The sequence below is a fragment of the Rhinolophus hipposideros genome (genome assembly GCF_964194185.1).
Source record: "Rhinolophus hipposideros genome assembly, chromosome: 10".
Taxonomy (NCBI): domain Eukaryota; kingdom Metazoa; phylum Chordata; class Mammalia; order Chiroptera; family Rhinolophidae; genus Rhinolophus; species Rhinolophus hipposideros.
Genome location: NC_138056.1, coordinates 49767864 through 49839244, shown reverse-complemented (window position 1 = coordinate 49839244; position 71381 = coordinate 49767864). Strand labels below are relative to the sequence as shown.

The following is a 71381-nucleotide window of genomic DNA, read 5'->3' as shown; positions in this document are numbered from 1 at the left end:
AGGAGTTGGGGGTGGGTTGTTTGGGTGGGGGACCCAGGAATGACTGAGGTTAAGTTTCCAGCTCACAGAATGGGGTTCCTAATAGAAATTCAATTAAAGAAATGAAGTTACCGCTTTGTTTTGCACTTCTGAGTGGTCTGCAATTAGAATCTATCACATATACCCATGGACATACATATTGCCACAGTATAACTCATCTATAAATATTAATTGGTAGGCTATGTTTTTTAACTTAATAAAATCCTGTAAACATCTTTTTATGTCATTAAATATTATTCTACATCATCATTTTAAAAATTGCCTTTAACGTTCTATTGATAGATATACAATCCTATATATACACCATCTTGTATTTTTACAAAATCTTGTAAGCTGCTTTAAATTCCTTTTTTCGTTTTGACATGATGGGAAATTGCTATACTTACGAATAGCTTACAAAGGTGATATGAGGATTAACTATAATATATATAAAATTTGATATTCTAATCCATTCAAACCTGGTCATACTTTATCAAGTTTACTTCATCGTTTCTTATAAAGGTGTTGCTCCAATTTGAAACCTGGATGTCACCTTTGCCTGCTCCATTTTTCTCATCCCACCCCCATATCTAATCAGTTGCCAGGTCGCACCCAATCTGCTGTTGAAACTTCTCTGGGACCAACCAGTTCTCTGCACCTTCCTAGTCCCTTTCCTGGGTCAGGCCCTTACCACCTCTCCCCTGCACTGTGGCACTAGCCTTCTCCTTGCTTCTTTGTTTGGGTTCCCCCAAAAGTAGACCCTGAGATAAGGACTTGGGTACACATAATTTATTTAGGGGTTGATCCTAGGAGTAAATCAGGTAGGGGGGAAAGTGTGGAGGAAAAAACAGTAAGCTCAGTCTCCTTGGGGCCCTGAAGTATCTGTGGGGCTAAGCAGGCTCCTGCAGAAAGCCCTCTCTTCTGGGACAGATAATAGAGAGAGGAAGGCTCTTGGGATGGGAAGCTCAGCATGTACGGGAACTGTTTCCTGTGGTTGCCCTTGAACTCAGGGAATCCACCTGGGAGTCCATACTGGCCAGGGACAATCCACATGCAGATAATTCAGTTTACCCTGTGGCTTTTGACTAAGATATGAATGGTATAAAGAGGTATTTAAATCAGCATTGATGAATTAATATCCCCAGATATGTCTATAGATCTTACTAGGAAAAAAAAAGTATGCCACTATTGGAATATTGCCAATATTGGAAAATAAATAAAAGACTCATGTATCATGAGACCAGCTGAGAAGGCAGCTTCCTGGAAGCTGGTGAATTTCCCCAACAGCCCCGTGACTGCCTTCTCTCTTGGGAATCTTAAAGAAGCCTGGGGACTCTGTTGGAAATATGCTACGTGGACCACAGCCAGAGCAGACCCTTTTGTGTCCTCTTACAGGAACAAGTTTCATTATGTTCTAATTAAATAATGAGCTCAGCAGCTATTTTCTGGTGCCAGCTTTGTGCTGACCCCTGGGCTGGGTCCTGGGACACAGAGGGGTCCCAGGTGGTTCCGACATGATTTCTGCTCTCAGAGGGCTCAGCATCAGGGGTGGCTGAGATAGGAGACAGACGCAGGGAAGCATGGAGACCCTGGGTGTCTTGATGAATTAAAAGAGACTTCCTGCAGGGGTGATATATGAAATGCATCTTGATGAGTGAGTACAAGTCAGCTGGGTAGGAACAATGCGGGCGGCGGGAGTAGGGAAATTGGGCTCCATTCAGCTCCAGTTAGAGAGCACCTGCTCCATATAGCAGGCCCCCTGGAAGTAGTAGCTACATGGAAATGAGAAACACAAGAGAACACTGCTGCTGTGGAACCTAAGGCTCAGGGAGCAAAGTGACATGCTCAGAGTCACACAGCACATCAGGGGCAGAGCAAGGACTCAAATTCTCCAAGTCCCAACCTTTCCCCACCCTTCCTGGGCATGACTCTGGAGGACAGCAGTAGGTAGCTGGTGGCGACATGGCTTGCCGCTCTGAATGCATCTACGCAGGCTGGTTCCAGGCCATCTCTCTCTCCTGGACTCCTCAGCATGAATGCATGTAGGACATGCCTTTGATTTCTATTTTCTGTGCCTCTCTCCACCTCTCAGGTTGGAGACTGTGAAAGTGTCTGTCCCCAGGTTAAGCCAAGGCAGGTCTCTAGGCCAGTGGTCCCTAGGGAGGGTTTTGCTGAGACGGCTGGAGAAGCCAAGCCCAAGCAGACACTAGCATAGCACTTGTGGTGAAGACAGAGTCTGAGCCAGAAAGCAGCTCAGTGTCACCTGCAAAGCGCAGGTGGGAGGTGGGAGGGGAAGGGCAGAAGCGGGGAAGGAAGGTTGATCTGTGTGACTTTTTTATGACCTAGCCTCGGAAGTCATATAGCATCACTTTGGCTGTACCCTATTGGTCAAGGCAGTTGCCAGCACCTGCCAGGTCCAAGGGGAAAGGACAGAAACTCTACTTTTTTGATAGCAGTGGCAAGATTCTAAAAGAGCATGTGGGATGGAAAATACTGTTATAGCCAAGTTTGGAAAATATAATTTGCCATATCACTTTGCAGCTTGTATTTTCACTTTCTTTATGGTATCTTTTGAAGAAAAGAAGTTCTATACTCTATAGTAGTCAAGTTTATTGCACTTTTCTTTCCTTTTACATTTGCATTTTTCAATGTCTTGTTTACGAAGTCCTTCTCTAGCTTACATTCATAAAGGAATGTTCCTATATTTTCTCCTAAAATTAGCAAACATGGTGGTTCTCACATTGAGGTCCTTGATCCATGGGGAATTGATTTTTGTGTGTGGTGTAAGGTACAGATCACATTTCATGTTTTCCAGACCTAGAAGTGCATAGTACTTCCTTCACATGCAATGCAGCTCTCATGTATCATTTTCTTTTTTTTTTTTAAATCATGAATGAACATGAATTTTATTAAATCCTTTTCTTTTCATTCTATGAGAGGAAACTATGGCTTTTCTCCTTTAATCTGCTGTTGTTGACTATTAGGATAAGATTTGGCTGTGAATGACGGAAACTCCAAAATAATAGCGGCTTACACACAAGAGGAGATTTTCTCACATACTAGTCTGGAGTAGACAATTCAGGGAGTTTGGCAACTGTGCTCGAGGAAGTCCTCAATGCCCCAGGCTCTCCCATTTTGCACTCTGTCACCTCCCAAGAGGGCTGGCCCTCAAGATCCAAGATGGTGCTTCCATAGCACAGTTGCCTGCTGCAGGGAGTGCAGAGCCAAGGGTTGGCCAGCTGGCTGTCAAGAAAGGCTCCTGGATTCCGGCATCATAGACTTTGCTTGCATTTTATTTGGGATTTTTACATATATGTTCATAGGTTCTATAAGCTTATCATTTTCCTTTACCACACCAATATTGATTTTTGTATGGAAAAGTTGTATGAATTTTGGGTTATTCCTTCTTAGAAGGTTTGGCATTGCTCACGTGAAAAACATTTTATCTTGGGAGTTATTGTGGGAAGATTGGAACAATTGCTTTTTGCAATTTCACGTTTACTGAATAGTTGTACATAGAGTACACATAATGTATGTTTTCCTGAACAAATATTTTATTGTTTCCTGCAAACAAGGACATTTTTGTACATAACCACAAGAGGTCCATCAAAATCAGGAAGTGATCATGTTACATTATTATACTCCTTAGACTTCATTCATGTCTCTCCAATTGTCTCAATAATGTCCTTTATAGACGAAGGACCCAGTTCAAAATCTCACGTTACGTCGTGTCTCTTAGTGTCCTTCAGACTCAAACAGTTCCTCAGTCGTTCCTTGACTTTTATGATCCTGATATTTTTGAAGATTACAGGCCAGTTATTCAGTAGAACGCCCTTCAGTTTTGTCTGATGTTTCCTCATGATTTGGTTCAGGTTTTGAATCTTTAGCAGGATATCACAGAAGTGACACTGTTCTTCTCGTTGTGTCCTATCAGGTGGTACGTCATTTCAATTTGTCCCATAACTGGTGATGTTCATTTTGATTATTTTGATAGTGTTTGCCAAGCTTCTCCACAGGAGAATTACTGCAGAAAATTATTCCTTTTCCATTTGTAATGAATAAGTATTTTGTGCAGAGGTGTTTCAAAACTACATAGATAATTCATTCCTCATCAAATTCTCCCTCATTCCTTCTTCCTTCCCTCCCTCCCTGACAATGTGGACTCATGGCTTCTTATTTTATTCAATGAGTTGTAATCTGTTACTATCATTATCTATTTGGATGCACAAAGTGTTCCAGATTTCACCAGTGACTTCTGTGTCTTTTTGATATATCCCTGTCATTCTTTGAGCACTTCCTTACTTTCCAGAGTACTTTCCCTGTCCCAGGTCTGGAATAAGCCATTGCTACAAGGAGCCCTGGTTCCTTTTAGAAGTCAAAATCTAAGTGTTAGGGGTGCTCATTGCTATTGGGGTGTTGCTGCTCTCAGATCCGCACACTGGAGAGAGCTGGAAAGCTTATCTATCTGGAAAACCATGAGTTCACACCATGGATTGTTGTTCAATCCAACAACAGAGGGCTGACTCTATTTTTCTCTTTTTCCATAGTTGTGACTCCCTCCTTTAATCCTGAGAAAACTGGCTCCCATAGTCTTTAATATATTTACTTGTTTGATCATATCTAACCAATCTGCCATCACAGCCTTCGCCCCATCCTTCATGGGGAAATCCTCCTCATCATTCTGTGCTCTGCTACCTCATGCTGGGCCAGCCCCTCTGTGGGTCCAGGGCCTGGCAAAGGGGAAGTAAATAAAAGTCAGCGTTTATTAACTGACCCACTTAATGCTCAGTTTTTCTTGAGTAACCCTGACCAAGAACTTCAAACCTTATTCTACAAAAAAGTCTTCATTTTGAATGGCCACAGAAAAGGAAACCATTTGCTTTCATAACTGGGAAGAGAATTTTTTAAATAATGTCAAATAAGGAAAACACACACATGAAAATCCACACCGAAATCTTGCACGCTCAGAGTGTGTTGCTGGGCTCCTGATTTGAGAGCCTTTTTCTAAAATGCAGATTATGCTTCCACACCTTTGTAAGTGGTGTTCAATAAGGGTGGTTACCCATTCCTGATGACTATGAATCATTACTAAACACACTGTTATAATTCTAATGCCCTGCTCGGCATGGTCCCAGACTGAGAACTGTGGTGACTTCTGGTATTGTTCATGATTATGCCATCTCCTTCTTTGTTGTCATCTTACATTTCTTAGGCTTATCAGTGTGCCCACCTCCAGTGTACTTCCTCCTGATTAACTGGTTTTAATCTGAAGAGGTCTGAGGAACCAAATCACTGGGGCTGATAAGAGTGTGTGGAAATAGAAATCTGTGTTCGTATTTGTTCAGCCTACTCCACACCCCAGTTTTTTTGCTTGTGGCTGGGGTCTGGATGAGGCAGGAGGTCTTCTGGTCTATGGCCACTGCCAGACCCCCAGCTTCGGGAGAGGCCAGGTGTTCCTTGCTCTGGGTGTTCTGGGTCTCCCTGCCATAGCTGCCCAGTCTATGGGTGAGACTCTGGCCCTCTCCACCATTTCTTCCTGCTCCTCTCCTTTGGGGCTTTCTATCGGGCTCTCAGTTTTATTCCAGGTTTCTTTCTCCTTTCACTATCTTTGTTGCCTATATTGTAAGCCTGATTCTGCCACTGATTTGCTGGGCCTCAATTTTCTCATCTAGAAAATGGGAGAAGGTTGAATATGGTAGGTTCTAAGGCCCCCGTTGGCTCTGCTCTCTCCTAGCTCCTGTCTCTAGCATACAGCCTTTTATTTGGCCCCTCTTTGTGCTCCTTGTTTTATCATATATTCTTTCTTCTTTGCCTCTAATTCTCTGCAGTCTCTCTCCTTCCTCTTCCTGTGACTTTATTTCCCTCTCTGAACATCTACTTCCTGTCTTAACTTTTCTTTCTTGAATCTATTTCTCTCTTTCTCTGTTTGTATTGCTTTCAACTCTATAGTCTCTGTCGCTCTTCCCTTCTCTCTGGCTTTCTATCTCTTCCCCCATCTAGTATTCAGTTTCTCCTTATGCCATTACTAATTGATCACTGCCCCCACCCCCAACGCCCTGCCTGGCATTGTTTTCTCAGCCTATTCATAAGCCAGTGTTTCTGGGTACTCCAACCCCTTTTCTACCCCCGACCAGAGTCCCCTCTGCCATTTGTGCTCTGGCCTGGGGCTGGGAGCTGGGAGCCAGTGCCATGGCCCCTTCCAGAGCCAGGTTCCTCCCTGTAATGAAACAGCAGCTGAGAGATTGGCTCCAGGAGGCATGTTGGGCCCAGTTGGCTGCCTCTGTCTCGAACAAGGCTCAGAAAATCAGGAGCAGCACTCACTCAGATGGGTTGTCCTGGGGCAGGAGCATTGGCAGGTATCTCTCATCAGAAACTGCTGCTGGTGGGGGCCGGCCCGGTGGCTCAGGCGGTTAGAGCTCCATGCTCCTAACTCCGAAGGCTGCCGGTTCGATTCCCACATGGGCCAGTGGGCTCTCAACAACCAAAAAAAAAAAAAAAGAAAAAAAAGAAACTGCTGCTGGCACTTGGGTTTGCCTCAAGACTGCTCTCTCTGTGTCTACTCTGGCCTTCATCGCCAGCTTCCAGCCCTTGGAACGCTCTCCGTGTAGATATGGATCAAGATTCAGGGGGGAGAGAGAATTCTGACTCACCTATGGGTAGAACCCGGCTTTGTTCCCATCAATCCCACAGGTTCTACATCTTGCAGTCTGGCCCCATGCTTCCAGAATCCAGATCTAAAAGACGTTTTTACTGGGTACCTCCCTACCAGTGCCAGGCACACCTGTCGCCCCACTCAATCCCCACAACAACCCCGGAGGCAGGTGCAGTTGTCCTCCATTTCACAGTAAGGAGACGGCTCCTAAGGTCACAGGCCAATTAGAAGCGAAATTTACTGTCCACGTAAGCCTGATCTGTCCACATTGTCAGTGGGAAGAGAAGCTAAGAGATCCTGTGGAAGGTGACCTTTGAGAGCTGATTCCAGTCCTGGAAAAGGAACAGCAGAACTAAAGTCAGTCAGGTCTGATGGCCCAGTAGACGCCGTGGGATAGTCGGATTTCTAACCAAAGGCTCGGATCTGCATGTTAGGGGTGATGGAGGGTGACCGTCAGGGTTGGGGGACAGACCACATTACTGGTATCACACCCTTACAGGAAGCAAGAAGTCCCCAAAGAATGGCCTTAGATGTCCGAGTGAAGAGTGGCAGTGCGGGTTTGGTGGCCCAGCTGGTGGTCTGCTCGTATAGGGAGGAGCTGCCTCCTTCCCTATCTCACTGCTCAGGCCCGTCCACATCGAGTCACAGTGGGCTTCTCAGGCCCCCACGGCCCACTGTGCGTGCCAGCCTGTCCATTCCGGTCCTGCTCCCCGCCTGTGGTTAGTTCTACAGACACGGTGCCGGGCCTGACCTGTCTAGGGTGCTGCGGCCATGGAGAACGCTTTGACAGGGCTTCAGGCTGCAAACTCAGCCCATGCCCTCCGGGGCACTGGGGGGGGGGCCCACCTGACGAGCTTGGCTCATTTTCTCATCATGCTGCGGCTCATGGTTTTCTGGGTTCTCCCATCAACTTGCTATTTGCTGCTGGGTCTTTGTCAGTTGGCGGGTCTCCGCCAGCCTGCTCTGTTGCTTCTGTCTTGCTCGACCATTTTGCTGGAAACTGGGGTGAAGCAGCATGCAGGCTCAGCAACCTTCAGGTGCTTGAGGAGGGGGGAAGCCGAGGTTCCAAACCGCATTGTTTCCATCTCCTTTTGTGCCTCTACCCTCACTCGGTTGCAATCCTCTGCCTCCCCCACTAGATTATATCAGAGACCCTGGCTTAGTCACCTGGCTACCCCTGGTAGGAAGGACAGAGCTGGCCTGGAGAAAAGTATCAGAAAACGTTGAAGTCACAGATAAATAAAGGGGTGAATCCCAGCAAGCTGGACTCATGCATGGGAGGTTCCCAGAGGAATTTTATCAGCAACGAATGCAAGAGTCCTGTTCAAGCTGGGACAGAGAGCGCTGCTGGTGGAACAGGCGGACCCTCCGTATGGCCTGCCACCCTGGTGAACGGCACGGGGGGCTGCTGAAACCCAAAGGTGGGCTTAAGCCCCAGCAGAAGGAGGTATAGACCAGGGCGTGTACGGTCCCACTCAACTTTTCATTGGTCTACAACACTTCAGCAGGTTCTAGACGCCATCTTATGAGAAGAAAAATGGCAAACTGAGAGTGTCGTTTTCCCCCCTCTTTGGGTCCTCTCCCAGTCTCAAGGCCCGTCCCGTACAAGCCACTTTCTGAAATCCTAGGAGCACTACAGCATGGACGATGTTCCTCAGGATCAGGCCCACGGCCCAGGCCAAGGGATCAGCTTATGCTCTGAAACCCGCTCACTGTTTGCATTCTGGGCTGGACACACCCTCAGCTCAGCTAGGCCGCTTGCTCCAGAAAACATTGGTTTTCTGTTTATTTTTTTTGAAGTGTGTAGAACTGGGCTTAGCTTTCTGCAGGGTGCCACCTGCTGACAAGCTCATTCTGAGGCAATCCAAGCCAGACCTGATTCCTGTGCTAAATCCCTGGCAGCAATCAGGAGTGACAGCAATACATAGAATCAACGCTGAAGGAATAGTTCAGCCTCTTGAAACAGTCTGTAAGGATGGCAAATTCACACTCAGCCACCGGAGGAGGTGAAAGTCAAGTTCCACACATTAAATGTTAATTCCCCACATTACAGTAGAGCGCCTGGCAGGCTGTTAAGTGGGTACTTGGTATCCACCCCTGGTGGCAGGATGGGCTCACGGAACTCTGTCTCTAAGAATCTTCCCCAGCCCATGAGCAGCTTCCCCGCTTCAAACTTCCACACTTGACTAGAACAGTCTCCATTCCCCAGAACCACTTTTATCCTAACAGAACTTTCTCTATTCTCATAGAAATCTCATTAGGATCCTTAGAGACCATCATTACTTCCCCCCTCATACTTGCTGGGGGGCCTTGGGTAAGTCACACCAACCTCTCTGAGCCACAAATGCCTCACCTGTGAGGTTTGAGGGCCTCCACCGTACCGAGCACTCTCCATAATGTACGTTGTTTAGTCCTCTTGACAAACCTAGAAGGTACTCTTATTTCTCCATTTTACAAAAAGGAGCACTCTCTGGGGTACTCTCCCCCAGGCCCCTGTCACTGGAGGCAGGCGCCTGCGCTCTTTACATCTCGTTCCTGCTCTTTACACTCACCTCTGTTCTCCAAGGACTCTAACTTGATCCTCTACATCTCGATTTTTTCACCTGCCAAAACTATCAACAAGCTACAGGCCAGGCCCAATACTGGCTACAGGTGTGCCCTCCTGCAGGTTTTTTTACCGGCAAAAACTCTAGTCTAGGCCAATTATTGGAGGGTTGGTGCCCTCTGCTGGATAATAATTAAAACATCAGCCTGAGTTTACGCTGGACTATTGTCTTTTTTCCAAAAGGCATTTATTTCTTCATTCACCTGTTCACCTTTCGATTCACCCATTCACCTTTCCATCCATCCATCCATCCATCCATCCATCCATCCATCCATCCACCCATCCATCCACCCATCCACCCACCCATCCATCCATCCATCCATCCATCCATCCATCCATCCATCCACCCACCCATCCATCCATCCATCCATCCATCCATCCATCCACCCACCCACCCACCCACCCATCCATCCACCCACCCACCCATCCATCCATCCATCCATCCATCCATCCATCCATCCATCCATCCATCCATCCACCCATCCACCCATCCATCCATCTCAGTTTAACTGATGTTCTGTAGGCAACACCCTCATTCACTGGGGCTCTCATGGCAGCACTCCCAGCTTCTTCTCTGTACTAGGCCTGTGCAGGCCTCAGTGACACAGAAATGGAAACAAGGAGGCCCCACATCTGTGTGCCCCTCTTTTGTTTGCAAAGCATCTTCACATCCATTATATCTTTTGTCCCCACTATAGCCCTAAGGAAACTTAGGATCTCCATTTAACTTGTGAGGAAGCTGACGCCCAGAGAGGCCAGGCAATAGAAATAGCCCTTGGGACAGAGACTGGTTTCAAATCAGGACTTTGTCATTTACCTAATTCTGACACCTCGGGCAAATTTCTTGAGCTGTATGAACCTTAATCCTTTCTCTTCAAAGTTAACTCACCCAACTTAAATTTGTTGTGTATATACTAGGACGTACCAGGCGTGGCTTTGGGGGTTCAGCAATGCATAGGACTGGAAAGGCCCCTGTTCCTTTGAACCTTACACTGTAGAGATTATAATCAGGCTTACGTGAGATGAGAATATACCACAGTGCCATATAAGGACCATTTACGTCAAGTCATTGTTATTATATGAGGAACATAGGAGGATTTGGGGATTTTTTTGGGGGGAAAACATGAGGGAATGTTTGACATTATGGTGTTTGGTTTTTTTTTAAAGCAGCAATGTTGGGGTTGAGGGGATGGAATCTGGAGATAGACTGCCTGGTTCTAAATCCCAGACTCTGCCCCTTAAAAGCTGTGTGATTTTCAGCAAGTAATAACCTCTCTGTGCTTCAGTATTCCAACAGCAAAATGAGCATAATAATTCAACATATAATTATTGTATATTTAATAAGTACCGGGCAGGGTCTTGGGTGCCTAGATATGAACAAAAGGGCTGTCCAGTCTCATAGGACTGGGACAATTAAATGAATCATTACTCGCCAAGTACCTAGGATAGTCCAAAACAGAATGTGTACTGTGTGTTTGCTATTTTGATTATCCTAACTGTTGTAAAGGCTCTCAGGATGCTTTTTACTGGTACTTCATGTGGGTGACACTTCTTGACTATTTGGGGCTCATGAGGAGGATGGGTCAGGGACCAGAGTATTGAAGTCAGAGGTTTCTCAACTCAACAGAACAGAAGCCTTAACAGCCGAGTGGCCCCCAATGGGGCAGCCGGCCCAGGGAGCTGTGAGCAGCCAGTGACGGGTGGAAGTGCACAAACATGGGTGCAGACACCACGGGGAGTTCTGATCTTGTCTGAGAGGTGACACAGAGTGCACTTAAAGCTCCTTCCTCAGCTTCCACTTTTCTGGAGACGAAATCTAATACCCCTGGAGACAGTGCCCCAACTTGGGAGAAACCAGCCAAGGCAGTGCTGCCTCCTGGTGACAGCCACCAGAGCATCTGGTTGTCACCCCCTGGTCTCAACCCTGATGCCAGGCAACTGCTCTCAGCTTGTGTCCAAGACCTAGGAGACCAGGGGAGACCTGACCACCCTTCCTGGTCCTAGACATGGCCCCCTCACAATGCGCCTCGGTCCAGCTGCCCCAGCGACGCTGTGACATAGAGATAAACCTTCCCTGCCAAGCCTTGAGCAAATGGCAGATTCACGAGCAAAATAAATGGTTGTTGTGGTGGTAAGCCTTTAAGTTTGAGGTGGTTTCCCAGCACTAGATAGCTAGAGCACGACACCTCCTTGAAGCCTTCCTTGCCTGTGCCCAGGCAGTTCATCCCTTTGTCTGGCTCTGTGCACACCTTTTACTTTCTTCTATCAGAGCTCTTATTGCCACAGGACTTACTCTATAAAGGCAAACGCCAGACTGTAGCCTCTTCAGACATAGAAGCCATGTCTGATTGCAGGGCTGGGCACCCAGTACAAATTGGCTAAAGACTATGTTTTGTCAGACGAGTCCTGGCGAGAGTAGGGCCTGAAAAACCATGGCTATCGGGTGGACAGCAGGGTAGAATGTGTGTGGTCCCAGAGGGGTGGTGTCAGCCCTGGGTGGACCAGTATGAGTGGAGTCTCCTGAGGTCTCCGAGTGCCCAGTGTGGGAGGTGCCAAGCCAGGAAGATGGACGGACTTCAGAAATAGGATGGATTCTAGGTGAAAGGAGATTTGGGCCCAGGTTTGATCCCAGGCCTGCCTGTCAGCTGCGTGTGTTGACCCTGACCTTTTCCTTCTAGGCACGCAGCTACCATCTGGATGTAGCTGGCACTCTGGTCTGCACATTTGCTTGTGTCACTCCTATCTCTTTAGGGGACCTCCTATGACCTGCTCCTGGGAAAACCTCCACTTCGCCAAGGCCTGGATGGACTACCCTGCCTGACTCCTGACTCTCTCAGGGTAAAGTGATTGTGCCAATGTCTTCCATTTGCTCTCCCAGATCTTCTCTCTGCCCACCCCTACCCCTTCGGAGTCCCTGGAGGCTGATCTGTACGAACAATATCACTGGGGTTCTTGCCTCACTGCATGAGGTTGAAATGCCAGAACTTTCTTGGAACGCTGTGTAGGAAAGAATCTGAAGGCTCAGGAAAGTGGACATGTTGGAATAGATCTAGTATATGAACCTGCTCATACCCTTAGGAAAAGCCGAGGACACTCCCGTCACCAAAGCATTTGGAATGCATTCATGGTAGTGGGGAGTGGGAATGTCACCCTCCTTGAAGAGCTCTGTGACAGTTGTCCTCTGTAAGCCAGAAGTGGCCGTGGAGGTGTTGTGATGGAAGTTTCTGATCTCAGTGTGGATGATGAGAGCCCAGGTAAATGGCAGCACGTAACCGTCAGAAACAAGATGGACACAATTACCACAATAAGCCGCAGAGATGGACTGGTTACCAGGCATTGGAGCATTTTAGGGATCTGTGGGGATAGCTAATGAATCAGAGTCTCAATGGGGAAAATGCATGGAAGCTTTCCAAGGTGCTGCTAGACACAGAAAGGAACATTCTAGGTCTGTTGGGTACAAACCTATCTCGAATCACCACTGTGTGTGCGTTGCCTCTTATCCAGGTCTCAGACTGAGCAGCTCACAGGTTCAGAGCTCTTGAATGAGAAGGATTCTGGGTCTCTTTGAGGAAAGCATATGTCAAAAATCTTCCTCCAAGGGGTCCTGTGGTCCTTTACTGTTCTCTGGAAAAAGGAAAATACCCAGACCATCTAGGAGGTGACTAGATGCTGGCTCTGTTCCTGGCTTTGAAGAAGCGAGCTGCCGTGGATCTTACTGCCAACAACCTGAGGGAGTTTGGACGTGGACTTTCCCCTACTTCCCTGAGCGACACCTTGGCTGCAGCCTGGGAGACTCTGGAGCAGAGGTCCCGGGTAAGCGGTGCCCAGACTTCTGACCTGCAGGAACTATAATACACGTGTGTTGTTTTAAGTTGCTAAGTTTGTAGTAATTTGTTATACGACATGGAAAACTAACATAATACGTGATATTTTAAAACACTGGTTAAATTAGAAAAAAAACTCCGAATGTTGAATTCTGAGGAGATATGGTAAAAATTGCACATTGTTAATGGGTAATAACACTATTTTCTTTTATTATAAAAGCTTTTAAACATACACAAAATAGGAAGAATAGTATAATGAATCCAAGTACAACCATTGCCTCTGTTTAGAACTTCAGATTTTTCCATAGTTCATTTCTCCCTCCTCTTTATGTCTAATAATCCTTGGCAGCATGTCATTTCCCCCTACACACACTCAAGTATACATGCTTGAAAAAATGTCTACTTTCTTACATAACCACTGTGCCATTATCACATCCAAAAAACTTAAAGATAACTTTGTATCAGGTAATGCTCAGGCCACATTCAAATATCTCCAATTATCTAAAGAATATCTTGACAATACATTTTTGGGAACTAACAATATAAAGCAAAACATGTAACAAGAACGTTAATAATATTCCTGTTCTTTGATGCCAGTATGGTTATTCCTGAGGATTTATCATAAGGAAAAAATTCAAAAGATGACAAAAGCATGATATCTAGTAAAGAATTGTTCATAATGGTGAGACATTGCAAGCAAATCAGATCTATAGGGTACCAATCAGGGTACACTCTGAAAAACAGAATCCTCACCAGTAGTTCAATAGTGGGAAATGATAATGGGGAAGTGATTGCAAAGGTGTTGGGAGGTGAAGCAGTTCAGAGCTTGGTAACAGCAGGACGTCTCTCACACTCCTGGTGAGGAGAGACAAAGGGCCACATAGGAAGGGGTTGTCTGAAGAGGCCAGAACTAGAGAGAAGAACAGCCATGCTCAGGAACTGTCCAGAACAGAGAGAGAAAGGGGTGGGGGGAATCTCCTGGCTTATGTCTTTCTTCTGTCCTCCAATCTCCTATGACTGTTTCTTATTGGCTGAATCTGACCACAAGCCAGTGCAAGAGATGCTGGGTAGTGAAGTTTTCAGGGCCATCTCCCTGTGTGATAGAGGTCCCTCCCTAACCTCTCTCTTGGGTGCCCAGTCAGGTTTGTGAAGGTCAGCATGGATCTGAGAGCAAACAGGCATATGTCTGGCACATCAACAGGGGTCCTAAAATTCTTCCAGAACAAAATAAAGGCTAAATAAAAGTATCCAACAAAAAGATAATTACTAAGTTATGACACATCCACTCCCTGTGTTCCTTGACCATTGAAATAATAATTATAAAGATTAGGTAGCAATATGCACAACATTTACACTGAATTATACTGTGCCATTATACCTTTCTTTTCTTTTTTTATACCATCTATCACTTTCTAACACAAAAAATAAATCTACTTTATCGTGCTTATTGTTTGTTGACTCACACACTCTCCTCCCTAACCCTGTTATAAAGTTAGCTCCATAAGGGGCAAAAACTTTTTTGTTGTTGTTGTTTGTTTCTTTGTTGATTTATCCCCAATGAACAGTGCCTCAACCATACTTGGTGCTTAGCAAATATTGTTGAATGAATAAAGTAATGTGAAGAAGGCAAAATAAAACACCCACTTCACAGGGTTGTTGTCAGGATTATATGAGATGAAGTATGTATTATCCCTGCCACATAGCATGTGCTCTGTGTACTTAGAGAGGGCTAATTTCACCTAGGTAGAAGAGAGCAAGGGCTGGAAGCCCACTGGTCCCCCCTAAAAGGGAAGATAGAAAAGACTTCATTATAATTCCCAAAGAATCGATGTGGTGTGATGAACAGAAGACTGGACCTATAATCACCCTTCTACTCTGTACTTTCTGTCAAATTACCTAACCTCTCTAGGCCGTATTTTTCTTATCTGTAAAGTGAGAATATGGTAATAATAATACTTGTCTCAGCGGGTTGGCACATAGGCCTTGGCACATAGTGGATGCTCAATAATGCTGATTCGTTGGTGCTGGCTCACCCTCCTCACCCTCCTGGGAGACCCAGCCCCGTCTGGAGCTGTCCGGAGTGCTGAATGCATTCTCCCTCTCTCCCTCCCTCAGGTCCTCTCTCCTTCACTCCCTCCTTCCTTTCTGGCTGGGTTTCTCAGAGCCCTGACATCTGAATAGATCAATTTTTTCCAGTGGCTTCTGCAGGCCCCTGAGGGGCACAGGGAGGTAATGAGCCGTATGTGAGCACTCCCGGGGCAGGAGTCTCGGGAAGCTGATGGGCAGCAGGAGTGGTGACCACTCAAACTGTGGTGGCAAAGGGGACTCCCTAGGCCAGAGCCTGATTGAAGAGTTTGACATCTGAGGACTCTGGTGCTGGAAACTGAGGATCCCCAAAAAGGCAGTGGATCAGCCCCAACAGCGTAGCATGGCAGGTGGGTCATAGGGCGCTTGCCCTAAAAGAAGGCAAGAAGGACCAGGTTGGGGCTCAGGAGGGCAACTCTTGGCTACAGAGGTTGAAGGAGCCCTGGCTGTGAAAAGAAGCCTCCTTTCCTGGGTTCCTATCACCTTCCTTATTTTGGTAATTTATCTGTTAATGCAGCTAAAAACGTCTTCATCTCTGTAAGTTATGATAGTACGGAGCTGACGAACTCCATGAACTTGATTCTACGAGCCAAGCAATCTGTGGCTAATCCTCAGTATTCATCTCCTTGGGTGTAAAAATACAAATGGTCTCCCCACGTGGTAGTGGTGCAATAACCCGTTGTGCCAGAAGTGGGAGCATTGGCAGCTCACATGCTCCTACGGGAAGGGTTGGGAGAAGGGAAGTTGCCAGCTTCAGAGACAAAAGTCACCTGTTGCCTGATTTTTATTGACAAGTAGAACATCAGATCTGAAGGATCTTTGGAGACCTAAACATGTAAACTAAGTCTTCCCTGTACAGATGGAAAAATTGAGGCACAGAAAGGGGTGTAGACTCCATCCCACAAGTCAGCAGCAGAGCTGGGGCTAAAGCCAGTTCCTGCCCTGGCCCCAGGCTGAGCCTGCTATTCACCTGAGCCTTCTGTGAGTCCGTGCAGCCCATCAGCTGCAGAATTCCTGGGACACTGAACATGGCCAGCAGGACCACAGGGCCAGGGGCTCCTGCTGCTGCTTTGTGGGACCAAGGGAAGGCCCTTTGAATTCCTCCTTTCGGTGCTTCACTTTCCCCATCTGCACACAGAGGAATTGGTTTAGATGTTTAGATCTCCAAAGATGCTTCAGCTCTGGTGTTCTAGGTGTTCAATAAAAGAGAGGATTTTTATCTTTGGCTGGGAGGTGGAAAGTCAAGCCCTGGTCCCAACTCCGTCTTACCTTTTGGTGAGACCTCGGACAAGATGTAGTCCCACCCAGAGTCAGTTTCCTCCTCTGAAAAAGAGGTAAGAGGTCACTTCTCAGGGCCTCTGGGAGGAGAGGCAAAGCAATGGGTCACAGGTGGTTTGGAAAGTACAAATTGAGGGGAGATGTCGTGGTTATTAGTATCAGCCGTGTATGTTGATATTCCCAACCGGAAATGATTCACTCTCTATGAGCCCAGGACTTGCCCAACTTCTCCATGGGGCTCCTCAGAGAGGTGGGGATGCTAGAACACCACTTGGAGCATCACAGAATAAGAGAATGGAGGGTACAGAGGGCCCCTCGAAGGCTCGCAGAAAAGCAGCCATTCCCAAGTAACTGGACTCTGAGCTGGGAGAATGGTAGCAGCTCAGGCCCGAAGGAACCACAGTCGGCCAGTCCTGCAAGCTGCCATCTTTTAAAAATGGGGAGACTGAGGCCTCAACTAGGGCAGGAGCAGGACTGGAGCTGAAATTTAGGCCTTACCCTCCCTGTCTAGGTCTCTTTACACTACAGTGCACCTGGCTCCCCTCAAGTATCCAAAGATGGTGATGACGGGGACGGTGATAACTGTCATGTAGTAAGTGCCCACTGACTTCCCTTCTGTGAGTAATACTAACTTGCCTGCTTACCACAATGAGTGGTAATCTGTCTTTAAGGAAGTAGTTAGCCCGGGAGAGGCAGGGTGGAGTGGGGTATAGGAGAGGTGGCACCAGGAAGACAGAAGGGATCTAAACCTCTCTGTGCTATAGTTTCCTCATCGATTCTGAGGCCAATAAAGCCTCTTCTTCATAGGGTTGTGAAGATGAGACGGACTACTGCAGAGAAAGGGCTTGGACCAGGGCCCGGCACCCATGAGCACGGCTCTTAAGGCTAACCTCCCCTCCTGTGTGGATCAGCTCCCTCTTGTGGCCAAACGCAGAACAGAGCTTCTGACTCCTAGTGAGAGAAAAAGGAGGTTTGGTGAGAAGTGGAACAGAAGCCAGGCAGAAGAAATGGGATAAAGGAAGCCCTGGTTTTGTTTTCCCCCAGTCCTGGTGGGTCTCTCTCCGAGGGTCCTCCCCCCGATTCTGGGGCCAAGAGAGGGTGGCTTCTGCAAATGGACCACATAGCATGGCCACCCAGGGCTGCAGAGGGCCTGGAGGGTGGGCTGGGGAACGGGTGCCCTCAGGAGACCCTTGCTGGTCTGGATTGGTCCCTACTCAATGTGGAAGTTTCTAGACTCAGAAAGGAAGTCTTTTCTATCGTCATGACCGCCACCCCGTGGCCAGCGCCTGAATCACAGTTACACACCGTCACCCTCACCGTGGCACACCAACATCCCGAAAGTGACATAATCACCCAACGTGACCACCACCAGGACCACCAGGGCACAGTCCCCTCCATCCGTGTCACCACATGCGGAGTTACTACCACTGAAGGACCCCACCCTGTACCCTCCAACCATCCACCCATTGACTCACTGTTTGTCAAGCACCACCTGTGTGCCAGGCCACGCTCTGGGTTTGGGAGAGACAGCTGCGCAGAGGAGAGACAGAATTCCTTCCCTTGCGGAGCTTAGGTCCCATGTCATTAATCTCATAAGCCCCTTCACCCTTGAGCTTGTCACCATCCTGAGAGGCACTGTGGGATGGAGGACGGAGCGCAGGATCTGATTCAGGGAGATCCCAGGTGGAATTCTGCCTCCACACGACATTTAGCTTGCCTGTAAAATGGAGCTAATGAAACCACTCCAGGGGAATTCTGAGGATTGGAGAGAATATGTGAAATAACCTAGCACTATCCCTGGCAAGTAGTGTGCCTCTGATAAATGGTGAATTTTATTATTATTTTCAGTATCAGAGCTGCCATTCCCTGCCTTTACATATCGGGTCCCCACTCCTCCCGTCAGGCTCATTCCTACGGCCCAGACTCGCAAGCTGCTGGCCAAGTGGGCTGACCTTCATGGAAGAATTGAGATGTTTGTTCCGTCTTCAGTTCAAAAGCATTTACTTAGGCAAGAAGATCAGAGTTGCAGACTCTATGCTGTGGATGCCGGAGAAGTATTGCCAGAACCTGCAGGACCTGATCCAGCAGTGACTGAGGAACTGAGGCTGGAGAGGCAGAAGATGGACAGGCTACTCTCACATGCCCCCTCCGTGAGTGGCCTCGTAGGATTTGATTGTGTGTCCAGCCCCAGTAACTCTGAGCATGGGACCTGGAACATAGGAGGTGGTCAGTAAATCTGGGTTCCGTGAATTCCCTCGATGCATTCATTGTGTACTTATCTGAAATATTTTCATAGAGCCTTTATGTGTTCTAGGCACTGTGCTGGGCACACGCATATTGAATTCCTGCTACCTCATTCCCTTGGGAGCCAAGGAAAGGGTATAATATTCCCCCACCGCACTTCAGAGAAAGTAATATCCAGAGACGGACAGGTATTTGCTAGAGGGCAGCCAGCACACCAGCAGACCTATCCCAGATCCCCTGACACTCAACCCAGGATTTCCCCCAAAGAGCCTTCCCTTCTCTCCAAACTGTGGAAACAGGATCCTCCTATCTTGCGACTCTGACCCTTCCTGTCCCTCTAAGTCTGTGGCCGAAGCTCAAGCAATGGGACCAACTGTGGAGCCAGAGTACTTTGGCCAGGTTACCACATACTTCAGTGACATGGTGGGTTTCACCACCGTCTCAGCCCTGAGTGAGCCCCTTGCGGTGGTGGGCTTGCTCAACGACCTCTATACGCTGTACGATGCTGTTCTGGGCAGCCATGACGTGTATAAGTTGTGAGTACCAGGAGGCTGGCATTTTATCTCTCCTTCCTTTACTACGATGTTTATGTCCTACATTTACTTCCAGTCATTTATTCATATGTTTTTGTCAGGTAGCTATTGTTGTGTAACACATAACCCCCAAATCCAGGCATGTAAAACTATAAGTATTTATTATTACTTACAAGCCTATAGGTGAGCTGGAAAGTTCTAAGGACTTAACTGGATTCACTCATACATCTGTGGTCCTCTGTGGGTGAGAAAGGAAGCTCTGCTGATCTTGGCTGGGCTCCCTCACATCTCTGGAGCCTTGACTGGGACAACTCAGCTCTGGTCCACATGGTCTCTCAGCCTCCAGCCGGCTAGTTGGGCAACAGCAAACAGGTGAGTCAGCTCCTGTGCCTGGTTGCCCTCTGGGAACTTTTGGTGCCACAGGTAAAAGATGAAGGCAATCCACAGTGAAAGTGATGCTGAGGGGAGACAGAAGAGGCTGAGAGGGCCCTTGATCCAGTCCGGGGTAGATGTGCAGAGGAAAGAGTAAGGAGGCTTTTTGGAGGAGGTGCTGTCTTCCTAGCATTGTCCAGTCTGGGTGTGGTGGCTCCAGGTAAGCAATGGGGGGATATGTACAAAACTTGAGGCTTGAGAGGGTGGGCCTGGTGAGTACGAGGAACACTGAATGGGTTGTGATGGTTCAATGTGAAGTGGGCCATCGGTAGGTGAGGGCACCCGAGAGGGCAGTGGGGGCCTTGGCGGGGCTGTCAAGACCCTCTGTGATCTAGTCTCTGTGTACCTCTTCATCCTGGCTTTGAGTCCCAGCCTGGCCACCAGCTTCTGTGTGGCTTTGGGCAAGTGGCTTCCTCTCTCTGGGCCTCTGTTTCTTTATCTATAAAACAGAAATAATGACCCCAGTCCCACAGCGGGAGGGTGGTTCACAGACAATAGGTGGATTCTATCCCCTTTGTAGAAGTGCTGTGTAATCTGTGAATAGCCTCCTGCCCTCTGTGCCTGCTGTGGGGACCTTCCTACCCCAACCCTGCCCCTTTTTCTGATCCAGTTGCTGGGGGTCTTGGGTCAGCTTCAGACGTGGTGAAGAAGGTGGGGAGGAAGGCCCAGGAAATGGCCACACTCGGGCTCCACAGGCCTTAGCCTTCGTTTGTGACCGTATCCCAACAACATTCAGTACTTCCTGAGTTCTTACAGTATTCCGCACACCAGTCTAAGCACTTAACATATATTAACACATTTAATCATTATAACAATCTATGAGGCGGGTACTAGTACCCCTAATTTATCAATGAGCAAACTGAGGTGATTACGTGGCTTGTATAATTACATATTTCCAGTGGAATATGAAGCTGAAATGTGAACTTGGGCATTCTGGTCCCAAGACCGCTCTTCAGGGCTGTCTCACCATTCCTATGATATGGTTGTTCTCAGAATAAAGCCATAGGTTCATAGTGGCCCACAAAGCCCTCCAGGAGCCGGCCCTGCCTACCTCCCCAGCTGCATCTCTGGCCACTCCACCTCTTCAGATCCCTATAATCCTCATACATGCTTTGCTCTCTAGCCACGAGGTCTTTGCACATGCCGTTCCCTCCTCCTGGAACAGTGCTTTCCCTCCTCCTTACCTGGCTCCCTCCTGGTCATCCTTCTGGTCTCAGGTTAGCTTTCTTGCCCTTCTAGACATGGTTAGGAGCCTTGGGATGCTCTCGTAACTACCCCTGGACAATACAGCCACACTTTATGGTTCCAACGTAAACCACTCTGTCCCTGGGGCCTGGCAATGTCCCATGCATGCTAGGTCCTCAGGAAATACATGCTAATTGAATGAGGAGCACATTGAGGCCTGAAGTAGAAGTGATTTGCCTGAGGTCACACAGCTGGTAGGTGGCAGAGCTAGGACAGGAATCTGCAGTGTCCACGACCACGACCACCACCGCCTGGCTCTGTCCACTGCACCACACTGCCCACCACTGACCTGTGGAGACCTGAGCCAGCGCCATTCCAAGGATGGGGCTTCCCTCCTGTTCCCCATTCAGGACTCCAACCCCAGCCCGTGGTTCTGAGGCATTGTCTCCGATGCCGACTGAAATTCCCTCTTGCCTCCAGAGCTGCCCTGGCCCCATGGGCACCAGCAAAAGATGCCTCATCTCGTCTTGTCTCACTGAACCCGGCAGCTTTGATCTGCCCTGAGTCACCCCGGCCTTGTCTCTTCCTCCCCTGCTAATCTTTTCTCACACATGGGTCCCTCTCAGCTCTGAATCACGCCTTCTGATCTGCTCTGAATTCTAGCCAAGAGGTCTGCATCTTTCTGGCAGAGTGAAATGAAATAAAACAAGGCCTGCACACGCCTCCAGATGTGGGGGAACAGAGGGCGCGTTCCTCACGACATGTGAGTGCGTCTCTCATCACTCACGCCATCCGCCTTGGTTTCCCCTCCGTCCCCAGCAGGATCTGGTTACCACTCTTTAATCCGGTCTGGGTTGGGAGGCAGCCAGGCAGTCATTTCCTGGTTCCTCGGGGGTCTGTGATTCCCTTCCAGCACGCGCTGAGTGAGCACTTTTATGGACAGAACATTCGAGCAGAGCCCATGTGGGCTGCCGCAGGGGGTGAGTCTGGCCCCCCGCCGTACTGCTGAGCGACCCTGGACAAATCACTTCACCACTCTGAGTCTCAAGCTCCCATCTGTAAACAGAGATGAAAGCGTCTATGGCTTAGAATCATTCTGCCGAGTAAGTAATGTGAAAGAAAGTGCTATCATTCATTCCACAACACAATGTAGTACTGCAGGTGTAGGCGCTGAGCACTGCCCCTAAAAGCACAGACTAGGGATAGGGGGCACCCATAGAAGTTAAGCATCTAAAGAGGGCTGACCCAGGGCTTGACCCAATCCTTAGGAATTGTCACAGGGTATCTCACTGAACCCTTGCAGTGCCCCTCAGAGGGATGGATCACTATCCCTACTGTACAGATGAGGACACAGGCTCAGAGAGGTTAAGTGACTTGCCCAAAGTTGCACAGCAAGCCAGTGGTGGAGTTAGAATTCACATCTATGTTTGTTAGTATGAAAACTTTTGCTCTCACCTCTCTCCTGGCTGTGTTCTCCCATCAGCGAAAAAACACACCTGTGTACAAGGAGCCATGGCCCTTGCTTGCAACCATGATCTGAGATCTAAGTTTTTGAAAGATCATCTTTATGATTCTAAGCTCCTAGAGAGCAGAGCCTGTGCCTGGTCATCTTTCTGTCGCTGGAGTTGTAGGGGTGATTATTAATTACACCATACTCTCCCCTCCAGCTCAGGCGGCAGGCAGGTGGAGGGTTAGAGGTCAGCTTTAGCAATTTGGAGAACGTGGTCTGGGTGTGTGGCTACCATAGGTCTTTCTTCTGCTCCTCCTCCCCAGTCTGGACCTTGTCACCCATCTGAGGCAGCACTGGGTCCCTAGAGCAGGTACACTGCCCCTGAACCACAGCTGTTCACCTGGTGGGCTGGTGGTGGGGCTGACAAGCAGCAGGTCACCTGGGCTGCCTCTAGGAGGCAGGACTCAGCCCAGATGTGCGTGCTAACCACATGTAGGGCAGGATCAGAGGGAAACTACACGCAGCGGGCAGATCCTCTCTCCTCAAAGGAGAGAGAGAAAGGGCCAACCTATGTGCATCAAGAGGTAGCATAGCATATGAGCTCCGGAGCTGGACTGACCAAGTTCAAATCTGTGCTGTGTGATGGTGGTGAGTGACTTAACCTCTCTGGCCCAGTTTCCATCTGCAAAACGGCAATAATAATAGTACCTATTTCATAGAATTATTGTGAAGATCTAATGTATGGTATTTGTAAAGGACTTTGAACGGTGTCTGGGACATAATAACTGCTATACAAGTATTTAAGCACTTAATCTTACCTTCTTCTAATCTTGCCAATCAAATAAAGCTTTCTTCCTCCTATGGGGAAGAAAGAGGCAGGCAGGGGAAAAGCCAAGGTTCATTCTCTTCTATGGAAATGGACACAGTGAGGGGCAGCCCTACCCCTGACCCTGCCACATTCACCTCCAGCTCACAAATGCTGGGTGGACAACAGCAGGTGATGGGGAGGGACAGGGAGGTCACAGCCCTGAGGAGGGAAAAATCTTTTCCCCAGCTGGTGACCGGGGAGATTTTATGGACTTGATAAAGTGTGAGCTCGGTTGATGGAGAGCTCAGTCGATGGGGGGGCTCGGGTCTCACCAGATAGAGATTCAGGGAGAGCATTTCAGGCAGAGGGACCTGGAGGTGAACCAGCAGCTCATGTTTCTGCGGAGAGTAGAAACGTTCCCATAAGGCACCAGGAGCAAATATTAGGAATAAATCAGAAAATGCTGCAAATCGTGGGAGTGCCTGATTGCTAGGCCATGGGGTGTAAATTTTAAGCCATTGGCCATGGGAAGCAAATTTAAATATTGAGCAGAAAGGTGGCGGAATTAGGGCAGATCACTTCCCAAAATCAGGGCGGCGATAGCCTAGGTAAGGGATATTTAAGGGACATAGTAGGGCACAGCTAATATACAGTGCCCCCTGTGGACAAGGAAAATATCATCACTAATATTATTGTCTGTCAGGTGCTAAGGGAGAGTGGACGTGCCTGGCCAGAGGGACCGCTCTGCTCCCGGCCTGGGTGGTGCCAGCATGTGCCAGAGACAGGAGTGTCATTGTGGGAGTTGAGCTCATTAGTCTGCAAAGGGGAAGACATAGGAGGGAAGGTGGCCGTCTTCACCTTGACTGGCTTGGCTTGTGGCAGGACGAAGGTCACGGTATATATTGGTGTCTGCAGCACCAGGAACAAAGAAGGTGCTTAGGAAAGGTTTGTGAGGAGGTAGAGCTGGAACCAGCAGATAAGAGGCAGGTTTCAATTCAGGGTTACCTAAAGAGAGAAATTAGGGTTACCCAAAGAGAGAAGAGGCCACCTCAAGAAAGAGGTACATTCCTATTAAAAGACGTGAGCAAGCCAACAGCTACTGGGGCTGGTGAGGTAGGTGGCCTTTAAAGTCCCTCCCAGTTCTGAGAATCTGTGATTCTATCTTTTCCAAAACATTAGCCAAGGAAATGATTATGATGGAGACAGGGGTCTCTGTTTATTGAGCATTTATGATGAGTCCAGTTCTTTAAACACTTCAATATGCATTTCACATAAGAGGAAACAGGTTTGCACAGGTGAAGTGGTCTGCTCAAGGTAAAGGGCAGAGCCAGGGTTTGAACCCCTCTGTCTGATGCCAAAATGTATATACTTTTCAGTACACATTGCCAGGCCAGTAGGGTTTGGAAAATAGGGTGTATATTCAATGTGCCCATGCTGTTCACTGGAGGAAGCCCTGATCTGGCAGTGTGGCATTGTGCAGACAGGGGCGCCCAGGTCTGCCATTGAGGAGCTCATGGCCTGGGGTCAGAGGAGACAAGACAGACATGGCCACCTGCAGTTCAGACAAAGCTGATCTGAAATGTGCAGATCCAATCATTGCGAGTGCCTGGAATGAGAAGACTGGTAGTGATGGCTCTGTGGGCCAGAGAGCAGCGGGGTCATCAGGGGCTCCCAGGGGCGGCCTTGTGCAGGACGTGGGACAGACCAGGGAGAGCGTGTTCTCATGCTGGAGTGTGAAGGCTGTGATTGCTAAATGGAGACCATCGGGGACGTCTACATGGTGGCACTCGGGCTGCCCCAGCGTCATGGGAGGCAGTAGGTGGCTGAGATTTCCAACCTGGCCCTGGACAGCCTCAGCTCTGTGGGCAACTCTCAGATGAGGCCTGCGCCAGTTGTGCCCATTCACATAGGGTGGCCTGCACTCCGGGATGGGCTGAGGCCTGTGGGGGCGCTGGGCCAGACCAGTCTTCCAACCCTTCCTGGGGCACTGGATGAGGCGAGGCCAATGGTGTGCTTCTGGAATTCAGGGGTTCTAAAACTCTAGCATGGAAAATTTTTATAGTTTATTTCCTTTTATTTTAATGTTCTAAGATGTTACAAATCACAACCTGTGATGATCAGATTCACATATCTTTTTCTTTTTCTTGGTCTCAGCATCTGTCAAGGGCATCTAAGTCCATGTTGATATGCTGATCGTCTGATGGAAGAGGCAGGACAGAGTCCTTCTGTGGTCGTGTAAACAACTAGATGTTTGCTGGGATGGCTGTGAGCAAGACCTCAGGGTCTCTGCTATATCCTTCCCGTGTCCCCACTCCTTCCTCTCTCCATAGTGTCTCCTGCAGGATAAAGTCCACATGTCCTGACCCCTAGTCACCAAGGCTCTTGCTAATCTCTCTAATCTCATCTCCCACCACTCCCCACTTGGTCCTCCATCCAAACTCAGCTGCTTGCAATTTCCCACAGACACATGTTCTGTTTCTGCACCTTGGCACCTGCTGTTCTCTACTGACTCATTCTTCCATCCTTCAAGACTCAGCTCATGCACTGCCTCCTCCAGAAAGTCCTCTGGGTTGGCACAACACTGGTGCTTCCCTTTTCCCAGCATTGATCAGTTTACACTGAGCTGAGAGCTCCCCAAGAGCAGAGGCTGGCTTCGATTTATCTGTGTCCTCCTACTCCCAGCCCAGAGCTGGAACAGATGTCATCTCCTCTCTGGGTATTTTTAGACACCAGATAGCTTCATCCTTACCACCACCACCCCCAACCACAGCTGGAGCCCAGGATGTGGGGTGGGGACGGCAGTGGGGGTAGGGAAGGTCAAGACTGTCATAGGGACTTCTCTGTGTTCCACTGGACGTGTTTGGGTTTCAGGGCCCTGCGTGGCGGGGGTCGTGGGTCTCACCATGCCTCAGTACTGCCTCTTTGGGGACACTGTTAACACTGTAACCCAGATGGAGTCGACAGGGCTGCGTGAGTATCTCTTATTTCTATCCTGTCCAGGGAAGGACTCTTTCTCAATGACCTCTGTAACCTGGCTGTTTGAAACAGTGGTTAGTAATCAAATTACCACCTGGTGGCAGCGTACCTTAGTTGTCAGTGAAGCAACTGTCAGGAGATGATATATGTCACTGGTTCTTTTAACTTTCCACAAGGTTTTTGTGATGATCTCATGAGAGAATTAGCAGAGAAAACAATGAGTCAAGAGGCAGGAAACTTGGGCCTAGCCTTGACTGCTGCTGGTTTGCTTAGTCTCCTTGAGCAAAACGCTCTTCCTCTAGGTCTTGGTTTCTCCATTTTTACAAGTAGGAGGCTCCTCCCGATTTTTTAAAAATTCCATTTTAGTTCTTGTTAGCAGCAGGGGCTACTCTGTGGCTTGGTTAGATCAGCCAAAAAAGGTGAAGTCCTAGAAACTGCTTCTAGCTGCATAGCTTGTGTTTTCCACAAGGACATTCAGTGCCCATCCTGCACAACCGGATGTGATGGCCCTACTGGGGAATCCTGCTTTTAAAAGAAAAAGAACTGCTTATCTGCTGTGACTCAGCTTTCATAGACTTCCCTACAAATGGAAATTATGTTCCTAGAGGGTCTGACTTCATCTTGAGTTCCCCTTAACACTCAATCTCTGTGATGTGCTTTCCCTCAAGACCTCTATTTTAGTGACCAACTACCTACTAGGACAAGAGAATCAGGAAAATCGTATGTATGAATCATAATTGTGTGTATTACTGGCTAGAAGGAGCTGTCACGGGCACTTATTTCACCAAACACTTAAGTATGCTGCCACCAGGTGGTGACTTGGATTACGACCTTTCTTCTCAGCCTGCAGAACTCATGTCCTCAGAAACACTGTCCAGACACTGCTCAGCCTGGAGGAAAGCTACAAAATTGACATCAGATGCCAGACTGAGCTGACGGTAAGAGACTTTCTTTCCTGGGACTGGTGGGAAAAGTTCCCAAAGGTCCGGTTTCTGTGGGCAGCCAGATAGAATTTCATCTAAATGATGCGGCTGAAGGATATGCCTGTCTGGACATGGGGATGGAGCTGATCACCTTTACATATTCTCTCCACTCTCCAAATTCTAAGGAAACATTTCTTCCTGGAGCCACTCCCTCATCGGCTTCTCAGGAGAAGGCCCAGGGCAGAGAAGTTACTTTTATTGATGACCTACCTGGGCAGCATATCCAGGTAGGTACAACATATATTAACATATTTATTACTCAGAGCAATAATTAAAGGGGAACCTATGCCCCCATTTTATAGTTAAGGAAAGTAAATTGTCCAAAGTCTCACAGTTTATATCTCAGGCCTGGTGGCTCCAAGGCCTGTGCTTTCTCTATAATACTGTTGGGCTCCTACTCATCCCTCAGAACCTTAACATAGACACCACCTCTCACTGAAACCTGCCTTGACCCAGGAACACTTTTCTTCCTTTCCTCAGTGGTAACTATCATGACTTCTCTGTGCACCCACCACTCCCAAGACCAGCCCTCTGCTGTTGTAGATGTGATGTTGGGTTGTACTTGCCCACGAGCACCTCAAAGGCAGAGAGGACTCTGTAACCTCTGCATTCTTTTTATTTTCCTTTTAATGTTAATGTTTATTCAATGGTATAGTATGCCTATGAATGATTTTTCTTCCCTCTTCACCTCCTCTTATTCCCCCAATTCCACAGCTCGAATTAGGCCTGGTGGGGAGACTGGAGCAGCCTAGGGATTTAAAGATTCAGGGCTGCGATTGGGCCTCAGAAATTGGGTGCTCCAAGGGACTCTCTTCATTATGCCGTGGAATATCAGAGCAGGAAGGTAAGGCTCAGAGAGAGACAGTGATCTGTCCATGGTCACGCAGCCTGTGAGTCGGCAATGTGTAGTCCTTTTCTCTGGAGGCTGAGGTTATGGGACAGTGAGCTGGAGTAAGTCAGAGCAGACATGTCTTGTTTGGGGGAGTGGGCACTGGGGAACAGAGGCACTAATGCCAGCCAACGTCAGGTTCTTCAGGCTGGCCTGGGGGCTCCCAGGGGCAATACCCATCCCTGTTCCAGGGTGCGGTAAGGAACCTCTAGGCCAGCCAGCCCTGCCCTAATGCTCCTCATGCCCCTTCCACTCCTAACCTTCAGACAACCGAGCCCCATCCCAGGGGAGGCCACCAGCTCCTTCAATAGTTGGGGAGAATCACAGATCATAGAATCCTGGCATCTCACATTCCATATCTGCTGGTCGTAGAATTCATGATTTATTATTTATTTCTCTGACAGAGAAGTATTAACTCATTAAATCCTCATCACAACTCTAGTAGGCACACAATGGTGCAGTAAGTTGGCCAAAGTCACACAGCTAGCAAGTGACGAAGCCAGGATTTGGACCCAAACAATCCACCTCCAGGTTCTAGGCTGCTCTCCCCTGAGCTGTTGGAATTGCACGCCTGTCTTGCTCTCTGCTTGAGAATGTTGCTCAAACCCCTTTTCTGTCTCTTCAGGGGAAGGGCGTGGAGAAGACTTACTGGCTGGTGGGGAAAGCAGGCTTCCCCGGACCCCTCCCCACACCTCTGGACATCAAACCTGGGTGAGTAAGAGGAATTTCCCCAGAAGCTTGACCTCTTTTGTTCAAAATTTGATATTTGTTATGTTTCTGATGATAAAAGTCTTACCTGCCTGTGTGGAAAATGTGGAAAATACAGAATTCTTTAACGATTAAATAATCTCCATCTTCCCACTCCTGAGAGACATCCACTGTTAGCAATTTAGTACCGTTCCTACCTGCCTGTTTCTGATTGTCTGTCATGGATGAGATCATGCTGCCTCGATAACTTCTCATTCTGATCTGTGTTCTCAGCTCCACGTCCCGAGTGCCTTCATAAACACACTTTATAAAAACACGCATAGTGACACCATCAGGATTGCAACATGTGGGTGCCCCATGATTAGCTCAACCTTTCTCTTGTTGCTGAGCACGTAGAATCCTCCCATTTTGACCTGCTTACAGGGAGTGTGTTGATAAATATTATCAGGCATCTGTCGCCATTCAGACTACTTCTGCAGAGGCTGGAAGACAAGGGACACGGGTGTTGTCAATTGCAGAATTACAGAAGGTTCCAGGGCCCAGAGCGGCCCGTGGGTCATTCCCACCAGTGAGGAAGCTGAGCTTGGGGATGGGTAGAGCCCACTGGGGGTCCCACAGCACGACCACATCATAGCTTCCTGCCCAGAGATTTTCCTTTATCAGCACTGCCCACTGGCTCCTCTCAGCTCTTCCAGGATGGCCCCCTGCCCAAGGCTGCCCCCTCCCATCTTTCAAAGATGAGAAATGTGTGGGACACACATGGGCTTCCTGGGAAAGGACCAGAGTTAGAGCAGCCCGTGCTGTGTCCTTTCAGTGACGGGACTGATGTGGACAGGGAGCCGGAAGCACCAGCCATTTCCTTTTCACCCTGCTGCCAGGGCAACCCCAGGCCTCAAGGCCCCCAGAAGCCCAAGGCAGAGCAGTGCCAAAGGGCCCCCACTCCTCTCCGAGTCCCTTCCCTGATGAACAGCTTGGGAGGGGGACGGAGTGTGGACGGGCATGCACTGGTGTATGGAGCACATGCAGATGCACCCTTTTCATAAGGACAGGCCAGCAGAACCCGTTTGTGTTCACAGAAAGGCCGCCACACGGCCCAGTGGATAGCGTGCTGGAGCAGCAGTGCGGCGCAAGGATGGGGCTTGGGTCCAGGGCATGAACTGTTTGTGTGACCTTGGGCAGGTCCCTGTGCTCTCTGGACCTTCCCATACGCCACAGCAGCCTGGCTCACCCACCCCCAGGAGAGCAACTGTGGCCCTTTGCGCCCTTTCACCATCCATCGAGGTCCTTTACTCTGGCCCTCCTCTCTTGCCCCTCGAAGAGCAAGCGTCCTCTGACCTCACTGCCCTCCACGGCCCACCTCACGTCTCACTTCCACTTGGAGCCGCACTTCTCAGAAGGCCTATCTGCTGACGCTGACTTCACTTCCTTATCTCCCACTCCCTGCTCAACCCCTGCCGTCTGACTCCATCCCCACCCACCAGAAGGCTCTGTGAAGGTCACCAGTGACCTCCACCTCCACCGGGGTCACTGGATCTGTGGGCAGTTTTAGTTCTCAACCTGACTGCTCAGCCGCATTTCCCCTTTGCTCTCCCGCTTCCCGGAAATGGGCTCTCAGGCCTCCTCAGTACCTGGCTGTGCTCCCTCCTCCCCAACTCATCCTCCTCCCCTTCCCCCAACCCTTAAATGCTGGGTCGCAGAGGGTTCCTCCCTGGGGCTCTCTGTCCTATGTAGATGCCGATAACACCCCTCATGGGCATCAGGCCCCCACAGCCCCTCTGAGCTGCAGGACCACGCAGCTCACACTGCCCCATCAGTGATTCCTTCTGGAGCCCTCACAGCATGTCAGACCCACTGGGTCCACCTGGGAGCCAGGCCTTCCTCCAGACTTCTTTTCTCATGGATGGCCTCACCCTCCTCCCTCGGGAAGCCAGACGCTATCCTGGAATCCTCCGCAACCCCGCGGCTCTGCCTCCATCACACCCCCCAACCTGCCGGCTTCTCTACCTCCACATGTGTCTTCTGGCCTCTGCAGGGGCTGCTAGCCATTTCCCCTCATCCCCTGGGCCCCTCCCTCCTTCTCCACTGGCAGCCAACATGATCTTTTGAAGAAAACACACACATGATCAATATGAAAGTTCCCTGTTTAACCCTCTGGGCCTTCCTATCCTTCTGAGGCTCAAACCCAAACTCTTTCATGTTGCCTCTGAGGCCCAGGTCTGTCTGGCCAGTGCCTGCCCCTCGTCCTCGTCTCTCCTGCCACCTCATCCTGCTGACCCACCCACTCACGGCCTCTCACGGTTCCTTAAAATCCACTGAGCTGCTTCCATCCCAGAGCCTTTGTTCTCGCTGTGCACCATACCTGGGACACCTGGAACACCTGGCCTGGCCCCGTCCTCTCCTTCAGGTCCCAGCTCTGATGCTGCCTCCTTCATGAAACAGCTCTGATCACACCTCCTAAACGGAGTTCTCTTGTCACCCTCCTCCCCATCTCCCAGCATTGTCGCCGTAGCACTTGTTACTCCCTGACATTTCCTGTTGACATGTTTATGGAACTTTCCCCTGCCAGCATACGCCCCGAGATGCTGGCCAGCGTGCGTCTGCATATCCCCTGGCTCTCGGCACCCAGGGAAGGTGAGCTCTGGAGCTCCTGCCTCTCCCCAGCAGGGCCCTGGCCGTGCAGGCACTAGATAGCCCAGCTCCCAGCCCTTCTCAACCCACCCTGTCCTGGGAGTGGGAACCAGCAGGCCTGGCAGCCATTTGTCATCCAGGGCTCCCTCAGCTGATGACTTTTCCATTCCCAGACAGAAACTCTAGAGAGTGCCAGAAATGTTTTCATCTTCTTGGCTTAGGGAAGGAGGAGAGTGGAGATCAGCCCCAGTGAGCTCCACCTGATCTGGGACTCTGCCAGGCCCCCATGCAGGCAGGGGAGAATCCCAGACCCACCGAGGCCCACAGGCCCAGACCCAGAGAATGGGTCCACAGGGGACCACACACACATGCCCATGGACACGCGTGCACGCACACACACACATGCACACGTATACACATGCACACGTGCTTACACACTACATCCATCGTGGGCATCAGGCACAGACACACACAGAAGCACCATCACATGCCCTTCCATCTGCCTGGAGATGAGCTCACAGACAGACCAACAGACACACAGACACAAAGACTCTGTATAGGAAGGGCTAGGATGCCAGTTGGGAGGCAAATTGTCTTAGAGTTATGTTTACAAGGCACTTACCAGATTTTACTTGAACTGCATGTTATAGCTTAATTTTTTTCAAGTCAAGTTTTCTAAAAATGCTTTTATCCTCACTTTCTGTATTTGCCACATCTGTAGAAGTTATTCATCTTTATATTGGGGGATGTATGGGGAGCCTGGTGGAGATCAGGGGAAGACCAAAGACCCATCCATGTCTTGTTGTAGCCACAACCCAGGCAGCAGTGCTTGCAGAAGACATTCGGTCACGTGTCACAGAGACATTGCACACAGTGGCCCTTCTCCCTACTCTGCTCCTGCCAGCCAGGCTCAAAAGTGTCCCCTGCCAGGTTGCTATGAGGTCTTGGCTGTCTCTTGGAGTCTTGCTCCTTTCTGTGTGCAAAGGCGATCACCTTGCTCTACCCTCCTTCGGGCACATGGGAAGCGAATGAGAAATTAGTTGTGTGCGGGGTGGGAGTCTAGGGTTCCTTCCCTGGATTTGCATAATACCTAGAGATGACAAAGCCCTTCACCCCACGGCCTTCTGACCTCCCCAGATCACGTCCTAAGCAAGGAACAGAGCCAGGGCCAGCTCCCCCTCTGCTGGGAGGCCTCTGGACTTGACGCCACACGTGCAGGGCGTCAGCAGTACTGCACCTCTCTGAGCCTTGGTCCCCTGAAATTCAAAGCGGGGAGGGCACTGGTGTGCCCATGGCAGGGCTAGTGCAGGGGTCAGGAGAAGTCAAGGAGGTGAAAGGGGCTACTCGTAAGCCGTTGTGGGTTCTAAATAGCCACCACTGTTGTTCTGGATAGGATTTTATTATTCTTGCTTCTCCTTTTTCCCTAGGATCCCCGAGCAGGTCCTCATAACCAGGAAATCAGGGTAGCCTTTGCCAAAGGCAAGCAATGCTCAAAGAAGGCGTTGGGCGGGCCCTGACGTGAGGGACAGAGTGGGGTAGGGGCTTGTACCAATCGGGACACTCTTGTGCCTGGTTCATTCCCCTCAAAGAATTCTCTTGCTGAGCTCCCTGACAGCCAACCAGGTGCTCATTAATGAGTACCCTAGAACGACATTAATTGATATGTTCCACTATGAATCCAATGGGTAAACTAGCCTCTTGACACAAAAATAATAAAAATAGAAATATTCCCTTCCTTTCCTGCAGCGTTTTATTCTCAAAACAAATTGTTTTGACTCTGAGAGCTCGTTATTATAGAGCTCATTATTCTTCACATCAAAAACACTGTCGCCGTTGTACAGCCAAAGTGCCCAGGTGCAGAAGGAGGAGGTCACTTGCACCAGGTGGCATGAGCAGAACCGGGAACTGGAGCCAGGCAGAGGAGGGCTCCAGGCTCAGCCAGGCCACCTACTCACATTACATCTCTTCTCAGACTCTCTGTTTTGTCGTCTCTAAAATGGGCATTGAGTGACTACACACAAGGCTCATTCCTAACACAGGCGTAGGCCCACAGCAAATGCTCAAAAACTGCTGCTTCCTTTCCTGACTCTCCTCCCTGAGCCGGCCTAACCCTTTGAGTGTCTGTGAGCACTGTGCTGGGAGTCCAGGTCTTTGGCTCTCAGAATCTCTGGGAAGGGGAGGGGCGTGACAATTCCTTGGTTCTTAGGAAAACGAGAATTCTGTCTTAGAGAAAAACAACCAAACCCACCACCAACTCATTAATCTGGCTTCCAACATCAAAGAGTGTTCACCAAAACCCCCAGGCAGACCAGGAGCATGTGGAATTCATTTCCCTGACAGAGGGGAGAGGGCTGGGGGCCAGCGGGCAGGTTAAGCCCTAAACAAACTCATCTTTCTTCCAAAGACTCCTTGGGAGTTGTTGAGAAAATGTTCTGCTGGGTTGTACTCACAGAGGCCCGGCTCAGTGTGTGTGTGAGTGTGTGTGTGTGTGTGTGTGTGTGCGTGTGTGTGTGTGTGTGTGTGTATGGGTGATGTGTGTTTGGAGCCATGAGCTGCTGTGTGGTGGAAAGTGCTGGACTTGGCTTGGGGAGATGCCACTGCTGGTCCTTATCCACACAACTTTGGGCCTATTCTTTTTACACTTCAGTTTCCCCAAATGCAAAATGAGGCCAGCCACCCTTACGTCTCACGTCATTGTGAGAATTCACCGAGAGAACTGTCGCACGTGTGGTGTGTGTCCGAGTGCATGCTTGTACATGTGTGACTAGCATGTTGGGGTATGTCTGGATCCAGCCGTAGGTCTCCTTACTCTTGGGCCCTCCAGAGTGGTAGTGTGGGGGGACAGCCCCTGGCCCTCTGCCTATCCTCTGAGAAGGACTGAGACAGCTCTGTTCTCAGACACTGCCTGCTCAGACCACCCCCAAGGCAGCACGCCGTGGGCTCCAGGAAGGAATGCTGACTCCAAAGCTGGCACACTGCATGTGAACAGACCCCCTCACACCGGGGTCCTCACCTCTCCCCAACCTTCCCCTGTCATCTGTGGATACGGAGACTGAGGGGCCAGTGCCCTCCTGGTTTCTGGGCTGTGCCCCCACCAGGGGCTGTGCTGGTTTCCTTTGTGCTGGGAGCCTTTGGGCTCATGTGTTCTGTATTTCCCCGCTGCCTACTGCAGGCCAGGCCCTATACCTGGAGCTTCTTCCTACTCATATTATCTCTGAGACACAACCACCCTGTGAGACGAGTTATTTATCCTCTGAGAAAACAAAGGCTTGGAGGGATGAAGTGACTTGTCTGTGCCAGCCCCTGTCTTTCCTGATTTCAGGTGGACACATGGTGCTACAACGGCCCAGAGAAATTCCAGTGGTCCCTGGAGGCTCCCAGAGAGGACGGCCTCAGGGGACACACAGCTTTCTCTTCTACAAGCGGGGTGAGGACAGGTGAGGCTGAGGAGCTAGCCCTCCTCTCATGAGGAGCCAGCCCAGCATTTGCATGGGGCTTCCGGGCACATGTCCAGGTGAAACCCTAGAGATGGGGCCCCACGTCATGACTTTCATGATGAGTCAGTGCCAGCTGGTCCCTATGAAGTCCCCTTCTTTCCCCCGCCAGCCTGAGACTACCGTCCTGTCCCTTGGGGTGGGTTCCCAGCAATGGGACACTGCTGGCATCTCTAGGGGATGGGGTTCTCGCTACAGCAGATGGGGCCATGGGGCTCCAGAAGGTCCTCGCAGGGCGGGATGATCTGAAATTGCTTGATTCATGGTTCTTCAGGCAGACACAATTTAGGATGGACTCCTTAGAAAAGTCCAAACATTTTAACATGACATTCACAGCCCTGCGCACGCTGCCTTCACCTCATCTGCCCCTTACACACCCAGCTCTTTGGCCATGACAGACGGCTTCCTTTTCCCCAAGCCCTTCACGATGCCTTGCTCTCGTTGTTTTCTCTACCTAAATGACCTTATCCATTTTTCAACATTTGGTGAACTCCTATATATCCGTCAAAGTCCACCCGAAAAGCCACCTCCCTAGGCCCCCTGCATGCAATTAGTAGTTGCCCTCACTTGATGATAGCAGCAGCCTTGTCCAGCTCATTCCTTCCTTCCAATGGCCGAGAAGAGGTGTGCACTGAGAGGTGAATAGATGAGTGAACAAGCTAATGAACTAGTTAACCCAAAGGCTTTTAGTGAACAACCTCCACTCCTGATGTCTCCTGCCAAGTTTCTCCTCTGCTGTTCTCTGCATCTGGGCTGGCTTAGTTTAATGCTTAGCTGAACTCCTGCACACCAAGGGTGTCAGCCTATGACTTCCCTGGCTGCTCGTTCTCTCCTCCTCATCACCCCTCCTGCGGCTATGGACACTCTCATCACCGCCAACCTTCACACCAGCCTGGGTGCTCTTCCCCAGCCCCTCTGCTTCCCACCCCTTCTGGCCAACTTCTCTTCATCGTTCATGACTCTGCTCCTTTGCCGCTTCCTCCAGGAAGCCTTCCCTGAAATCTTCCCTTCCATCCTTCTGAGTGAGGTGGGAGGGGCATGTCCTGTGGCTCCACAGCCCCCTGGCCACCCTGTCTAGCCCTGTCCTGCAGACTAGAGGCTTCCTGAGGGCAGGGCTGGGTCTAAGCCCTCTTTCTGTGACCCCACTGGAAGAAGAAATATAACGAGACAGGGGAGGTAGAGGAAGCCACTATGGTGGCAGGTAAACCTCACTTTAAGGAAATCCACCTGCATAAATGCATGAAAATCAGGTGTGCCCAAAGGCTGTTAGAGCTGAGTCGACACTCTTACAGGGGGAGATGAGCGATGAGGCCACACACGTACTAAGCATGTTGTGTGTGTGTATTGTCTCAGGATGCTGTCCTCGCAGCCCTGGGAGGTGGGTGCTATCAGTCATTGCCATCGGTTGCTGAGTTTCCCTGGGGCTGTAGGACGCCAATCCCGGTTCTTTCCCGAGGGCTTGTCATGCTGCCTCTAATCCTGGCTCTGCCCCTACATTTGCTCGCACAACCCACTCCTGCTCGGGGTTTCTATGAGTCCTCGAGACTCTTCAGAAGTCCACTAGGAGGCAGGCAAGCTGTTCCAGAGAGAATCCGGAGCCCCTCCAACAACCAGAGATTCCTGGCCCTGTCCCGCCTGCAGGCTCCTTGGGTTTGACTGCCCAGCCAGGGAGGGAGGACGGTGCTGCCCAGAGTGTAGGTGGGGCCCCACCCCACAGAGTAGTCTTGCTTGAGGAATCTCCCTAAGGACTGAAGGACAGTGAGAGGACAGCAAATCTCAGCGTCCTGTCCGCATTTGAAAGGCCTGGCCCATTTGCATTTCCTAGTAAATAACCCGTAGTTTACACTCAGTCTTACCCAGGGCCTTCCTGGACACTGGTTTGTGTGGTCTACCACACCCCCTCCTAGGAAGCAGGTGTAATGGTCCCCATGCAAAGACAGGAGAACGAGGCTCTTGCTGACAGTTCTCTTCCACTGCTGACTGAGCCCTTCCCTCTGGGCTCCAGGCCCAGTGTTGGGCTGCCTGCCGGGCACCTCCCCTATGAGCCACAGACCAGCCTGGCTGTGCATTGCCCTGTCTCGGCCAGAACCAGGAGTGATCACCCTCTCTTCCCTGTCCCTCCCATGACCCTCGCCCCCACCCCCATGATCAATCCCCATGTCCATCCCACCCACCACGATGGCCTCTGCCTTTGTCCAGGCCTCATCCTGGGTCCTCCGTGACGGCACCAGCCTCCATGCTGCTCTCCTGCCTCCACTCTCCACTGGCCCGTGCTGTTCCCAATCTACCTGCAGTACAGACCTTGCCACGTCACTTTCCTACTTAGCGTGCTCCCCACTGCTGATGGCCAGGTCCCTTTGCCATGGAGCTCCTGCCAACAGACCCTCCTCACTGTCTCCCCTGAAGCCCCGCCGTTTCCCACCCCCATGCCTAGCTCCATCCTGTCCGCTCAAATTTCTCAGGTCCCCAGTTTCAAGCTAGAGGATTTTCATTATCAAAGTATTCTTGTTAATAGTTATAATAACCCCCCAACTCCTGGAAGCAGTGACCTGGAGACCGTGTACCCTTCCCCTGTCACCTTCGTGTCCAGGTGCAGAATCCTTCCAGCTTGAGGGATGTCACAGTATTCACTTGGCCCATTTCTGTAACTGACGTTGCATGCATGGCCTCGGGGAAGCTAAGCTGTGGGGGCAGGCTTTGTTCTCCCGTGTGTCTACCTTGAGCATTTTGATATAGCCCTAAAACCAGATCCAATTTTCCAGTGTATCAGTGAGAAGTGGAGAGTTTGCTGGAGATTTCCTGGGAAACAGAAGAGAGTATATCATCACGCATCGTGCAGCCAAGTTTTGTGAACCCCTCTAAACCTCTGAGTTCTCCCTCCCAATCCCCTCCTGGGCAATGTCCCGGCTTCCTCACCCTCTTTCTCACCACTCCCTTGCCTCCCAACCCCTTTTTATTCCAAGCCAACGAACACCCAGTCTCAGCTTCGTGCTTCATTGGTATTTACCCAAAGAGCAACTACAAGATCAATTAAAGCCTAGGAGCCTTTAAAAGGGCAAACACAGGCTTTCCCAGGCATTGGGCAGGATGTCTCCACGGCTCCCCCTGCAGGCAGCCCTTAGAAGGGTCTTTATTTCACTGAAAAGGGGAACTGATAAGAAGAGGCTGACTATCTGCACTTTAAGCCTCACTACAATCATGCAAGGTAGACATCATTCTCCTCATATTTTTGATAAAGCTACTGAGACTTAGACCAAGGTCACCAGCAAGCCAGTGGCAGAGCCGGACCTTGACTCCAAAGCCCCCACCGCACACACGACCCTGGCTGCACTGTTGGCCACAGCCACATACTACATGGAAAAACGTGACGCACACCCGTGACGGCCTCAGTCACCAGCCACAGGGTGGGACCAGCCAAAGGAAATGGGGTGAGTACTGGGGTGAGGTCCAGAGGAGCAGGCAGGTGAGGCTGGGCCCTGGGGGAAGCCAAGGCCACCAGCCAGGTGTCTGGATGGCGGCTGGAGTTGCTGAATCGGGCAGACACTGGAGTGTGTTGCAGCCAAGGTCAAGGTTGAAACCTGCAGTGAAAGTGGGGCAATGGGAGAGCGAAAGAACAGAGAAGTCAACTAACTCTGGCCAATCCTGGAGCCTTTTAAAAAGCTGATTCGGGCCTTCCAGACATTGGGCAAGATGTCTTTAAGGCTACCCCTGTGGACAGCCCAATGAGAAGGTGGTTTTCTCACTCTAGTGGTTGCAATCTCTCCTCTTTTATGGGAGCCCCATAAGCTAGTTCTTACAGCCCTCATCTCTGCCAACTCTAAATGGAGAGACAGAGACAGAGAGAGTGAGGGAAGATAGGGAGTTTAACAGAGATAACAGCACGGTTGGGAGAGAGCAGGAAGGAGAGAGGAATGATGGAGGATGTATGTGGGTGCGTGATACAGAATATGGGCCCCCTGAGTAGTGAAAGAGACAGGAAAATGGGAAATGTGATGTGTGCTTGGACTCCCAGGGCCATCAAAGGGTTTTAAGCAGGGGAGTGACCTAGTCAAACCTGTGTTTTGGAGCTACTCCATCTGGCTGCCATGTGGAAGATGAATGGCTGGATGGATGAACAGGAAAGGGAGACCCCAGGGCAGGAAGTTCTCCTGGGGGAGGGGGAGGAAAAAAAGAAGCCAAGGCCAAAGGGAGAGACCCAGGAGCTTCCACATTTAAAAATCAGGTGAAGGAAGAGGAAGAAAGGAGAGGCCAGTACAAGGAGTCAGGAGGAGATGCAGGAGACACAGGAAGAGAACCAGGAGAGGGCGTCACAAGGTGCCCTCCTTCCTCTGTATCAGGAAGGAGGGAGTGGGCATCATGCAACCAAGTGACCAAGTGACCAAGGCAGCTGGGGTCTAAAGAGTATCTGTCCATCGCAGTTCTCGACATGAAGGCGAGGAATGAGCTGGTTGGAATGATGGGGCTGGAGACAAATGGAGGAAGCAGTGAAGAGAGTGGGGAAATAGAGATAGCAAGAGTAGGTGACAACCTTAACAGGTCTGGATCTGAGGAGACGAGAGGGTGAGGCAGTAGTTGGGGGGAGCCTGGGAGGCCTGGAAAGGGTTTGTGAAATAGGGGAGTGTCCACGCTGATGAGAGACTGCAGGGACAGGGGGTGCCCAGAAGCTTTCCCTCTGCCATTGGGAGCCACGGCCTATCCCCCAGGAGGCCAGGTGGGCCCTGATGCAGGCAGAGGTGAGGTTGGTTTTAGGGGTCTGGTTCAGGCCTGACACCCGGTCTCTTGTCCCAGCATACAAAGATTGGGGAAGGCAAGCGGGCAGAAGTCCCAGAGTCCAGAAGAGCAAGAGAACATTAGATTAGAAGGCGGCATACTCACTTTCAAGCTTCCAGACCCAGAGAAAGGGGCTGGATTTGGGGACAGAGACAGGGATCTACTTCTTAGGAGACAGGATCCAGCCCTCTGGGCTGCAGAGCCCCAGCCCAGGCTCGTGGGGTCCTAAGCTCACAATATGTCATCAGGATTCATCACAAGGTCCCTGGGAGGCATGGCAGTCTGTCAAACAGTGCCCCTTCCCCTTCTTCCCTTTCACACCCCAGGAAACCAGCCAAGTGGAAGTCTCTTGATGCATTGTGTTGTCTGCTTCTGAGAAAATCAGTCATGAGCAGTGCAAGATCACAGCCTAGCTCCCACAAATACATGTGTCCGTGCATGTATTTGTCCATGCATACAGATAGCCCGCTGATATGTGCACTGGGTCTGGTGTGCGTACACTGGGTTTGGGCGCCTGGTTGTGTGTGCATATATATATATATATATATATATGCGCACATTGTGTATTCTCAATGTGCGTGCTTGTAATGTGTGCTGCACACATGCTGTATATATGAGTTGGACTTGTGATGGTGTGTGTATCTGTGGGTGGTGAGTTTTGAGGGTGTCTCTGTGAAGTGTTTGTAGATAGCATGTGTGCCTGTGTGAAATTTTCATGTAAGATTGATGCATGCTTGTTGTTTTCCTGAGTTGTGGTTCTGTGTGGCCTGTGCTGTCTTTGAGGGTATATATAAATGTGTGTGTACCTGTGTGTACTATGCACGTGGGGGGAGTGTGCTTTGCAGGTGCACTGTGTCTGTATGGAAGGATGTCCTCAGGGAAGGTGTGAGACTAACATAGCAGAGAAGGGCAGAGGTCCAGCCCCCACTTTGCCATCTCCTGGCTCTGAGCTAGTTCCTATCTTCCTCAAGCCTCAGATTCCTCCCACCCACAATGCCAGTACTTGACATATTCTGGGCAGGCCCTATGGTTGGGAGAAGGACGGCAATGTGAGTAGGACAAGAACGGGTCACAGTGGCCTATGATAAAAAGGATGCTCCCAGGGAGAGTCGGGTGTGCCCAGGCCTCCATCCCCTCACCCATCCTCTGCGGTCCCCCCCCCTCCCCGTCACCCTGCAGAATGAGAATGCCGCCCACTCTCACTACCCCTGAAAGGCAGTCACAGCTACATTTTAGAAAGGTCCCTCCCCACATCCCCCGAGCACAGCCAGGGGAAACTTCACAAACTACTTCACTCCTTCTCTGAACCAAATTATTATGAAGAAGAGAGAGCTGCTGCCCAAAATATGCAAACAAGAACTCTGCCAGAAATCACAAGCCATGCCATCAGCTGGGTGAGTGTCATCGGTGGGCAGGCACATGACACAAGAAGCTCACTCTTCAAGCAGCCCTAGTCATCCTCATTGCTCTATTTTACAGTGACAGAGTGGGTTCAGAGAGGTGAGGCCACCAGCCTAAAGTCACACAGCAGTGGGCAGCACGGTGAGGATGGGAACCCAGGTAGGTTCCTCTCTGAAACTTGGGCTGCTTATGTTCCTCGACTCTGCCCTCCTCAGGGCCCCCTCACCCCACCCAAGAGGGAGGAAAATACAACTCTACACCCAGGGGATATCGTGGTAAATGTACGATTTTAGGTTATTTGCTCTTTTGGCTAATTAAAATGCTCCATCTAGTGACAATACAGTAGAGTATAAAGTGGGTAAGCACTGGAGCCCCGCTGCCTGGACGAATGTACTGGCTGTACAAGCTTGAGTTACTTAATCTCTCTGGGTTTCCTCATGTGTAAAACAGAGATAATGATGACACTAATAATAGTAATGATAATAATAATATAATAATATCCACCTCATTTGGTGTGGTAGGATTATATGGGTTATGACACGAAAGCTACATTAGAAAGCTGCCTGGGCCAGCCCATCCCCTTCCCAACTTGAAAGTACACAGAGGCATCACACTGGCCTCAGAATTTCACTCATGGGAAGAAAGAGTCCTAATCCTGTTAACCAGAACCTTTACACGTCATCCCTTTGTTTCTTCAGCTCCGTGGGCAGGGGTTATTGTTGCTACTTCGTAGAGGGGGGAGGGCTGCACTGGAAGAACCTCATCACAGAGTCCTCTGCCCCAGGCCCTCACTGGCACAGCAGCCTGTGGACGGGTGGCATTGGCCACTGGGGATTTACTCCAGATTCTGGCCCCACCTCAGACCTACTGAACTAAAAAGTCTTTAGGGCCCAGCAATCTGCTTTAACAAGACCTCGGGGATCCGGATACTCTCCAAAGTTTGAGAGGACCTGGGCTAGAACCCTGAAGAGGGTGCTGTGTGAAGCGGGAGTACCTCATGAGAGGCAAGTTAGGAAAGGAGGGTGGGGGTAGGGGAACCGCACCCTCAGCTCTCCTGAGACCTCAGGCCACCTCCTCACACTCTCTGGGCCTAGAATCTGCTGTCCTTGGAGTGGAAAAATAGGAGACAAAAAGGATTCTCTGAAACTTCGAGAGCTGACCGTTATCTGTGGGGATCACGTGGCCACGCACGAGACTGTTTCCAGAAGCTGTGCCAGGCTTTGGGGCTTAGCCAACCCAGAATAAGATGGGAGGCTACAGCTTGCCGGGAGCTCAGCACCGCAAAGAACCTGAAGTTGGGAAGGGACTTCCGGGGAACCCTGGGAGGCAGGGTACCCCACCAAAGGAGGCCCTATCTGGGCCACAGCCCTTCTGCTCACAGGAACTGCCCTACCTGAGGAGCCCAGGACCCACGTCTGCCGTGGGACCACTGAGCCTCCAGCACTAAGGTTCCTCCAACTCAGCCCCTTCCCATCACGGGGGGTTCCATCTGCCAACAGGTCCCTTTGGTCAACCGTGGAGTCACAGACTTTCATGTGAAGAAAACAATATCAATAATCATATCGACCCAAGCCCTCCTCCATTCAGGTTTCCACAGTGTTATCATCTCAACACCCCCTTGAAATGGCAGAATGACTGGCCCAATTTTACAGATGAGAAACTGAGACTGCCAGGGACGGTTACCCTGGATCATCAAGAAAAGGGTACATTGTGTTTAACCTTCAAATGGTTAAAATGGAGGAAAAAGTTGTGTGGCTCAAAGGAACAAACCCTCAGGTTCCCAGCAGCCAGGTTGCTGCAGAGAGCTGTGGTTTCATGGTCTGCGACACAGCATAGTCAAACTGTGGAAACGCTTCTGATCCTGCCCTGCCTGCTTCACCCAGTCTCGAATTTTCTCACCTAACATCCCCCCTCTCCCTCGGGGCCTCCAGGAGCCTCCAGACTCCAAGCCCTCAGCCCCAGTTCTCAATGACCAGACTCAGGGCCGGATGCCTCTGGTGAGGTGGCCGAGGGGTCCACGGGGTCTCACCGGCACCTGCTTCCCCTGCATTGGTGGCTCTAAGTGCCACAATGGCATGGGAGGTGGGGGGAATTGACTAGTGCCCCCACTGAGAACAGAAAACCCGCCAAGCCAGTTGCTGGCCATGCAACAGGGCCTTGGAGGCTGAGGATTTGTGTGGGAGCGGCTGCTGTGCACTGCCCTTTCCCATCTGTTAGCTGTGTGACTGTGGACAAGTCATAGAACTCCTGCGAGCCTCTGTCCCTCTTCTGTAAAAGGGGGGCAATGATAGTCCCCTCTGTGTCAGATTGCTGTGAGGGGGAGATAATTCAAGTAAAGTACCTGGCACCAGTCCCAGTCCTGCAAGCCCTCACTATTCCCATTTAACACTTCAGCTATTCCTCAGAGAAAGGGACACGCCACCTGTCCCTTTATGTTTGTTTCCCAAGCACCCAATGTTAGCTTCTAGCTCTTAAACTCCCTACAGCTGACACCCAGCAACATTTGCTCTGTCCCTCCAGGAGGTGCCCCATGGTGGGAATGGTCTGAGCCCAGTTTCCCTAGGGAGCAAGGGAGGGTGAGCAGAAGAACTGGGGAATCCAGTGTTCTGTCTCAAAAGGCAGGGCCCCAATAGGGACTGATGAGGGAACTTCCTGACTCCCAGGAGCCCACAGAGGTGCTGGGCAGGGACAGGGAGTGAGAACAGGCCCATCCTTGCACTGAGATTTGGTCTGGGAATCCAGACACCTGACTCCAAAGCTGTGTGACTTGGGCCAGTTGCCAAACTTCTCTGAGCCTCAGTGTCCTAGTGAGTAATTGAGAGTAAAGACACCTAACTGGAAGGCTGTTTATGGCTGTCTTTATCTTGATTTGCCACATGAGATGAAAGACTGGTCCCCAGTGTGTATTCAGCTGCTGAATACACACTGGGGACCAGTCCTTCATCTTTAAATTGGGGGTCCAGGGTGCCACGATACTTCTCATTTCGGTTCTACAGTTAGATGAGGACAGCAAGGTTCAGAGAGGTTCAGCAACTTGTCCAAGGTCACACAGGATGTGCACATCATTGCCTTTCTGGGCCACCCGCTCCTAATTGGGACACTTGAGTTTCATTCTGAGGTGAAACCCTCCCAGGGAGCCTTGAGCCTGACTTGGTGCCTGAAAGGGTTTTCTCACCCCAGATGGTAGTCCTAAGAATACAGGAAAAGATATGTCTCCTATTTTCACTGACAGATGCATGCCGGAATGGTAGCATAGTCACAAAAATGCCAGCACAGTGAAGACTGAGCTGCCCATCGATGGGCTGTGCAGGAGAACTCCTCATTCCTGGAGATGTGTGAGCAGAAGCTAAGTAAGCAACGTTGGATGGAAAGTTGGCCTTGGTGGCCTTTAAAGGAAGCTACCTTTCACATGACTACCAGGCGAATCCCACCCTTTTCAGTTCCAACCTCTCCTCCTCCTTCAGCTTAAGCTCCAATTCCTGGACTTGGTCTTCGAGACCTCTGGACTCAGTCATCCTATGTCCTCTACAGCCTCCCATCTGGTCTGGGAGCTTCACAAGGATAGGTCCTGGACTATTTTATTCACCAGCTCTCCTCAGGCCCTCCAGGGAAGGGATCACGTTTACTGAGCAAGGACTACGGGTCAGGCCCCCAACCAGATACTTTACACATGTTGTTGTATTGGATCTTCACAGCAAGCTAGAATATCAGGTGCTATCATTAGTGTCACTTTGCAGATCAGCAAACTGAGGTCAGAAAGATCAAGAGGCCTGCCAAAAGTCACACTGCAACCTGACTGCTGAAGCAGTGAACAGATGAAGGAAGATGTGCTGAGCACATGGGGTTCCCAGCTTTTAGCACTCCACCCGCCCCTTACCCCGCCCCGTCCCAAGAGGCATCTGAAGCAGGTGGGCACACTTGGCTGCCCATCTGTGTCTAACTCTTGGGGAGCCCCATCTGGCCACTGAGTGAGGTGTAACCCCATGAACTAACTAACCACAACTGCAGCCTTGAGGGGTGTGTGGGGAGGCAGGCCACTCTCCCCAGCCTGCCATAGCCCCAGCCCCGCCCTGCCCCAGCCCCAGTCAGAGCCATGAGCCAGCACAGTGTTTTCTGTTTCGCAGCAGCTCAGGGAAATGTGAGGTGGTGCTCAGCTGGCCTGGGGGGAACGGGTCGGGTGGGAGAGCAAGGGATGCCTGAATCCAACTCAGCCATATTTTACCCACGCTGGAGAGCTGCTGGCAATCACTTCCTGGATATTGACCCCTTGAACAAGAATCTGGAAAATGAAGCCTGAAGGATATAGCAGAGGTATCACCAATCACCACCAAAAAGACAGTGAGAAGGTACTTAACACCAACTGGGTGCAGGCCCCAGGCTGGGTCTGCTATACTTAGTTCTGGTACCAACCTTGAGAAGTAGCTACTATCTTCCCCACTTTACAGACAGGAAAACTGAGGTTCCCTTTGACCAAGTGAGCACTAGAGCCCAGAGAGGGGGTCAAGATAACCAGCTGGGACCTCCATGAGCATAGACCTGAGGCCTCAGATGGCAGGAGGGAAGATGGAGTTCTGGAAACCCTGCCCAAATACTGCAACCTTCCCTACCCATGCCCTCATCGTAGCTTGGGTTCCTCCTTAGGGAAATTTCCCCGCATCTCCTCTGAGGCTAGGTTAGGCCCTGGGCCATCCACTATCACAGCTTGTCTTCTTTGGGCTGTCCCCCTCTACCCAGGCCTGTCCCCACAGTGAACCAGGTGGAAAGAGGAAAGGCAGCAGCTCTGTAGCACTCAGGGAATCCAGATTTTAAACCTAGCTTTACCCTGATTCACCATGAGGCTTTGGGTGGTCACTTTCCCATCTGTAAAATGGGCACCCTGTGCCGCTACATCAGGGAGGAGAAATACTGTGGAGGAGGAATTCCCTCCTACCCTGGGAACCAGGACCCTGAGGACAGCTGTGACCCTCCTCGCCCAGGCACCACTATCCTTGAGTCCATACCCAGCAGGGAGGGCACAGTACCTGTGATTTGGTAGGGCCAAGGCATCTAGAAGAGGGGGTGGCTTTGGGAAAGATGTACATCAACCTTTGAAGTAAAAGACAGTAATAATACCATGCTACTTTGCACAGCACTTTAAAACAACCTGAGCAAGATGGTGCCTGGAAAAGGGCACCCCAACTGGCCTGGATTTAGCTTTGTGGACAAATTGGGCTCAATGGGCTGTATGACTTTGGATGTGCCAATGAACCTTCCTAGACTCAGTTTCCCAAAATATAAATGGCGACCATACCAGTGTCTAGCTATTGATTTTTATTTATATTCGCTGTCCCCATGCCTAAACTCAGTTTCTCGATCTGAAAACTAAGGACTTCGATGGTACCGTTTCACAGGGCTGCCAAAGGTTTGGAGACAGGTCTGAACACTAAACCACATCCAGAGGGGACACAGTTTGTCGGGACTCGCAGCGGCAGTAAGGGAGCCCCCTCTGCGGCCGCCCCAGGGCCAGCGAAGGGTCATTTCCTTCCGCGTTCAGCCCCGCGTTGACTTCTCCTGTTTGTCCCCCTAAGTGCGGTGGCGCCGGCAGCGGGGAAATCGGGGACAGGCCGGATTTCCTCTGCGGACCTGCGGCTCCTAGAGCCACCCGCCCCTCCGGACCCCGCGGGGCCACGAACCGCACGTGTGGCGGCCCGGGGCCGGGTCTCGCTCTCACTAGGCTTGCTCAGCGACCCCGCTCCCCCGGCCCTTTCATCCCGCACCCTTCAGCCCGCCCCTTCCCCGCCGGGGTGCCAGCGTGAAGACAATACTTCATTCCCTGCGGGTTCGGGATAAACCAAGTCACGCTGGGGAGCGCCGGGCGCTAGGACCCCGCGGCATGGCCGAGGGGGGGCGTGGTGGGGCGGGAGAGGTATTTAAATTGAAGCCCGAGCCGCCCCCTCGCGGGTCGGGCTCCCGTGGGGCAGAGGAGCGGCCGTGCGCCTCTTCGGGCCGTGACCCCGGGGTCTGGCGGGGGGTGGGACCGGGGGTCAGGTTTGCGCAAAATGTGCCGGGGCTGCCGGGGAGAGGAGCGGCGGCCGCGCTGAGCCAGGTAGGAGCCGCCCCGCGGGCGAGGCTGGCGGCCCCCTGGGGAACCGGCTGTCCGCGCCCCTCTAGAGCAGAGGTCGTGGGGCTGGTCTGGGGCTAGTCCACCCGGACGCCGATCCCCACCCCACAGCCGCCCCCTCCCGCCGCCGCCCCCACCTCGCGCGTGGAGCCAGGGTTGACCCACCCTCAGCCCCAGCGCTCTCCCAGGCTCCTGGAGCAAGGAATCTTTCCCGCGAAGGGCGTGGCCGGCGTTCCCATTTGACAGATGGGAAGACAAGGGCAGAAAGGCCAGCACTTGGCGGGAACACGTAGCTAGTCAGTGGCAGATCAGGATTTGAATCAAGGTCTCCTACCATCCTCTGACTCAGGCCCTGCGTGGGGCTTCCCATCCCACCGTACCAGACAACCTGCCTATCTAGAGGGTGGGGGTGCACCCACCTCTCTCAAAGGGGCTCCAAAGCCAGCCTTCTTTATGGGTGGTAAGATGTGAGGGACCCCCACCCCCACCCCGGGCTGCCTGAAATTCTGCCATCACAGCCACATTCCTTTGGGTTAAGGTCTAATTCCCCCGTGGGATGCACATGTCTGCCCTTAGTGATTCACTGCTCCGTAGGGGCATCCGCAGCTCTCCCAGGACCCCACTCTGCCAATGATCCCTGCTGAGACGAGGGGGAGGAACACCCCCAGCCCAGCATCCTGAGCCTGTCTGCTTGTGGATGTTGGGGTGGGTGTCATTGGAGGGGGTCAGAGAGGGAGATGTTGGCCTGGGGTAGTGGAAACATTTGCTTTGGAGGCAGACAGACCGGATTCTGATCCTGACTCTGCTGTTTATCGCCTGTGTGACTTTGGGGAAGTCACCTCTCTGAGCCTCTTTTCCTCACAGGCAAATTGAGGGCAGTGTTATAGGGACAGGCAATTCAACACCTGCTGGAGAGAACACAGCATGTGGGTCATGTAGACCTGAGCTAAATCCCCAAACACTTATGAGCTGGGTAACAATGCGGTAAGTCATTTCATCCTTCTGAGCCTCAGTTTTCTCATCTGTAAAATGGAAATTATAGTAATTACTTTATTGGGTTGTGAGAATTAAGTGAGATGATATAGGTCAAGTGCTTAAAGAGTGTCTAACATCCTTAAATAGTAAGGATAGGCTTATTATGATAGTAGGCATTGCCCCACCCCATTTCTCTCTCTCTCTCTGTCTCTCTCTGTCTCTGTCTCTCTCTCTCTCTCTCTCTCTCTCTCTCACACACACACACACACACACACACACACACACACACACAGAACTATTTAGCCCTTCTCCCCCCTGTCAGAGTCCTAGGATGTCTCCTGTCACCACTTGTTCACCGGCCTGGGGCCTCCGCCCTCAGCACACCTGACCTGGGCTGCTCAGCCCTGCAGGTCATGGTACCAGCTAGAAAGACAACATGTGTCCACGGCACCTTCATAGCCATTCTCAGCTTGATCATCACGATGGTTGGGGGTAGTCAATGGCAGAACGGAAACCAGGCTACTTGCCCTACCGAGGGGATGGTGAGGCACTGAAGAGTTAAGGGACTTGCCCCAGGGAACAGGCTTGGGAGCAGTAGAGTCTGGATGGGAGCCTGCTTCTGAGTGACCCCAGTCCTCCCACTTGAGAAAAAGTCACGCTCAAATTCCAAACACTGTGTCTTGGGCACTGCTGATGGATGCACACAGGTGAGGAGTCCCCTTCTGTCCGATGCCAGAACAGAGTGCCACTGCTGCAGGGACAGTCCCTGCTGGATGCTCTGGTGCCCATCTTGGGGGTAGGGTGGGATTTGGCAGGCAGAGGAGGGGGACATGAGGGCCCCTTTGAGCGGCAATGCCTTCAGGTCAGAACTAAGCCAGACCCTTGCTTGTCCTCCCCTCACACTCACCCCTCAGCCCATTTGTTCCATAGCTCTTTAGTGAGCACCCCTTAATAGACCCCTGTTCTCACAGAATAAAAAATTAATTATGAGGAAATGGTCAAGGTGAGGAAAACAAGAAAACCCGTAAAGATCTGGGAAGAGCATTCCAGGTGGAGGGAGCAGCAGGGCAAAGGTCCTGAGGCAGGAATGTACTTGCTGTGTTTGAGTAATGACCAAAAGAATGGCGAGAACGCTAGAATTTGGTGAGAAGGAGTCAGAGAGGAGAGGTGTAAAGCCTGGGCTCTACTGGAGGTTCCTCCGAGCTGTGAGAGTCGTGACCTGATCTACGGTTTAACAACACCTCTGTGCTGCTACGTGTAAGACAGACTGAAAGAGGCCCAGGGTCATGGTGGTGCCTCAGCCTGTGGCGATGATGGAGGAAGGCGGCAGGCAGATTGTGGGGGCTATTTCTCAGGGAGAGCAGACAGAACCCGCTGGCTGGCCAATGGGGGTGGCGGGTGGGATGGGGAAGGAATGAGTGTGGCAGGGAGAGTCAAGTTGAACAACTGCTCTCGCCAAGTGTCACCAAGATACTTCATGTCAATTCTCAGTGCTTCCTCCCCACCTGCCCAGTGGTTTGAGATGGGTCCCAGAGGACAGTGAGCCCCTCTGCCCTAGGGACACTTCATATAGGAGTGGGCGGCAGTGGGGGGGGGGTTGGTTAAACCATAGAGTGCTTGGTGCTGTGCTCACTGGAAGCTCAAGGGCTATGGGAACCTGGAGGAGGGACCAATACGTAGCCCAGATTTAGAGGACCAGGAAGGCTTCTGGGAGGAGGTGACATCTATGCTGAGACCCAAAGGATAAGAAGGTATTCAGAACAAGAGAGGGGAGGAAGGGAAGGTTTGGGTCAGTGAAAAGGGGCTCTGAGGAGTAAAGTAAATAGGAGGCTTTCAGAACCCAGAATGGGAGAGGGGGCAGTGAGAAATGAAGCTGGAAAGGAGAGCTGGCTGGACGTGGCACACTCCCCAAGGGCCTCAGAGGCCCAGCTGAGGGGTTTCCACTCAATTCTGAGTACACCGGCTTTCAGATGGGTGATGATGTTCTGCTTTTTAAACAGCAGAACAAAATTTCCTGTGAAAACCCAACCTGTGATGCAGGTGAGAAGAGAGCAGCTGTGGGGGCAGAGGCCCATGCTGAGGGGAACCCAAGGAACAGGGTTTAAAAGACCGCTGTGGCCCCTGCCTGTGTGAACAAGAAAGGACCTCACAAATGCCACTTTCACTTAAAATTCATCGCACGGATGCTAGTGGGTCCCAACAGTAATGACCCAGCCCTCAAAGTTCTAGAAATGCCTCTTCTAAAGTATCCTCAGGGTCACCGTTCAGCACCTCTGGGAGACCTTATAGTGTAGAGGTTAAGGGCGCAGACCGAGGAGCCAGATTTCTTAGATGTGAGACCTTGTATGTGTTACTTCACCTCTCTGAGCCTCAGCTTCCCCGTCTGCAATACGGGAATGGGAATCATGGAGCCAAATCATTGAATTACTGTGAGGATTAAATGAGTTAATACATATAAAGTGTCACGAAAAGTACCTGGTGCATAATACCGTGTCTCCCCGAAAATAAGACCGGGTCTTATATTAAGGTTTGCTCCAAAAGACGCATTCGGGCTTATGTTCAGGGGATGCCCTCCTGAAAAATTATGCTAGGGCTTGTTTTCCAGTTAGGTCTTATTTTCGGGGAAACACGGTAAGGGCTCTGTAAGTGCCACTTTCCTAGAATATATCTCATTTGATCTTTACCAAAACTTGGCAGGTCAGCATTAACTTCAGAAAAGGAAACTGAGGCTCAGAGAGGTGACGTGACTTGCATAAGGTCACGTAGCAGGTAAGTGGAGGAGACATAAGGAACAGTCAAGTATGGGTGACTCCGAGTCCAGCGCCCTAGGAGGGCTTTGTGTGTCCCTCTTTCTTAATGCTCTGTATGTACTATGTCACTTCTGTGAGTTTATTTGTATCCTCAGTTCTCAGCACAGAGCAGGACATGAGGAGGCATTCAGTAAAGGTGTGAGTGAATGAATGAATGAATGAATGAATGAATGAATGCAATAGATGGATGGATCTGTGTGTTCCTAGCACTTGGCCCATGTCCTCAGTGAGGGAGCTCCTAGCAACACTGGGATTCCACCCTATTGAGGGTCTCTGTGCTCGCCCTGCTTATAGAGAGAAGGGCGGGTTCAGCAGGCCTGAGTGTCCTCTGCATTGGCACTTGCTGTGGCTTCAGTGAAAGTAAAAGGCCTGGCAGCGTGCTCCTGGGGAAGTTCACTACCTCAGTGCTGGGGGCAGGGCAGGCCTCCTGGCGGGGCTTCCTGTCAAGGCTCCAGGCCCAGCCTTCAAACAATGGCAGGGACTAGAGAATCAGAAAATCAAAAGAAAAAGGGCAAAATAAAGTCCAGGGGTGGGGGTGGGGGTTTTGAGGAATTCTGTTTGGGGCATGAGGAGCTAGGATGGGGTGACCTTCTTGTGGCTTGTGTAGAAATGGAGTCAGAGGCCCAGCTCCCCATCTAATCCCACCCCAGCCCTAGGGCAGCCCTTAGGGTCCCTCTGCCTCCTGCTTTCCCCATGCAGACTGTCTTCCACCAGTTGGGGTCTTTTGAAACTCAAATCTAATCATGTCACCCACTGCTTAAAAATTCTTGCTGGGGTGGGGGGTGGGTTTGAGGATGGGGAATGGCCCAGCTCCTTGTCGTGGCCTTGGAGTCCCCTTGTGATGGGCTACAGTTCCATTTCCTGTCCCCTTCACAACGCGCCCCATTCACAAACCTTAATTCCAGCTATGATTGTGGCCTGGGGTTCGCTGAGGCTAAGCACAGACAGGGTGGGAGGGTGGGGGCTGGCAGTGGGAAGGAGCGTGAGCTTTTACACTATTCCCCTTTCCTTCCCTCCCTATGCAGAGCCATGAGCCATCAGACCCTGCTGCTCCTGGCCGTGCTGACCTGGGGCCTGGCTACCTCTCAACACCGGGACAAGGTGCTTTGTAAAATGGTAAGAAACCCTGCCCTGGCAGGGTAAGCTTCCCTCTCCCCCAGCCCTAGGGTATCCTACTGTTCCAGCCCCAGAAGCCAGAAGTTAGATGAGTCAGAAGAGGAAAGGAAAGGCATGTAATGCATTTAAATGTGCTAGAATGTTCAAATACCTATTTACTATTAATCCTGCCAGGTAAGTACCATTATTCCCATTTTACAGAGTTGGAAGCTGAGGTTTGGAGAGATTAGGTAACTTGTCCAAAAGTCATTCAACTAGGATCAGTAGGCCCAACATTGAACTCTGTTCCCCTAAGCTGCCCCCACAGGGCAGTGGTCAGCTGGGTAATGTTGAATATATATATGGTGGGGGGGAATTTGGGGTGGGCCAGCTGGGAAGGGCTCTCATGTACTAGGTTCCTCCTGAGGACAAATCCCCTTTTCTAACTGTGCTCCTTGACTTGGACCCGTATGCCACATCCCTGCTGGGGTGTCTCTCACTCATTACGGCCCAGGTTAAATGCTGACTCCTCCTGCGATTCTTTCCAGGCTGACCTGGTTCTGTTTGCTCCCTTTTCTGGACTTCCTCAACCCCAGGCTTCCCTCCATCTCAATATTGAGCACATGGCATAGCTGACACATGAGTCCAAGCCTGTCTCACCTGCAAGACCAAGAACTTCTTGAGGGCCAGATTTGATTCACTTCCCTAAAGTTACTGTGACCCTGTGGGGTACAGAGAAAAGGGACCACCTTGGTCTACTTGTAAGGCTGTCAAGGCAGGAGCTCTGGAGGCAGGAGCTCCGGCAGCAACACCTGGACTTGGTGTTGGAACCTGTGTGCTGGACTTGGGGCTGGAAGCCTCTGACACAGAATGGCAGCTGCTTCTGGAGACTGGATGTGCTGGCAGCAAGAACCCAGCAGCCCTTCTTTGGGGTTGCAGTGTCCTGCTGTTGTCACCTCACTTCTTGCCCTTCAGAGCCCTTTGGAGATTCCTAGAACCCATAATAATAAGCAGAGAAGGCCTCACATGTCACCAAATATAGCCGACATTCTACTTGGGGAGATAGGCTCAGAGAGGTGAAGGGCCTGGGCCACCCAACAGGAAGGGGAACTGGGTGAGCTTTGGATTTGGGGCAAATGAGATAATGGGCAGGGAAGCACTTTCTGACCTACCACAGAAGGAATTACAATGATTTTCAAAATAGTAAAGCAAAACTTGCCACAGGCTCAGGGCTTGAGTGGTGCCTGCACCATGCTGAGGGCTTTCTCTCCTTTTCTCCTGCCCAGAACTCCTCTTTTCAGCTGAGCAAACTAAGGCTGAGAGAAGAGCTATGAGCTGCCAGGGTCATACAAATAGGAAGTAACAGAGCAGGATTCGAACCCAGCTCCCGAGCTTATGCTATCCACTGCTGTGTGACTCTTCCTACCCTACCCTGTTTTCCTTCTATGATCAGGTGGTGAAATGGAATTGGGTGTCAAGCCCTGTTCCCTTCAAAAAAAAGGTAGGGAGCAGTGGCATCTGGCGTCCCAGAGAGCTTGGGTAGGGGTGTCGGGGAAGCTATAAACTTGGTTCAGGGCTGATTCCCCCAGGACCCCTCCCCATGTAAGTCAGTCGTGCTGGGGGCTTGGCGCTCAGGAAGTGGTGAGCACCCTGGAAATGGAGTGCTGAGAGCCACCCTGGCCTTTAAGCTCCTTCCCGGACTAGACTGGAGAGTTGGGTAGCCCAATGAAGGCCTGCCTGCCAGCAGCCTCCTCCGGGCCTCTGACAGGGTCCTGGGCCCCTGGGCATAAAGCAAGTTCTAGGCTCTGCGCTTGGCCAGCTTTGTGTCCGGGCTTGACTTTCAGGGGTTAGTGCCCGGCAGCCTTTGAGTATCCAGAGGTGAAATGGGATATGGGCTTGCTCATGGGGTACCATGTAATGCACAGGACAGTGCCCCCAACACAGTAAAAGCTCAGGAAGTGTGGCTGGTATTATTTACTGTGCCGGAAGACTCAACCTGGGTGCCCGACCAGCTGAGGGCTCAGTGGTCAGAACTCGGCTGGCACCAGCAGGAAAAGGAACTTGTAATATAGTAGTTTTGAGCCTCTGACTATCTGATTTGGGGCAGCCCACCCCGCTGAGCCTCAATTTCCTTAGGGTGTACTAAGGAGTAAATGTGCCTTAGAAGATTAAATAAGGCAAAGGGATCTATGCATTCAGCACAATCTTGACAGAGCTACCGCGTTTCCCCGAAAATAAGACCTAACCGGAAAATAAGCCCTAGCGTGATTTTTCAGGATGACATCCCCTGAACATAAGCCCTAATGCGTCTTTTGGAGCAAGACTTAATATAAGACCCAGTCTTCTTTTCGGGGAAACACGGTAGCACTCCATAGTTAGTGGCAGTCATTTTGTTCATGTTCATTTTGTTCATTTTTCCTTCTTTAATCAGGATGGTCCAGGAGCTAAGGACGGGATAGGGAGGCCATGCCTAGTGGCCACAGCTGGCCAAGAGGCTATGGGGGAGGAAAGGTCAAGGAGCCAGGCAAGACTGGCAGGTTGGCCAGGGTAGGTTTCCAGTTCACACCCCAGCTCTGCCTCTCAGTGGCTGGGTGACCTCAGAGCCTCCCTTATCCTCTCTGAGCTTGGGTTTCTTGAATAGGGGCGATCACATTTGATGAGTAGGCTATTGTGAAGATCCAATGAGACCATTGGTCTGCAAAATGCTAAACAAAATCTAAAATACGGAATGGGTGCTGGGAAGGATGACTTACTTACTGGATAAGAAACCAGAGCGGTAATGTGACTTGATGAGGCTCACGTACCAAAATCATAGTCTTATCATCCAAGAGTGTGGGTTGGCACCCTGGCCATCCTTCCCCTGCCCCCTACACCTACCCCATCTCTAGGGGCCGATATGGACCAGGCCATGGGAAGCGAAGCCCCTGATGGAGGTGTGTGTGTGGATAACAGCGGCAGGAAAGAGGTCATTTCTGGGGCGTGTCGCTGAGGAAGGCAAGCTCTGGGACCTGGAGCAGTGTCCCACTGAACGAGGGCTTGAATGAGATCTGAGGGTGGGAGGCTGAAAATGGATGACAAGAGTGCAAACTGCATTTTTCCCTTTTGAAAACATTTCCCCTAAAGTGGGTTAATCTAGTCTAACACCAGCTGGGTAAATTTAACTATCTGGGCCCATAAAAGGAACTCAAGATGGGCAACCAGGAGGCCTGGGTTCCAGGTTGGCCCTGATCTTGACTGGCTCTGGGTCACATTAGAAGACACGTGGCTCAGTTTCCTGTAAAATGGAATACCAATCAGCATAGGGTGTTCTGTCAGTTCATTGGTCCTTTTATCTGTCTGTCACCTCTCTGTCTGTCTACCCATCAAAGCTTCCTTGAGTCCCTTTCTTATGCCATACCACAGACAGGGCAGGGAGCGGAACGGAAGTCATTCAGACGTGGGACGATTGGGCTGGGATGAAGGTATGTCGAGTATTCTGGGAGGCCAGGGACGAAGTCTAGCCAAGCCTGGCTGGGCTTCCAGTCCCCTTTCCTAGAGGCGTGTGTCTGATTCCAGCTACTACAGTCACTCATGCCTGCTGCTCTCCCTGCTTCCCCCTGCGCAGGTGGACAAGGAGGTCTTGTGTCAGGGCCTGGGCCTGCTCCAGGTCCCCTCTGTGCTTCCGCGGGACATGGAGGCCCTCGACCTCTCTGGAAACCAGCTTCGGAGCATCTTGGCCTTGCCCCTGGGCTTCTACGTGGCGCTTCGTCACCTGGACCTGAGCTCCAACGAGATCAGCTTCCTCCAGCCAGGTGTGTTCCAGGCCCTGGCCCACCTGGAGCATCTCAACCTTGCCCACAACCGCCTGGCGCTGAGCACCGGTGGTCTAGGCCCCCTGCCACACGTGACGTCCCTGGACCTGTCTGGGAACAGCCTGTACAGCGGCCTGGTGGAGCGGCTGCTGGGGGAGGCGCCCGCCCTACGCACCCTCACGCTGGCGGAGAACAGCCTGACGCGCCTCTCCCGCCACACCTTCTGGGGCACACCGGCACTTGAGCGGCTGGACCTACACAGCAATGTGCTGATGGACATCGAGGACGGTGCTTTCGAGGCCCTGCCCCACCTGGCCCACCTCAACCTTTCCAGAAACTCCCTCACCTGCATCTCTGACTTTAGCCTCCAGCAGCTGCAGGTGCTGGACCTCAGCTGCAACAGCATTGAGGCCTTTCAGACGGCCCCAGAGCCTCGGGCCGCGTACCAGCTCACCTGGCTGGATCTGCGGGAGAACAAATTGCTCCACTTCCCCGACCTGGCCACATTCCCAAGACTCATCTACCTGAATGCGTCCAACAACCTCATCCAGCTCCCTGCGGGGCCACCCCAGGGCGGGGAGGCCATCCACGCACCTTCCGAGGGCTGGTCGGCCTTGCCCCTCTCGAGCCCCAGCCACAACACCAGCACCCACCCCGTCTCCCAGCTCTTGAATCTGGATTTGAGCTACAATGAAATTGACCTCCTCCCCGAAGGCTTTCTTGAGCGCCTGACCTCCCTGCGCTCCCTGAACCTCAGCCGAAACTGCTTGCAGGCCTTTGAGGCTCGGCAGGCAGGTTCCCTGCCCTGCCTTGTGCTCTTGGACATCAGCTACAATGCACTGGAGACACTGGAGCTGGGTGCCAGAGCCCTGGGGTCTCTGAGGACACTGCTCCTCCAGGGCAACACTCTGCAGGACCTGCCCCCATACACCTTCGCTGGCCTAGCCAGCCTGCATAGGCTCAACCTGCAGGGGAACCAGGTCATCCCCTGTGGGGGGCCAGGGGAGCCTGGCCCCTCAGGCTGTGTGGCCTTCTCTGGCATCTCCTCCCTACGCATCCTGAACTTGGTGGACAATGAGATGGAGACCCTCAGGGCAGGTGCCTTTCTCCACACGCCACTTACCGAGCTGGACCTCTCTGCCAACCCTGGGCTGGAGGTGGCCACAGGGGCCTTGGCAGGCCTGGAGACCTCCTTAGAGGTCCTGGCCCTGCAGGGCAACAGGCTGGAGGTCCTGCAGGTGGACCTGCCCTGCTTCAGCTGTCTCAAGCAGCTCAATCTCGCCGAGAATCGCCTGAGCCGCCTGCCAGCCTGGACGCAGGCCGTGTCCCTGGAGGTTCTAGACTTAAGGAACAACAGCTTCAGCCTCCTGCCGGGCAGTGCCATGGGCGGCCTGGAGACCAGCCTCCGGCGCCTCTACCTGCAGGGGAATCCGCTCAGCTGCTGCGGCAATGGCTGGCTGGCGGCCCAGCTGCACCAGGGCCGTGTGGATCTGGATGCCACCCGGGACCTGATCTGCCGCTTCCGCTCCCAGGAGGAGGTGTCCCTGAGCCACGTGCGTCCTGAGGACTGTGAGAAGGGGGAACTCAAGAACCTCAACCTCATCATCATCCTCACCTTCGCACTGGTCTCTGCCATCATCCTCACCACGCTGGCCACCTGTTGCTGTGTCCGCCGGCAGAAGTTCAACCAACAGTATAAAGCCTAGAAGGCTGGGGCTGCAGAACATCCCAGCCGGGAGCAAGAGGCACAGGGAAGGGTGGGGACTGGCCCGACGTCACACAGTGAGCCAGGCTCCCAGAACCCTGGCCTCTGATCCCAGCCCAGCGCTCCTTTTCCTACATCTTGCTGCATCGTGAGGCAACCCACTTCCCAGGCTGCACATGTGGTCCAGCTGTGGAACCCGGAAGTTGAGCAATTTCAGGAGTGACAGAAAATGAGGTTGACCCAGGGGATCAACAACAAATCTTTAGCAGACATCTGTGTTGAGCCACACCCTGCTCTGGGCATTGGGAACACCGATGAAGGAGTCACATCCCTGCCCTCAAGCGTCTCCCAGTCTGGGTGGGGAGGGCGTCGCAGAGCAGTGCCATGACCACACAGAGTGTGGAGTCCAGGGCTCCAAAGCTCAGCAGTGCCCGCTGAGTGCAGAGTCCTTCCCCGGCCAGGCCAGACAGGGCCAGGGAGGGTCAAGACCAAGAGGATTTGTCTGAGACATTTGCAAGCAGACTATTTGTCACATATTCTCATAATGACTTTCAGCTTCTCTGGAACATGAAGAGCTTGTGACCGGAAGAGAACTGGAGCCACATGAATACCTCTTGGATCTAACACTGTTGGGCAGGCTGCAGCAGCTCCAGCAGGTTCTAGTTAAGAGGCCGTCACCCTGGGCTCCGGCCAACACTGGACCATTCCTTTTCCTGCACTGGACAGGCTCTTTCCCTACCTGGCACCCTTGTGTTGCACACACTGGCCCAAATACTACCCTAGCCCCCACTCCCTGCCCAGGCCCCTTGTTCCATCCCAGTCCCACCCTGACTGGAGAGGCAGGAGTTAGAGCCTTAGGGCTCTGGATCTGTTTTCCCAGGCTTAGCAGCTGTAACAAACCCAAGCCTGCATCCGCCTCTTTATGACAACCTTCTGAGGTTGGTATTTTATCCTGTTTTATAAAAGAGGCTCCAAGTCTCCCTCTATTTCTTAGCCTCAGCTAAGAAAGGCCACCACTGAGATTCAGATTCATCCTCCTGATTTCAGGGCTTGAGCTTTGCCACGGTATGGGCTGCAGGCTGTCAGGTGGACCGGAAGTGGCCCCACATCACTGGAACAAGGCCAGGGAGAATCCTGTGCTGTGCACCCCACCTCTCCTCTCCCTCCTCTCCCTCAGGCAGGCAGAGAGAATACAGGCAGCCACAGGCCCTCTCCTCTTCTCTGCCTCAGTTTCCCTCATTCCCTCCTTTGCAGGCTGGTCTCTTCTTGCTCTTGCATTCCCTCATTCCCTTTTTATCTAATGAGCACAGCCTGGAGTGTAAGACCATTGAGTCCAACCTCTCCATTGCACAGATAGGAAAAGTGAGGCTTAGGAAAATAGGGACTTGCTCAGAGCTGTACAAGTTGCTGGCAGAGCCTGTGAAAAAAGTCGATTCAGACTGCGTTGGGGGTGTGGCAGGGGAGAGGTTGGGGGCTGGACCTGAGTGGTTTCCTTCCCTCACAGCTGTCACGTCATAAGATAACGCTGGCTCCAAATTCTCTTTCTGGTCCTCATCATGTGGGGATTTTTTTTTTTCCTCCGAGAAAAATAGGTAGAAAAACATACACAGATTTAACCCCTTATCCCACATACCCATGGAATCATGGGCTGTCCAGGACGAAAGGAAGCCCTGGGATCAGCCCAGACCCTTGTGTTGTCTTCACCTCCCACCTGTGCTTGGCTGCTGTCTGGCTCAGGACAGTGCTTGGGAAAGAGTGAGACAGTGAAAATGCCCCTCTCTCCGCCCCATTGTACAGATGAGAAAACTGAGCCCCAATGAGGGTCAAGGACTCAGGGAGTCGATGGCAGAGCCAGGATTGGAACCTGGTGTCCTGGCCCTAGTCTCCGGCCCTGGGGGCTGGGTGGGCAGCCCAGGGGACCCAGTCCTGATTGGGATCATGACCACAGGTGCTCACTGCACACAAACACTCTCTCAGGCTTGGGGACAGGGGCAGGCCCCTCCACGCCTGATCTTTGAAAACACTACATAATGCTGCTCTCACCTTCTAGGAGCCAGGCTGCAGCCCAGGCCTTGGGACCAGCTCTTTGTATAACCCACATGAATGTATTAAAACACAATTTTGGAGAAACAATGCGGTCTGCCAGCCTCTTCCTTGCTGAGGGTAATTGGCACCATTGCATCCACTCAAACCCTGCTTTCCTCCTCTTCCATTATGGTCTTTGAACCCTCCTGGCAAACCCTGGGGGAGGACCGCTGAGTAGGAGATTAAGGCTCTGGGTCATCCCCACCCTGGATCTTGGGACTTCAGCCCCAATCACATCCCTTCACACTCAAGGAGCCCTGCTCCCCACCCCCATCGCTGAGAAGATGCAGGATCACTTCTGGCCCTTTACCTGTGCTCACCCCCTCTGCGCCTCCTCAGCCCCTCCTCTCTAGTCACTTCTTCCTCTCAGACATCAGCTGTGCTCAAATTCCACCCATCTTAAAAATAGTAAAAAGACCCTTAAACTACTTTGCCTGTCCTTTTCATACTTCACCGGTCAATTTCTTGGTGAAGCAGCTTCCCCGGCCTCCCCTCCCTTTCCACCCACCCAGGCTGCTTTCAGCCCTCGGTGCCCCGCATTGCCCCGCACTCTGGTGCCTTTGCCAAAGTTCCTACACTTTCCAGTCCGCACCTCCTTGACCTCTCAGCTATGAGGAGCCCTCCCCCAGATCCTCCCGTCACCCGCGCCCTCCCCTAGGCATGCTCTCCAAGGCACCCAGGACCACGTGTGTTTTTTGCCTTCATCTCAGGCCACTCCTTGTCAGGGCCTGCTGCGTGCTCATCTGCTTACGTGCCTAGAGCCATCCGACTGGTGGCCACCAGGTCTCCCATCCCAGGCCCTCTTTCTTTGGGAGGGTCATTGCCCTCGTTGCCATAGCCACCACAGTGCTCTGACGATGTCCACGGCTCTAACTCCAGCCCCAGTGCCTCCTGAGCATCTCATCCTGATACCCTGATGCCCAGGGGCCTTCTCCACTAGAGCTAAAGGTCTCCCAGGAGCGGGAGAATTGAGAAGAAGTGGGCAGGCTGCAGCTCAAGGTTAAACTTGGAGGAAGAGCCAGGAGAGTCCAGAAGAACACCTTGGTTCCTAAAAGGGAGTTAAAAGGTAAGGGTATGGACTGTGGGGTGTGGGGAAGGGTCAAGGGCCACCTTGTGTGGGGAGGGGGCAGGTGAGGGGCTCCGAGGCACTCTAGAGGGAAGCGAGTGGCTCCCCTACCCTCCACTTTGCAGCCCTCTGTGCTTGTGCTCATGTGGCTCCATCTCCCCTTTCCAGCTGCCTAACACCCAGATACTGCCCCCTCAGGTGCCACCCTCCTCTCCCTCAAGCTCCAGGTCAGTGATGCTTTGCTCCCTCACCCCCCAAGCGTTCTGGAGATTTCTCCAACCCAGCTTCTCTGGGCTGTGACCTCTCACCTCCCAGCTCCTACTCTCAGCTCCTACTATCCAGAGGAAACGTTTTAATGCCTATTTCATGGATGGGGTTACGCGGTGAGAGGGCATGTGACTCATCCCTGGCACACGGATGCTCAGTGAAGGCCTAAGGGGAGGCAGTAGCAGGGGAGGAGCTCAGCCCAGGGCTCTGTGGGCCTCCCATCCAGCTGGGAGCCCCCCAGGCTCCTGACCCCTTTTCCTGGCAAACAGGAGTGTTTGCTCACCTGGCCAAGACCCCCAGTGAGGCAGAAATTCCTGTTTTCAGCCAAACATGGACACAGCTGCCAACTATGTCATCAGAGCATCCGGCAAGTTCCAGGGAGAGGGGAGGCCCTTGCCTGCCCCGTCACAGACGGCCTGCAGTGCCAGGTCACCAGGCCCGTTCCATTCAGGGAGCTGCAGGATCCGACAGGAGCCAGGCTGCCGGCCAGGTGCGAAGGGAGGAAGGCTGCCTCCACGGCCCACACCTGCCTGGCCTCTCAGTCCCCTGTGCTGGCGTATCCCCTCTGGACCCGGGATGTGCTGTCTGCTTTCCGTGCGCCTGTCCTTTAGGCAGCTCACAAGTTCCTGTGGAGCAAGGTCCTGCGGTCCTCCAGCCCCACCTCCCTCTGGCTGCCTCCCACCCTGTATTCAGAGCAGACAGTTATTGAGCACCTTCAGTTGGGCCTTGTGCTCAGCTTGGCTGTACATTGGTGTATGTCATTCTAACAATCTTTGAAGAGATTTCTATTATTATCCTCATTTTAGAGAAACTGACACTCAAGTTCCCACAGCTGGAAAGTGCCATAAACCCAGGTTTGCCCCACTCCAGAGCCAGCGATCTCAACCGTTAGGCAGCATGGCCTCCTGACCCTCCCCAGCGTCAGGCCCTCTCCCACTTACTTCCTCCAGCTGAAAAGTCTCACCCACCCTGACCCACCTACCAAACTCCTCCTTTTTCACCCCTGCCCATATTGCCTCCTCCGAGGAGACTGCCCTGATTTCCCTCCTCCAGCTGCCAACAGCCCCAGGCTGCCCTCAACCACAGCAATTGGGATGTCTGCCTGATCTGCCACCAGCCCGGGAGCTCCTGAAGGGAGGTCCTACCAGGAGTCCTCTCTGTGTCCACAGGGCCCACGAGCCAATGCAGAAGGTGAATTCAGAAAAGTTTTCCTGAATGGATGGCCTCTGCTCTCCAAGACTTAAAAACTAGTGGGGATTAAGACCAGCCCTCAGACAGAATGGGGAGATAGTCTCCTCAGACAAACGCAGGAGTCATAGAGGACACAGAGGGGGATACAAGGTGTGGGCTGCCCAAAAGCAGCAGTGGCCAGTGGTGAGGCTAAGAAACAATCATTTCTCCCCACCCTCCAGTTTCTTCTTGCCTCTAGGACCCTGTTTTATCTTCTCCTACCCCCTCTCCCTACTCTTCCCCATTCCCTTCCTTGTTCATCTCTCCTCCCACCCCCCATCTCACTGGAAGCATTTTGATCTGTGGTGGCTGAGAACAGGGACGGGTGGAGGGGAGGGAGGCCCGAGCTGTTTATAGGAACTGGAGCAGCTCCATCCATCAGCTCTGTTTGGAGCTGGAAACCAAGCATAATAAATACCTTGGCTCTTCCCCAGCTGTGCTTTCCCTGAACTTGGCCATTCGAACTCCAAAGCTTTCTGGCCTGCTGGTTCTCAGGACCCAGCTCCCACCCCACCCTGCTCCCACCTCCCACCAAGCTGCCCTGGAAAAAACCCTGCCTCTAGGACCAGAAACACAGGCCTGAGTCTAGGCTCTGCCACTGCTTTGCTTTGGGAACAAAAGCAAGTCAAGCCACTTGTCTGTGCCTCCATTTCCCCATCTGTAAAATGGGGTGATAATCACTGTGCCCCCAGCCTCATATGCACAGCAGTATTCATATGTTAGGCCAGAGGAGCTTGAGCCTCCTCTCTGTGCTGGGTCCTGGTGGGATCCCAGGACAGTCAGACAGAGCCCCTGCCTATGGGATCAAGGGAGGGGCCTCAGCACTGCACAAGCAGGAAGTGGTCAGTGCCACGAGGGAGGTCCAGATTGTGTGTTGGGGGATTTGTTTGCAGCAGGGAGTGGCCCTTCCAGCTGGAGGAATGAGGAGGACTTCAAGGACATCCTGGCTGGCCTTGCAAGGAAGGGTAGGATTTCAGCATGTGGAGATGAGTAGAGGTTCTTCCAGGCAGAGCAAATGTGTAAGCAAGTCAGGCAGTGAGAAAATGAGGGTCTAGGAGGGGCAGAGATGAGTCTGCCTCTGCCCAGACTCCACCCTATCACTCCCAACTTTGTCTTCTCTGATCCTGCAGCACCTTTTGCTTCTACCTTCCAGCCTTCTGGAATCTTTCCTCCTTCCCTGGAGAATATCCGACTCACCCAGCTCTCCCAAATTACGGATGCATTCCCGGAATGCTGCAGTCATGTCCCTACTCTCACTTCTCTCCAAAAAGCCACCCTAGAAAGTGAAAGACTCAGATTAGAGAAAAGTCATTAGCCAATATCGTATGTTTCTGAAATGAATAAGTAAATAAATGAATAAAGGAACAAATAAAAGAGTGAGTGAATAAGAAAGAGAATAAGTGAGTGAATTACTGAATTCAACTGAAATTTCTTAAGCCCCTGCTACAAACCATGCTAGATGCTGTATACACAAGATCCCTCTCCTCGTAATGCTCACTGTTTATTGGGGGAAATAGACATTAAACACACACACACACACACACACACACACACGCGCGTGCGCGCTCAAATAAAGACAAAATGGCAACTGTAACGAGAACCATGAGAGGAAATAAAGAGATGTAACTGAGATGGGTGGACTCAGAGAAGTCCATGAATTTGCCAAAATGCCTGGGGAGAGCAGGAGCTGCACTCTAGACCCCGAGGTCCGTTATCATGCACTAAGAGCAGCCCCCTACATAGGGACCCTCTGGCCCTCTCCCCTCCTCTGTGTCTTGGCTGCCCATTCTAGAATCATAGAGAAAAATATGAAAGGGCGTGTGGTGGTGAGAGAGATAGCCAAAGAAGGGGTCTCAGGAGTCAAGCAGTGTAAGGGTAGGGGCCTAGCTAGGCTGCAGGGCAAGAAAGCCCAATAGCAAAGGCCCCCACTTTTAAATTATTGAGGTGGGGGTAGGATGGACTTGGCTCCTTCCTCCATTTCTGTACCACTCATATCAGCTGGCAGCAACCCTTCTTTCATCCTAGGTAACTTATTAACATTCTCATTACTAAACTTCTGTATGTTTTCTCCATAATCAAGTAACCACTGACAGACACATTTAAATTACATGCAAATACATATATGCATTTATCATTGTTTTATAAATATAGGATTATATTATGTATAATTTTCCTGCATGTTTCTTTTTTTATTCAACAATACTTTAAGGAAATTCCCCCAATCAATATAGTTCTGATTAATTTTTAACAGTACATAATATTCCATAGTGTGAATATTCCATAATGTATTTAGGCATTCATCAAATGATGGACATTCACTTTATTATCTTTCCTTGAAACTATAAACATGCTGCAAAAATATCCTTGTTCATGTGCCTGTAGTCTCTGGGACTTGTATTTCTGTCAGATAAGTACTTATAAGTGGAATTCTAGATCAATGGATAGATATTATATATGTTACATGTAACTTAATTAAGCTTACTTTTCCAAAAGACAGTAATATTTCACATTTCCATAAGTAACTTATGACAGTATCTTTTCCATTTTTACATGTTTACTGTCAAAATAGAGAAAAATGGTTGGTTTTTGTATATTTATCCTGTATCCAATAACCTTATCAATTTTTTTCTTAATTCAAATAGTTGTTTTTTTTTTCATTTGTTTCTTTTGTTTTTGCATTCATTTTTGGTTTTTGTTTCTCTGCTAGAGGCTCTTGGGTTTTCTAAGTATACAATCTTTTTTTTTTTAACTTGTTCAGGTGTACAAAGCAACATAATATTTAGACATTTAGACCGTCACAAAGTGATAACCCCCCTTCCCCAAGCTACTACCCCTCTGACATCTTCTATAACTGTTATAATACCATTGACTATCTTCCTTATGTGATACTCCAGCTTCCATGACTATATACATACATATGTACATATATATTTCATTATAGTTGGCATACAATATTATTCTACTTCAGCTTCAGCTGCACAGCACATTGATCATGCATCTTCACACTCAGTATACAATCTCTTAATGGCCTCATTGTTTCCACAACTCCTTTGATGATCTCCACAGTAGCACCTGCCCCCAGCCAGCCCTCCCTTCACTCAGCCTGCAGCCAGGTTGCAGGGACCCCCACTGCCCACCACAGAGCTCTTTCTCCCATACCCTCCCTTTCCAAGACCAGCCTCTAATCCCCTCTCTCCCTGGCTTGCAGGAGTAGAGTGGAGGTGTGGGTGGGGGGCTCAGAATCCCAGCTACTTTGTTTCATAGAGTGAATTTGTTCCACCCTAACTGGAATTCTGTTCTCCTCCTACAGCAAAGGTTGAAAACTGGTGGCCTGTGGGCCAGATTTAGCCTTCAGGCATGCTTTGTTTGGCCCACACAGTGGTTTATGTAAATCTGTATTAGTTGCCAACATTTAAAAATTGGAAGAGTTGTTATGAGAACATAGAAAAAATTGAATTTCTGATTTTTCTTAAAATCCTGTGAAATCTAAGAACCTGGGCCCCCAACCCTCAGGACAATGAGTGAAGGAGCTGCGAAATTGCATCTCTCACCTACGCTGTGAGCTCCTCAAAAGCAGTGGGCCATCCCATCCCTCTGTATCCCAGCACCAGACACAGGGCCTGGCTTTAGACAGAGGTCACGAAAGTTTAATTGCTTTCCTTCTGTATCATGCACAAGCTTCAAGGACATGTGAGTTGAGAGTCCCATACATTAAGGGTTCCGACCTTTACCATGCCATGGAACCCCTTGGCTGTCTGATGGAGCCTGTGAACCTCTTCTCAGAATCAGATTTGCAACTTCATAAAACAAACAACACACCTGATTACAAAGGAAATCAATTACATTGATTGCACTGATTGCAATTGACTGCAATTGTCAAAATATTAGGAAGTAATTGATTTAGTAATATGTGTGTTTACCAGCACATTAAATAACGAGACCTAGTGGCAAGTCTAATTATGACTGTGATTTTGAAGCACTGACAAGCACAGACAATATTTTGAGAGGCCTGCCATTATTGTAACAAGGCATGAAACCATCTGTGACTTCTGTTGGTGAGGGAACTGCTAATGTCACAGAGACTCGTAATCCGATAGGGATTGGTGGCCTACATTCATGATGGAAAGAGGTATTACATTTCAATTGGAGGCTAATGATGAAAATAAAGATGTAATCGTTTTCTCACCTAAGTTCACGGACCCCAAGAATTCTGCCCAAGTATCCCATGGACCCCAGGTCATCCCCTGGATCCCTGCTTTGGGGAAAATGTCTAATGGCAGCCTACAACTGAACTACAATAACAGAGAAATGCAATTCCATTAAAACCACTCCAGTCATGGGTGTTCTCATTCAGGGCAGAGTTGACGTGCAAATTAGGTCATTTTTTTGGAGGGCTCTTTGGACATACATTCCAAGAATCTGAAAAATGTGCATCTGTTTTAACCCAGCAATTCTGTGTCTAGGAGTTTATCCTAGGAAATAGAGATGGAGCCCAAAGAAAATTGAATGTGTGTATATTTATCACAGCCAAGGGCACATCCAGTTTTTGTGGACCCTGAAGCTTATAAAATTTAGAGGTCCCCTTTTATAAAAAGAAGGCAAAAGCGTGAATCTAAAATTGCGAGACCCCTCCTGGGCATTTAGAAATGAGGGACTCTACATAAATTAACCCAATTATAGCATTGTTAATAATAATGTAAAATTAGAAACAACTTAGAAGAGCTAACAATTGGGATTTGATACATTGAGTTATAGTATATCTATACAAGGCAATGTGATCAATCATTTAAAATAATGTGAATGTAGAAGTGTATTTATTGACATGGAAAGATGCTCAAAACATAATATGAAATAAAAAGGCAGGTTATAAAAAAATCCAAGTTTTGTTAAAATAACATATTCGTTATGTATAAAAGGATCTCAAATGGGACTTTTACTGTCTCCAAATTGCTGCTTTCCCCTTGGACCTCAAAAGCAGCACCAGACAGGTATAAATGATAAATGTCTAACTATTACATTGTTTTGTACACCTGAAACTAAAAAAAAAAAATCTAAACTTAAAAAAAAATCTCTCCTACTATGGAAAAGTTAAACATTTCCTCTGCATATTCAAAAATATTCAATACATATTCAAATATTTGTTGAATGTAAGAATAAATAGAAAATTAATGTGTTTGGACACAGCAATCAATGATTATGTCATCATAAGAGCATATGTATGAACTTCTTAACAGACATGCCTGCTTACCCTTTACTTTGTTTACTTTTCTAAATAATTGAATATTATGTATGTCCATATAAGGTTAATCTGGAAACATGGTATTCAACATGGAAGTACTAGTTAATCTAGAATCACACTATCTCAGTACAATTATGAACTTAAAAGGTTAGTAGTGCAAATGAAGGTATACTGTAAGTGTAAAATACACAACAGATTTTGAAAACTTGGTATGAAAACATGCAAAATATCTTATTCATGATTTATATTGATTACATGTAGAAATATTAATATTTTAAATATAAGTGATCAAATATGTTATATAAAAAAAAAAAAAGCAGCAGCAGGCAACCCAGTAGGCTCGGGCAGCGATTGTGACATCCTCACCCTATCACCCACTTCCAGCAGGACCTGATCCAGAAGAAGAGGATGGGTGCTGAGGCTTTTCCATGGAGAGAGAGGTCCAAGTGCCATGCATCACCCTGCATGGTTCAAGTCAAGCGACCAGGGCTTCCCTGGTACTTAGAAGACACAGAGCCTGAGCCTACCTCTCCCATGAAAAGTCTGAAGATGAGAGGATGGTGGGAGCTGTCCTGGTGGTAGCCCGAAGTGGGGATGGGCACTGCTGTGGGAGCGGCCTGGGTTACCAGAACCGGGACGAAAAAAGAGAGGAATGTTTCCAAAAGACAACCACTGGATACAGTGCAAGGTAGCTGAGCATGAGCCATCCCCCAAAATCCCTGCCTGAGAAGTCTGCCTCACCCCTCCAGGACTCCTCAGCTGTAGTGGAGGGGGCAGGCATAGGTGGTCAGCCAGGGATATGTCCCCTGAGCCCAGGGACCAGCTGGAGGAGACCACAAAGAAGGCTCCCCACAACCTAGAAAGTCTTCGCCACATGAGAGCAAGGGCCAGCTTGGGCATCTGCCCCCCAGAGGAGTCTAACGTTAGTTTACCACAACTCCACTCCGAGCCAGCCTAGCACTTTCCTTTACGTTCCCCGGACCCCCACTCAACCCTGAGCAAGATTCAAAAATACAGAACAGAAAGATGAACAATCCTTCCTCTCCCCACCACAAGTTTCTGAAATGTGTCTCGTTGAGAGCCGTAGGAGAGGAGAGAAGCTTTGAGAAAATCTGTTTGTGTAATTGAGATATAATTTGCATAAGGTAAAATTCACCCTTAATGTACGGTTCTGTGAGTTTTGACAAACACATACAATTGTGAACCTACCACTACAGTCAAGATGCAAAACATTTCTCTCCCCCTGAAAAGTTCCCTTGTGTTCCTCTATTGGCAACTCCTTTCTCCATCCCCAGCCCTAGCAATCACTGATCCGTTTTCTGCCATAGTTTTTTGTCTTTTCCAGAATGCCATGTAAGTGAAATCACACAGTACGTAGCCTTGTGAGTCCGGGCTCTTTCACTTAGTAGAATGCACTTGACATTCATCCATGATGTTGGAGATAGTATCAAGGTTCCTTCCTATTACTGAGCAGTAGTATTTCATTGAGTGCATGTACCACAGTTTGTCAAGCACTCAACTATTGAAGTACATTGAGTTGTTTCCAGTTTGAGGCTGGAATATACAAACAAAGCTGCTAAAATGTTCACGTATAGGTTTTGGTGTGAACATAAGTTTTCATTTCTCTTGGGTAAATACTCGAGAGTGGGCATGTTGGGTCTTATGGCAGGTGTCTGTTTAACTTTCAAAGAGACTGACAAACTGTTTTCCAAAATGATTGTTCCATTTTTAATTCCCATCAGTCAAGTGCGAGTATGAGTTCCAGTTGCTCTTCGTCCTCACCAACACTTGGTATTATTCTTGTTTTTAATTCATTTCATTGGAAGACTGAAGTTTTTCTTTTTAAATAGAATATTTTTTAGAGGAGTCAGATACGCCTTTTGTGAATATTTTCTCCCAGGGACTGAAGTTTAATTTGTATTGAATTGGAATTTTTTTAAACTTTAATTTTGAAACAATTACAAGCTTGCAGAAGAATTGTAAGAATTGTTCAAAGAATTCCCCTATATCCTTCACCCAGATTCACCGACTGTTAGCCATTGTTAACATTTTGCTTTGTCACCTTCTATCTCTATACACGTATTTCTCCCCAGACCACTTGAGGGTAAGTTGCATCATTACCTCAAATATTTCAACATGTATTTCCTAAGGAAAAAAAAACAAAACATTCTCTTACACAACCACAGTAATCAATTCAGGAAATTTACCATTGTTATTATCTAATCCTCAGGCCAGATCTAAATTTCATGAAATGCTCCAATAATGTCCTTTATAGCAATGTCCCTCTGATCCAGGATCTAATCCAAGATCATGCAATCTATTGGGTTGCCATGTCTGTTTCATTTCCTTTAGTTGGGAACATTTCCTCCGTCTTTCATTGTCTTCTATGACACTGACATTTTTGATGAGTCTGGGCCAGTTTTATAGACTGGTTTTCAATTTAGATTTGTCTGATGTTTCCTCTGCAGGTTCCGCCTTTTTGGCAGAAATACCACAGAAGTGATGTGTCTTTCTCAGGTCACCACATCAGGAAGCGCTTCATACTCCACTGAGAATAGCTTTTAATATGCATGAAGGGGTGGGGGAAACACTGGAAAGAGGATATTCACCTCAAAATAGAGTGGGAAGAGGACTTCAGGCGATGTTTACTTTCTTCTTTGACTTATCCATGTAGTGGACTCAAACCCAACAAGCATTTAGTTCAGCCACCTACCACCTCCAAACTCTGCCCTCTCACCCACTTCGGACTAGACCTTTGCCTTTGATGCTCCAGGTAAAAGGAGGTCACAGTCAAAAGGTAAAGAAATTGCACAATGCGATCTTTGGCTTTTGAATTTCTAACATCCTAGGTCCTTCCACAGAAGGGATTACCCTGGATCATTTTTTAATAAATGCGGTTTTCCTCTTCTCCTCATAAAATTCCATGTCATTGTATTTTCAGAGCTTTTATGTAGTTAACTTACATTACTTGTGAGTGATAAGAAAAAAAATGATATTAAAAAAGGTGAAAAATCACCTGTTTCCATGAATTGACATTTTGAACTGTGGACCAAACACCTCAGCTGCCTGGGGTGGAGGTGGCTCTTTATTTTGCTCGCTCATCAAGACTGACAGCTGTCACAGAGGGGCTGGGGGTGGAATGATTTATATGTCACTGCAGACATCATGGAAATTCTCAGTGTGGCACCTTCAGAAGAAGGAGGAGCTTGGAGGCAGCACCGCAAAGGAGAAAAATACCTCCAAATCAGTCATCAGGTTGGCATTTCTTACTCCTAAACATCTCTCATCTTCTCCCCATCTTCATGGCCCTGAGGATTCAGGCCTTCATCATCTCTCACCTGGATTGTAGCCCCAGATACTGATCTCCCAGTCTTCCTGTCTTCAGTGTGTTCTGTGGCTGAACAATCTTCCCAGAACCTGCTGTTGTTCTATCTCCTTTCCATGGCTCCCCACTTCCCCATCCCCTACCCAATTAAATATATTCCCTGATGGTCTGATAACTTCCACCTTTCCCCACCTTCTGGTCCCACCTTGCCTCTGCCCTACCAGTACTCTACACCCCAGCTTACTGTGCGTGCGGGCTCACTCACTCCCACATTGCCCTTTCCTGCCTCTGTGCTTTTGTTCATGCCACTCTTCTCCCTGGATCGCCTTCCCCTGATACTCTGCCTGTCTGTACCGGGACCACCAAGGGCAAGCATGAGAGTTCTCTCTTTCAAGATGTCTTCAGCAAATCTTGGCTGGATGGTTTCTGTGGTGCAGCTCTGTGTTGGGCCCTGAAAAGACAACAGTGAGAATGACACAGGCCCTGCCTCCAAAGGGATCACAGTCCATCAGGGAGTGAGGAGTGAAGAAATGTAAACACCTAAACAGAGACACAAAAGCTGGATTAGAAGAAAAGATAGGCAAATGATATTTGTAGCAGGAATAAAGTTGCTCTTGTAAGTGGTGCATTAGTTTGCCCAGGCTGCAGAACAAAGTACCACAAACTGGGGGCGGGGGTGGGTGGGGTGGGGGTGGCGCTTAAAACAACAGAAATGTATTGTGTCAGGTCT

The 71381-nt window shown here is 50.4% G+C and overlaps 1 protein-coding gene across 1 annotated transcript; it reads left to right on the top strand.

The window, feature by feature from the left end:
* The first annotated feature begins 46901 nt into the window (after window positions 1-46901).
* On the top strand, window positions 46902-59566 carry LRRC32 (leucine rich repeat containing 32). The gene is made up of 3 exons (XM_081062814.1): window positions 46902-47048; window positions 51874-51964; window positions 55548-59566. The coding sequence occupies exons 2-3, from the start codon at window positions 51878-51880 to the stop codon at window positions 57438-57440; spliced, it is 1980 nt and encodes a 659-aa protein (XP_080918940.1). The 5' UTR covers window positions 46902-47048; window positions 51874-51877; the 3' UTR covers window positions 57441-59566.
* The last annotated feature ends 11815 nt before the right edge of the window (window positions 59567-71381 follow it).

What these genes read in the sequence shown, in the direction of transcription:
- LRRC32 (XM_081062814.1), top strand. Translation starts at nt 51,878, where the DNA reads ATGAGCCATCAGACCCTGCTGCTCCTGGCCGTGCTGACCTGGGGCCTG. An exon ending in ACAAGGTGCTTTGTAAAATG is followed by an intron (nt 51,965 to 55,547) that starts GTAAGAAACCCT and finishes CCCCCTGCGCAG; the next exon opens with GTGGACAAGGAGGTCTTGTG.